Below are 70,640 nucleotides of genomic sequence, written 5' to 3' on the forward strand. Positions count from 1 at the left end.
AGCGTCAAAATTACAATAGTTGGCGCACTTTCTCAACTTTAGTGACCTTTTTTATGTCTAGAATCTTATTATTGGCGACCCTTTTTTGTGTCCACAATTTCATTAATCTATGTTTTAGTAATTTGGCGACGCTTTTTTCTGTCTATATTTTTTTGTTTGAGAAGTTCTTTTCTTTTCCATATTCTTTATAAAAATATCTAGAATATATCAACCAAAAAATATTTCATATTGAAATTTGTATTACCAATATATACACAGCAAAGTCAGGCCATTTTTTTTTCAATTTTTTTTTCTTATTCCATATTAAAATATTATTCTACTTGTACAACATCTCATAGTCATGAGTTCTCTATTACAAAAGATATGATTCCAACTTATATATACTTCATTCGTGACTAGTTGTAGTGGAACAAATTTACTCATTTCTTCACCAAAAAAACATCATTAAATCTCCAACTTCACTGCTCCTTAATCTACTTGCAAGTGGGCATTAAGGAAAGTTCACATTGTGACCAATTATTGGCCTTGAATTCACAACACATCCTTTGATGTTTCTGGATCATTGGCAGGAGCAATGATAGCAAGGTGGAGCGACAACAGATTTGACAAAATTAAACTATGGTTGTGGTATTCCTCTCGTTCACAATCTGCAAGAAACTCAGCATCATTGATAGTAGATTATGTAGAAGCATATAAACCGTTTGAATAAATCAAAATTATAACGCATAAAAAATACAACGAGCAAATGCAAAACATACATTTATTTTGAATGGAGAGAGGGAAGCTAGGGGGATAACAGAGGGAAAGTAGTATTTTCACACCTGAAACTTCAGTAAGGTCAGTCACTCGTAACCATGTTTGAGTTAGCAAAGTTTTTGATAAACCTGTATAAAGTAGACAGGAAAACACACAACTCAATAGGGGCATGTAGCACTTAAACCCTTCTTCAGAGCTTCAGAGAAACCATAGGGGCATGTAGCACTTAAACCCCTCTTACACGGAAAATAAATTCAAGGCATATTATTTGTCGAATCTTCTTACTTAAACATGTCATATACTACCTCCGTCACATATTATTTGCAATGTTTTGACATAAAGTAGAGAGGAAAAATGTCTAATCGTTGCAAATAATATGCAACGGAGGTAGTATAACATATAATGGACATGGGATTGCATCAACCAAATCATATAGTTCAATATTCAGTCCAATTCATGGTTTGAAATCGGATTCCAGCCATCAACTAAATCCAAAGTCAAATATAACTAGACACAATTCTAAACTTATGCTTGTTGTAGACGTAAATCTTCCATCTAAAAATTCAACCCAAGTCTTATAAGATTTAAGTAGTATTACAACAGAAATTCAAATCGTAACAATATTGCAGGGAATAAAGGTTGGAACTTACTCCTGCTTGATTATAGTATGTTACGAAGTAATGCCAAGATCTTCATTTCACTTTCCTGTGCAATATGTTGTATGGAAATTGTCTTGCGTCTAATTCAAATCTTCTAAACTATTTCATTGATGGAGCTCACTGAAAATCCATTGGGAAAATTAATAGAGACATCATAGTTAATACATATTATCTTTTAATGACACATAACTCAGAGAAGACAAAGTAAAGACCTTGTTGTCTATACGCGAAGAAGAACATGCATAAGGAAATTACTAATTAGAAATAGGCCAGCATTGCCAGAGTGATTACAGAAGGAAAATAACTCAATTCGGTAATAAAATTTCTTAGTCAAAGCTATAGCCCAATTTGTTCAGTCACCAAATTAAATTTATAGTCTAAATAATAACAATGGCCTTTTGACCACACTCTTGTCTAATAGTATAATGCAATAAAATTGGCCTTAACATCAACATTACTAAGCAGAAACTAAGTTCTAGGCAAACTGATCACAAAATCTTCACTCCAAATAAAAAATTTGCCTTCATGAACCTGAGAAATTAAACTGGTAGCAGATGGATGTCTAGCTAGAAAATATGGGTCCAGAGCACATTTATTCCTTAGAACCCCTATTTTGTTCTCATGATGGACAATCAACTGACCACAAAATCATTAACTAAACACACCCCAAAACATAATACTACGTAATAACAAAGAGTGATCAAATAAAACTCCAATAAAAAAATCCTAAACATACTTTATAGCACAATTTATATTCGTATATAAATCCTAACAAGGATAAAAACATGCCAAACACATGACTATTGAATTGGAGCTATTACTGCTTATTAGTTGTAGAAATTCAAATCTAGTTTAATTCTTGAAAGAATCTATCTAGTGTTTAGCAAACTATTAGAAATTAATCCAAAAAATTAAAAATCAGACAAGATGGAGGAAAGAATTGATAATTAAGATTGACTAATTTAACACTTACATAAAGTTTCGAATGGATAAGTTGATTTAGTAGGCTCCTTGATACTCTACATCACATACAAAGATACTACTTATTATAAATTATAACACCAATCATTATCTAGCATAAGTGAATCACAAATTTTTAAAATAAAAAGAGGAGTATAATAAAATACTCTGCATTACATACAAAGAGTCAAAGATACTAGTTCTACAATCTGATAGAAGTGGGAACGTTGTTCTTTTCGGTGTAAGATTCGAGCTAGGTAGCTATGTCATCTCAATCTCTCATGATTCAAGAGCTCACATTCCTTTATAATAAGACTAATATAGTTTTACGAATCTAAACAATAGAAGAAAATAAAAATACGCAAATTATTATCTTTTCCCACTACAAAACGCAACCCAGAAAAATTAACACTCTAAATATATAATCAAAGAGAGTCACAAACAAAAATAAACCCAAATCGTGCTTCAAACATATGATGATCAATGGTTTCGAAATTGAATTAAAAAGGCAGCAAACAATTTAACATAACAATATGTATACACATACAAACAATCCCTAAAATTATGCTCTTCATGAATCTAACCCATATCTAAGTAATCTGACCAATATTTTGAGATATTATTGAAAAATTATTAACATCGGAAAAAAATCTATAAGATACAATTCGAAAATTAGACAAACCTCAATAATAACGACATAGAGAAGGATGAAATTGATTACTCCGTACAATTGAGGACGAGTAGTGAAACTTCTGAAAGCAGAATTATGAGAGAGCAAGGAGAAAGAAAATTTGTGATCGAAATATAGGCCATGACTCCCTTTGTAGAATTGAGATCGAATAAAGGAAAAGAAATACGAGAAAATACAAGTTGATATCAGATATCAACAAAACTTGTTAATATCAAAGCTAATTTTGTAAATTTAGCTATTCCACCAAGGGTAATTTTGTATTTTTAGCAACCACACCCCCTTTCTCTCCCCTCAATCACCACCGTGCAACCTCTACTACCACCTACAGCATCACCTTTAGCTTCACTAGCCGACCACCGCACCACCTTTACCTTCACCAATCGACCCCAGCCGACCACCACACAACCTTTTCGTTCACCTATCGACCCCAGCCGACCATCGCACGGCTTCACCAGTCGACCACCGCACACTCTCCAGCACCACCAGTCGACCGAGCACCAACATTCGACCGCCGCAACACCACTAGTACGAGCAAATTCCTTTCCCTAAAGGGTTTGTATGGCCCCAATTTTCCTAAATTGCTACTAGGGTGTAGTTTTTTTGGTCGGTCGGCCGCTGTAGATCTGCAAATGTCGTCGACCTTGGGCATGGGAATGGAGGAGAGAGAAGGAAGTAGTGGCCATGGGAATGGAGGAGAGAGAAAGAAAAATTGGTCATGTGAGGGGAGGAGAGAGAAAAATTGGTGATATTAACATATTTTTGTTGATATCGGTTATTAACTAGGTCTGGCTCAAGAAATACAGAATAGTTAGGGTTAAGATTTAAGAATATGAGTTGAAGGTCTTTGATGTTGAATTGGGCGGTTTTTTTTTTTATCAAATTCCGTGGGTTCAGCTAATTGGGTCCACGTGCAAGGCACATGTTAACATTCTCAACGCTTTTTGATGTCGAAAATTACTTTCGACATTAAAAAGTGTCGAGAAAACACGGATATCATTATTTACAGTTGACCCTCTTGCCTCAGTGTCGAGGCCATAGCGTCGAGAAAATGCTCTTTTTATAGTAGTGCAATAATGAGCCCACCAACAATGGCGTCGAAAAAATCTAAACCCCAAATGTTACATGTGGCAAAACCTCCGACGAACATCCAGAAGAAAATCGTTGAATCGGAAATTCGTTGCAATCGAGATACACGGACGAAAATCGACGTTGAACCCAAAATCCGTTAGCCAAGTTCGATCTTCGTATAAAGCTAGGGTTGTTGTTAAGCCTTTTGGTGCTATAGGTCTTTGATTGATGAGGCAACAGAGTTGGGATTCCGCCACTTAAAAGTTGTTGGGGCCTAGATTGGTGCGCCAGTTGGGAGCAGGGAGTCGAGGCTGGGCGGGCAAGGGGTGGCGGGGGAAGAAGTGGGTAGTGGGGTTTTTTCAATAGGGGTATTTAGACAATTCTCTTTTTCCCTCGTTTAAAATATTAACCATGGTTAATATTTCCTTAAAATGCTTAACTATGTTATCATTGAATTAGTTTTACAAATTATGGATTACCAAAGATAATTTGATATTTTAGTGTTTACCATTGAGAAAAAATAAAACCTAATGAGTACCATTGAGAATTTCCCAATAATATTTCTCGTAATCTTCTAATTCATGATTCGATCCCACCTTGCTATTAGGTAGACTCCTTAGAAACGACAACTTATCTTCATAATATTTTACCAACCAAAGCTATAGCTAATGACACTCTATCTGATGCTTTGTTTCGTAAAATACCCTCGTATAACCATATTTGAGTTTTTGTTCCTTTTATTTTCCTAATCTATCAGCTATGCCCCCTCATAAATTGGCCCCGATATTTTAGGCTAATCATCGGGAATATAAGTGTCTAGACCTATATACAAATAAGCTTATCATTTCCCGTCTTGTTGTCTTTGATGAGTCCACTTTTCCAATCCGTAATTTATGCATGTTTTGGAATTCCAACTACCATTTCCTTGACAATCTGGACCCAAGCCCCTTAATTTCCCCTTTTGACAGCAAGCAAACTTCCCTCCTTATAAAATGCCAAACTCGGCGGTCAATTCTTCGCCAACTCAGTCCAGCCCAAATGCTACCCACCTTTCTTCTTCCTCCAATACCCAACAGAAGGATCATGGGTAGGTTGTGTCCTTGACACTCCTTCCACGGTCCACCCTGGCCTAGTGTGCAACAAGTTAAGGTAAATCAGTTTCCTCCACAACTAGGCTGTGGCACATCTCCATAAGCCACGGCTCACCCGCAGCATGGGCACCTCACCTCCCCAACGTCTTCTCCTAGTCCTTACACACCACCTCCTGGTGCTTTCCTTATTCAACTAACTCATTTGCCCCTCACCATCACCTAATGTTACTCGTAGTCAACACGGCATCTACCAGCCTAATTCCAAATATAATCATGCTATTTAACATCGCCATCAGTTCTCTTAAATCACTATTCCCTAAGACATATTAAAATTGCTCTTAATGATCCTAACTAGAATGCGGCAAAGCAAGAAGAATATGATGCTCTTATCAAAACAAGGACTTGGGATTTGGTACCTAGGCCTACGAGGGAGATTATAATACCCCGTATTTTTATACGTATTTTCCTAATTAGTTAATTAATTATTTTTTTCTAAAAAGGGTATTTTAGTAATTCAACTTACTATTTAAATCTTGGAGTCAAAATGATATTTGAATTTTGGCGCCAAAAGTATTTTAAAAACAAATTATTATTTTGGATAAGATTTATTATCCATTTATCCTATTTTAAAAACCGGATTATTTACATATTTCGGATATTTTAATTAACGCAAAATAATTTTTTTAATTAATTAATTATTATGGCCGAAATTACCTAATAACTAGGTAGGATTTTTGGATTTTCCATGTATGGAAAATCTGATTTTTCTTGGTTATTTATTGGTAAATAATTGGTACTTAATTAATTAATTATTTAATTATTATTCTATATTATTTATACAATTATTTTATTCCTTAAAAACCGAGCAAAATCTTCCTAAATATATCTAGAGGAATCCGAAAATTAGAGCTATGGTAAGCTCCATATTTTCGGCCCTCGTGAAATATTTTGGGGGAATTTAATTGGTAAAATTATATTTTTAATTATCTCCCAAAATCTCCTATTTTCCTTAATTCTAATTCTCCATCTTTTTAATATCCAATCATCATATTTTCTTGCCATTCATTCTTCTTAATTATTCCCCAAGTAATTCCAATTTCCTTAATATTTTTCATGACATACATACCTTCCATATTCAATTATACGCAATCTCTTTAATATCAAAACTTTCCTTAAATCTTTACTCACTTCTCCAAGTAATCCCTTAAACCCTACTTGCCATAATTCTTCCCACATTCTCTTGCCATAATTCTTCCATGAGCTAGCCTATAAATACCCCTCCATACCTCTCACATTCTTCACACTAATTCTCTTCTTTTCTTCTCCTCTTTTTACACAAATCATCCCGTTTATCTTTGAAGCCAATTTTCGGGAACTTCTGGTCAGTTTTTGGGTATTGCTGTTCACAAAAGATTGTTCCTCTCGAAAAATCCTTGAGGTTAGACTCAAGAACCACCCAATTTGAAGTTATATCAAAGGAGTTATAGCCTCTGCAAGTTCTTCCTATTCTTTCCAACGAAAATCCAATTCTTCTCTTCTTCTTGGTTTCTTATCTTTTCTTCTCCTTTTCTCTTATTCAATTATTATTATTATTATGGGAGATTAATATAAAATTATTATGAGTAGTTTTAATTATATAAAATCAGATTTTTATGATGTTTATATTGTTTTAATTTAAAAGGTTCATGTACATATAGTTGGGGGGTTTTTAATTTCATTGTTGTGATTATTTGTTAACCTTATATTGATTAAGGTTATATTTATTTGTAGGGTGTGTTCGATCAAGATTCTTGAGAGTTCTTTGAAGGTGTTTTTGGCTAAGCAAGAATCAAGGTACGTTAGGTGGTTAGATACCTTGAAAAAAAATGATTTGAATTAGCATGTTTGAATGATTTTATGGTGATTGAATTAAATTGACTTGAATTATGGTTTATGAAATAAAAGTATGTTTAAAAGATTGGTTTTAATAATTAAATTGGAGTGTCAATTTTTATAACATGTTTTGATTAATTAATTTATTATTCATGTTTAAAAAGGATTGGTTTTGAAAGCATGTTGGATTTATAAAAAAAAAAAGGGTTTGAATTGTTATTATTAAAGGTTGGAATTATTGGATTTAAAGAGGATTTATTTAATAATTGAATTAAATTTATTATTAATGCTTTATAAGCATGTTAGTAATCCCACTATGCGGATTTGGTATATTGATAAGGCCTTGGACTTTGTATGACCGGATCTTTCCTCAAGAATAGCCTTGTAACATAAAGAGACTAGCTTGGGGGGTGTGCACACTTGGGAGAGGAATTGGTTTAATTGGTTTATTATTGAGGAATTGGTTTTTAATATGAGGAATTGGTTTTAAAATAATTGGTATTGGTTTTATTGATTATTGATATTGGAATATTAAGAATTGGTTTTGAATCATGAGTTTGGAATTATTGGATTAATTATTGGAATTGATTTCAAAAGCATGTTTGCAAATAAATTGAATTTAATTATCTTGCACTTACCGTACTTAGCATATTTGCTAACCCGTACTTCTTATTTGTTTTGGTTCGCCCTGTTTACCGTAATGGTAAGCAATGTTATTTCAGCTGGAGTGAATAAATTGATGCATTGGAGTCCTGGGATTTGGTTTCATCTAAATTAGGAGTTTTGGTCTTGTATTTAAATTGAGTACTCATGACAATAGTTATTATTAACAAAGAAGAGTTTTGAAGTTTCCGCTCCAAAGTGTTGTTTTGTTAGTAAGTTGAGTAGCCTTGTGTAATCACGCGGCGGTAATATGCCTAAGTCTATCTCTACGGTATAATTATACGTATTATACTAGTATTTCCGTAGAGGGAGAAGTGTTGAAGTGTCAATCTAGGACGCAATGGTGTCTGAATTTGCATGAGATGCACAAAGCTATGGCCGATGATGTTCGTAGACGAGTTGATAGTACTGGTTTGAGTGGGCTAGTTAACACCTTCCATCATCACATTGACTGGGCCCTGATTTCGGCGTTTGTAGAGCGCTGGCAGCTAGACACAAACACTTTTCACTTCCCGTTCGGCAAGATGACTATTATGCTCCATGATGTCCAGTACATACTTGGGTTACTTGTAGAGGGTGATGTTGTTGTAGAGCAAAGTGATGTTGCGTCTTTGAAGGTTGACTTTCAGAAGTTTTTAGGGATAGGAGCAGATAAACTTGTTACCAAGCCAGCACCCATTTGGGATAATGGGGGGGTGTCAAGTCAGGTCATATATGAGAGATGCCTGGCAGAGAAAGGAGACGCTGATATCCAGGTGCAGGGTTTCTTGTTGTTAGTTCTAGGCAGCACTATTTTTGTCGATAAGAGTGGTAGCCGTATTCCTCCTTTTTGCATCTTAGAGGTGAAGAAGAAGAATGTTCAGCTTTCTCATTATTCATGGGGTTCAGCTACCCTTGCTTATTTGTATCGGCAGTTAGGAATTGCCTCATGGATAGGTTGCAAACAGATTGCTGGGTGTTTGACGTAGTTACAGTCATGGATTTATGAGTATTTTCCTGCATTTCGACCTGTTCAGGGTTGTTTAGCCATAACATCGACTGATGCTCGAGCCGCCAGGTGGGACACACAGATTCAGGAAAGGGACTACCATCGTGTAGTTTCTTTTCGTAGACGCCTTGAGCAGATGACAAATCGTGAGGTATATTTTTTTGCTACATATTTATTAAAAATTTTAATTTTTGGACTTACTAGTTAATAATAATATTTTTTTAAAAATTGCTTGTAGGTTATTTAGAGGCCTTATACTTTGAGTCCTGCTCATTCTGTCTCGAGAACTACTTATCTGGGTTGGATACAGTATCAAGATATTGTTGAGCCATACCACCCTGATAGAGTTGTACGACAGCTTGGGTTCGTTCAGGGGATTCCTCCTCCCTGTTTTACACCCGATTATGCGAGCCGGCCGGCATATGAGACGCGGAGTTACGCGGTTAGCTCCACAAGTGCACCACAGTTCTGGGACAGATTTAATGTCGGGACTTACTGTATACCCCTCTTAGACTATTTGCCATTATTGGACGAGGAGCCTAGTTGTTCTGATGATTACGAGAGCTGGTTCTACACGTACTCACATCCACTTCTTATGAGTCCTGATGCAGTGCTTGGCCCACCACCTCGACTCGATAGGATAAACGTAGATTTTGTAAGTTTATTTCAGTAATGAATTTCATTTATTTAAGTTGATTTAATTAAAATTTTTTTATTTAATTTCATTATCTTTATTCATTTAATAATTATTTAATTTGACTTACACAATTTAATTTCATTTGTGCAATGGGTGCAATTATTCATGTCTCCGTTACGCAAGTTCATAGCTGAGCAAGGAGGCAACATCACCTCCACAGTGACCGAGGCGCAGGAAGCAATCAAGTTGTGGAATGACATGTTAGAAGATTGATATGTTTTTTTAATTATTAAATATGCAGTATTTGGCTTTTTTTTAATTATTAGATTTGGAGTTAATAATTATTGGGACATCATTAGATTTGGATTTTTTTTTTTGGTTTATTAGATTTGGAGTTTATAATTATTGGGACATCATTAGATTTGAATTTTTTTTTTCTTTTTTTTGGTTTATTAGATTTGGAGTTAATAATTATTGGGACATCATTAGATTTGCCCTCTTTTTTTTAATTATTAGATTTGGTTGATAAATGAAAAAATAATTAGATAGTGTCTTTAAAATTATTAAATTAACAATTCAGTAGTAACAATGCAATAAAATCTCCTATCAATCACATCATTGACTATTAGCTAGAGTGTTCCAAGTAGCGCGCCTATGTTGATATCGATCCTTCCAACCTGTAACGGTATCGTCACATATATCGAACCAAGTAGTAGCAATAGGAGGTACTGGGAAATTATGTTCAAAGTCCAATCGCACAAAATGCCACCCTAAAGACAGTATGCAAAACTCCCTATACGGACCAGTTGCTGTTGACGGAGCAGTCCAAGGTAGCACAATGATGCATGGGAACACACCACGACCATCTATACCAACACCAAAACACATAACAGTGGCATTATAAAAGTTAGCAATCGGAAACAAGTCATCAAAAGCAACCATCCAATGATCTGTGCCGCATCTCCCTCAGGTCCATGTGATACGGTTGATTGTAACATCTAACTGTTCAACTCTGTACACTCGAGAATAAATGTCTCGATGAGCACCAACCTCATTTGCAATTGATCGTCGAGCTAATATCCATTCATGCTGGTCACCTATGAAGAAATCCGCAACACATCAAAATCCACAGTTACCATCTCCAAGTGGATCACTCCACCCTCGTAAAAATGGAAGCATGAAGGCTGGAACTTTATCCAAATATGCAAATTCCTCCAAGTTCAAATCATTCCCTACAATTGTGCACAAATTAGCCATAAATAATAATAATAATAATAATAATAGTATAATAATAATTTGTTTTAATAAAATATAATAACATTAATAATAAAGAACCTGAAGTTGTATAAATCGGTGTCGTACGACCACCCCGACGACCACCTCGACGGCCACGAGAACCCAAAATATGCTCAAATCTGCTACGATTATGCCTAGTAGACGCAGACCATTGACCTGTCGGTGGTCGACCCCTTGTTGTCTCGTTGACCTCTAGATCAGTAAAATCAACTGATCTCGGTATAGCTCCTCAAATAGGACCCGGTTGATACCCCGCACAAAGCTTGGATCACGATCTAAGACCTCATCCACCAAATACCTAAACAAGGCTGCATCCTACTCTGACTCCTCAGCAAAAACGGGAATGTCAACGCCCTCACCGATCACTAATGTCTACCAAAATGGATGGACCTGATCCAAATACAACCCCGTCCCTGCAAGAATTGTTGTCCACATGGTGCATGCACATGGGAGACCGTGCGTCGTGAGCAATGCACACCCACACCTATCCAACACATCATCAGATAACTGTCTCATCCTCTTCAACTCCTCCTGTAAAATATCAAGACCTCGAAATGACATAAAGCCGTTAAGACGAAGCAAAGGCATGATGTTGTGTTGTGACCCCATTCGCCGTCTCGAGTCCTCTAAATGGTGACGAATCTCAATTAGCATACCCTCAATGTTGTTGTGCACACGACGGAAGATAATGTCTAATGCTCCTGTAGAACTGTCGAACCATTGTTTAAGTACGGAATGTTGGCTCTCTACTCTACATGTGTTGACATTGCCGAAGTGCAACACCAAATTTGTCCAAACTCATACAAATTTCTCCTTGTGGACCAACCATTGCTCCTCGACGTATTTCACCAGTGGTGGGTTCGATGCTCCCCACGTCGCTTTCATAGTTTGCAACTCTAACTCATACTCGGCAATAGTGGTTGAACACATTACTCTTCTCCATTTACCATTTCGAAATCTCTCGGCCATCAACATATCCTTCCCACACAAATAGTTCTCCCTTGCCAACACATCCTTGTTAATGTGCCACCCGCATAATAAATGCGCACAATTTGGAAAAAACTCTTTCAAAGCCTTCATCAACCCCAACTCACAATCAGTAACAAAAACATTCAGGGCCACCTCAAATCCAATGTACAACTGCAATTTCTCCAAAACCCACTTGTAGTTTTCATAAGTTTCACTCTTCAATATAGCATATCCGATCAAAAAGTTTTGATTTGTAGGCGTAACACCAACGAGCTCGAAGAATGGCATGTTATATATGTTGGTCTTGTACGTAGAATCCATCCCAATGACATGTGGATACGTACGTAACATATTAGCCATCTCTGGGTGGGTCAAAAAAGCATGGGTGATGGCACGGGTATCTAGATCAACATTTATCCAAGTGACATACTTGTACTCATTTTCCAAGTGAACAAACTGGTGTGCAACATCTCGACCTTCACAAGCATCTAGACGAGCACGACTTCTCACATTGTAGATATGTCTCTTGTTAGGGTTCTCATTCGGAAACTTCTCTTTCACGGCTGCCATAATGTGACGCGGCTTAGCTGCAGCAAAAGTCATGTCAATAATAAGCGTCTTTGCAGCTGGACTAAGACCACTAACCTGCCGGTGACCCTCTCGATATACCATGAGCGGATGGTTATGCATGCCTTTCAAACCCTTTTTAGATTTAATTATCCATCCTTCCATGTCCCGCAAACATCGAGCCGAGATTTGAAATGGACATTTACAACCCTTACTCTTCGTGTTCTTGCGTGTGGCATTTTCACGGTCCGATTTTCCCCTCTGTTTCTCTCCCCCCGATCACATTTCATGTAATTAATTGGAAGCCCATTTCTTTGTTTATTATACGATGAATTTGTCAAAAAGAACCTTAATGGAGTGGCAATCTCTCTAGCCCAATCAACAGCTGCTTGATAGGTCGGGAAAACTTCTCTAGTCTGAAAATGCGGGCTATGATCAACACCATCATCGCCGTAATCTGATAATGACGCCTGATACAAATAAATAATTCTTTTAATTAATAATAACGAACAATATAACATTAATAATTATAATTATAATAATAATAATCTTAAATAGAATAATATTTATTATTATTATTCATAATAGTATAAAAAAGTTAATATAATAATATTAATTTTTTTAAAAAAAAAAAAGAAAAGCAACGTGACCACAGTCAACCGGAGTTGGAAACCAGTTGACCGTCAAGGTTGACCGGATTTGACCACTGGTTGACCGTGACGGATAACCGGATTTCAGCTCCGGTTGCCCACGGTAACCGGCTTGGAAAACCGGTAGACCACCACGGCCAACCGGTGTTCAAAACTGGTCAACTTCTCCGGTCAACCAGCGCACAATACCGATTACCGGGAAGTTTGACCGGTTTCGTGCACTGGTTGACCGGTTTCAAATCAAGTTTTGCGTCAAATTTAAATTGCGAAATTGTACTTGTTCAAAAGCCGACGGTTGAGATTGCGGTTGGTTTTCCGACGAATCACCGTGATTATCATCCTCTTTCGATAACTTTTCCGTTCGTGGTGGTGGTCCAATCTATTAGTGGTGGTGGTCCAATCTAGGTAGTGACGCGGTAATTGTAGTCGATTAATTAAAGTTAGAAAATTTTTTTAAAAAATTGGGTAAATATTTATTAAGGGCAAGATAGTCCGTTTACTTGAAATGATGGCGGTTTTGATCACTATGGATGACGGTATTTAACACCCCTCTAAATAAACCCTATCTTTTACATAGTGTTCAATTATCTTCACCTTCATTTCACTTATATTATATTATCTTATTTTATTACTCATAGATTACTTATTAGCATTTATATTATATTATTCGACTAATCAACTCTTATTGTATTTCTTCACAAAAAAAAAAAAAAAAAAAAAAAAAAAAAAAAAAAAAAAAAAAACTTATATCATTCGTGTTATCTTATCACAACTTTTTAACCCTTATTACATCTTATTGGGCCTTATATATATAAGATGCTATTAGAGCTTATTAAAATTTATTAATTCTTCCCTCATTTTATCAAACATAAAAATGAACTTAACAACTCTACCTTATATTAGTAGAGCTTATTAACCTTGTCCAATTGTATTCTGTATTATTTTTTTTAATACTTATTTACATCTTACCTGTATTATTAGATCTAAGTGAATATATGGTAAGAAGAACATAACCTTAAGGTTAATGAAAAATACAACTCTTAGACTTACAAACAAGCATTTACTTTCCAAGAGTGGATCGGAGAATTAATTTAGTATGAGACACCTATATCTATCTTATACACTCCCTCCGTTTTTAATTTTAAGTGCCCCATACCCTTGTGCATAAAGTTTTAGGAAAAAGATTAAAATAATATATGAGTGGGTATGGTTAGCATTTAGGAATAAAAAACTAGTTTAAGGCCCGGACGATGCCCCTGATTTTGTTTAAATAAAAATGAATAAATTATCTTAATTTTTAATATCATCTTGGAAAAGATTATCTTTAGTTAATATAATAAAATAAAAAGTAGAAGAAAAAAAACGGGGATAGACAGAGGGATGCAGTATTATATGTTTTACAATTAAGTAGCATAATCATGTTTAAAAACTTATGGAATTTAAGTTAATGAAAAGTCTCCGTAAAAAAATTTAATAAAATGTTATAACTCATAACTGTTAATTAAGTGATATAGTAAAATTAATTGTGGAATTAAAAAAAAACAAATACAATAGAATAAAAAGAATTTATTTACAGGGAATCAATGTAGTTTGTCACTTGATAGAACAATAATGGTCATAAACGTTGGAAATTTCAAGGGGTATAAGAGAGTAAATATGCTCAAATATTTATGTGTGGCACCATGTCCTCATCCATGTGACACCATGTAACAAATCTCATTATGACATGGAGTGATACATGTGGTCTACATGTTGTTCCTATGAGATTTATAATATTATAGATTTAGAAAAGTAAGAGAGGGAAATATGAATGGGGGACTACTAGAAGTAATGTGAGAGGGAGAAAGTATTATAAATTTATAGTGGGACTAAACGAAAGAGAGAAAAATAATATATAACTTGAGCGGAGTTTCCACTTTTGATAAAGAAGCATTTAAATAAAACGACCGTAAAGTGGGTCACTTAAAAAAAAATGGAGGGAGTATTAAATTAGGGGTTCCAACGTGCATGATGCGGCGAAGTGGCTAGTCCTTTGGAAAGAGTTTTTTTAATTGGCCCTAATGTCCTATTTGTATGGCATTTTATAATAATATTTATACATAGGCGATAAGTGTGCTAGATGTTGTGTACTCGTATAATGTTCGAAACCTTAGTAAAGTTAATTTAGATTTAGAAAGAAAATGACAAAAAAATTAAGATCTAAAAAGTAAATGTTAGATACATTTTAGGCATTTAATGAGATGAATCAACTAATCAAGGCATCATACAAAAAATGAGGGTAAAAAATATACAAAGTAGATTGAATATTATTGAAGGTATAAACGTTTGCAAACTATAATTATAATAGCTCTCTCTAACTTTATAAAAATGGTTGACAGCCATCCTGACAAATAATATATGTCACATATCACCCTTTTAAGAAGTTTAAACCTATCACGTCGTATCAATAACACGGAGTATGTATTAGATGAATTTTTAGCAAATTACTTTTAGATGCACTTTTCTTCCTTGCGGGAGCACTAATACCCTGGTTCTTTCGCTCATCTTGCCAATTCTCGATATTCAATTCCTTGCATTTTCTCTTTAGGGTGGATTCTGAGACTGCACAACGATAATGTAATTGCATCTATCGGTTATTAGCATGGTAAAAGACACCACGATAATACGATGAAATGCACTCATTTTGAAGGTGACAAAGTCTTTGCCAAGAATACTAACTAAAGACAATAACAACATTAACAAGTACTATATCAATTTGAAATTGCTACTGAACCCCTTCATAATTGTATTCCCTCTATTCCTTAATTACTTGTTTGGATTTTTTCTTTTACGAGAATTAAAAAGGTTGATTGGGAGCATATGTGGGCATGTGGGGTTAGAGAGAGATAGAGAGGAAAAAAAATGGTTGAAGATTATTGAAGAGAGGGAGAGAGAAAGTTTTAGAAATTGATGAAAATAGTCTTCTTTAGTACAAAAAAAGAATGACAACTCATCAAAAAGAGGGGAATATTATCAAAAAGAACAACCTTTAATTAGAAATAAGCTCTTAATTTTAGGCTTTCAAAAAAAAAAATACTCCGTACATGCTTTTAATTAGAGATCACTTAAAAGAGTAAAGCAGTTATTGATTTTGACAACCTTGATGAGAATTTTTAAAAGAAATGCTTACTTCCAAGGTGTTCAGCTGCATCGATTAAGGTTCCTTTGAGATACGGTAACAGCTCTTCTATGGTCAAATTGCATTTTGTCTTCCTTGCTTTTTTTGTAACATCGCATGTGACACCTTCAATTCCATGATTGATTGATTGGTTTTCATGATCAATTGGCATATTTGAAGGGATTTTCTCTGGTTGTATCATGCCAATTTCAGGGTGCTTGTCCCTTTTCATTATAGTACTTGACAAGAACATAAAATCTTCTCCATTACCCTCATCATTGATGAGTTTTGTACGGTAACTAACTCGCTCAGTTTCAGCCTCCAACTCTTCATAAACAGGTGAAACCATACTTAGCTTATCAAATTGTTGTTTCATTGATGTTGTAATAGACAAGACCTTGAAATCATCATCTTCTATCATACTTTCCAAGGTTCTTGGCCAAAAGAATTGCACGATATAGACGTCATTGTTCGAGTATGCACTTCCTAAGCAAACAGCCAACGAACAATTAACCCTAAACTGACGTGACAAAGGTACCAAGACAAAGTTGTCAGGAAACCGGGTGATATCTCTACAAAAACATAGTCCTTTCGATGAAAATGTCGTGCCAGCTACCGCCTGTCCTTCAGTCATGTGATACATGGCACTGGCCCTCCAAAAGGGGTAATAGGAAGGGTCTTTCATATAAAAAGGTAACTCTGCATTCGACATGCAGAGTTGCTGCGAATTATTACAGCTTCGGTCAGGACATGTACAAGGCATCCAAGTTTGTGATAAAGGTAAATCGTGATCCTCGCATACCTTGGTTATCACTTTCAAAATCTCAGCTAAAACTCTTTGCCGAGGTTGGTAATGAAACTGTAAATGAAATTTGTTTTAGCTATTTGTAGATGAATAATAGCTCAAAAGATTATGTATATGAAAATGGTATAACAAACTCAAAAGAAAGTGTTACCTGTGAGTCCGCACGAAGATTTACAGCCTGTAAGAAATTTAACTTTATTAATTTGATTATTTGTATTGTAGTAATGCTCAAATTTTTACAAAAAAGTTCTTAATAAAATTGGTCAAAGCAAGTAAAATGAGACAGAGGGGTATGGTAAGCTTTAGAATTGGTCAAACATAGCAAGTAAAATGAGACATGGGTACGTTAAGCTCTAAAATTAGAATAGAACAGCAGAGAAATGAAAAGGAGATTGCTGATTATATCAACCTTAAGAAGATTGCTAAATGAAAAGAGTCTAACCGTAAGAAGATTGCTAATTAAAAGAATCTAACCTTAATAAGAAGATTGCTAAATGAAAAGAGTCTAACCTTGAGAAGATTGCTGATTATATCAACAGCAAGGTCAATTTCGGTAGATGCAATTACAACTTTATAAACTCCAACACATTGGTTAGTATAAGGATCAAACATAGGTATTGCCAAAGTTCCACATATGATACAGTTTTCCTTGGAATTACTTGGTTTCTGACAATTTTGAAGATGCTTGTATATATGCAAATTAGGAGCCCATTGAGGGAACCTATGCCGAAATGCAGAGACCGAAACCTGCCTATCCAGAAGATAAGTCACCTCTTCCATAGTAGACATGTACGGGATAAGGGTGTCAGTGATGCTAAACGAGCTACTGCTGTTAGTCTTTCTATCACAGGAATAAACTCGGGTTAACGATTCACATAAGTATCCCTCGGTCACATCTAGCATGAACCGTTGATTTTCGATCCACGAACCAGGTATATTGCGTGGTGAAGATCTTAGTACATTTGTCTTGACTAATTTTGTTGGAAACCATATTTGAACTGCTACAATTTGGTTAGTCTTCAATTGTGGTTGGAAATCTAAAAGTGTTTTCTCCAGGTTCTGTTCAGCAAGAAGCTTAACTGCAAGATTATATTATCAAAATATATGAGTTAGCCTCACTAGTATATACTTTTGCCCTCTTCACTTCACCTTAAAAATATAATATTCATAAAAATAATTTCACTTCAACAAAATTAATTTCATTTAGTGAAAATAAGTTTAGTTCAGTAAAATTAATTTCAGCTCATTAAAAAATATACAATTGAGTAAAAATCAATAACTTTAAAGAAGAAATTTAATAGAAAATCAGTAAAAATAATTTTAGATCAGTAAAAATAATTTTAGTTCAGTAAAATTAATTTCAATTCAGTAAAAAATATTTAAGTTCAGTAAAATTAATTTATGTTTAGTTAAAATATTTCCAGTTCAGCAAAAATAATGTGAAATGAACAACGTCTTCCTCTGTTATCTTATACTTGTAACACAACTTTTATCACATTTTTTTAGGAGGTAAATAGACTAGGTAAATGAACGAATTATGCTATGTAAATAATTACTCACTCCGTTCCTAAATTACATTCCTACTTCTCTAATTTAGGGATGGAGGGAGTAGAATGTAGCAACCTAACCCTTTCTTCTTATCAATGATAAAATTTTGTGAATTAATATACGCAGTATTCGTTTACCTAGTGTAATATCTCCCTTAAAATGTGAGTCAAATAGGTGTGTTGCAAATAATTTAAAACGGAAGAAGTAATATTATTTCTTGCATATTTGAAGGTACACGTAGGATTGTTCTGTCTCATTTTCCTATTTGGATAATTCTGAATGAGTTAAGATAATACTTGTATGATTCAAATACACAAAAAAAAAATAGTAGTGAGTGTATTCATAAGTTTTCACGTTGTTTTATTTATTTATTTTATTTATTTATTTATTTTTTTTTTTGTTTGTTTGTTTATTGAGTCACAAGAGCGGGTGATAACTCCTGCGACAAGTATTGAACCAGTAAGGCAATTATTCTGACTTACTAATGTAGGGAGATTAGCTGCTCGGTTTGACGAAGAAGTTCAGCGTCAGAAGGCTTGATTTTAGTTTTTTAGTGGTCATGATTTCTACTAGTCAGGCTCCCGGAGTCAGATTGCTTAAAATATGTTTTCGAAAATAAAAACAGGCCAACGAGTCCAAGTAACAGTTACGACATGAGCGACAAGCTTTTTAAGTCATCCGAGTTCGTTTGAAAACAGCGTTTAAACATTTTCGGAATTTATCTTTTACTTATTTTCGTATTAGGGTTTTTTTTAGACTATTTAACGTTTTAGCCGTCTTTAATATTTAGTTTTTAACATTTTAATAATATTCTTGATAGTTTTACTCTTTTCTGGTGGATTCTGGAATTTCCAAAGATTTATCGCTTATAAATCAATTTGTTCGAGTTAGGAATTGCGCTTGCTTTTCCTCCATTAATTGCGACTGTGTCACTTACATAGCTTTACAAACCCTTTTTTGTTAATATTTATATACATTTTCAAATTTCAACAATACTCCATCACTATTCCCTCAAAAAGTCAATGGCTAATACACTACAAGAAAAAAGATCAAAGAGGACGACATAAATCGATCAAGGAGGGCGAGTTGTACTTTGCCTTGTTAATTTCTATCAAGGAGGGCGAAATTATAATTGCCCTTTTATTACAGAGCAAAGAGGGCGAATTTTACTTTCGTCTTTCTATTTCAAATCAAACAGGGCGAATTTATTTTTCGTCCTCTATATCAGAGCAAAGAGGGCCAATTTCATTTTCGCCCTCGCTGTTCAATAAAATAGGACGAAGATAAACATTAAACGTTTTCTCTATCAAAACAAAAAAAAAAGAATTCAACGCTTTCTCTCTCTTCTTATTCACTTCAAAAATGTATGAACCCTGATTTTTTTTATCCTACTCAAATTCTTAGCTCATATTCTCACAAATTGCTACTCTAATTCTTCGCTCGAATTGCTACTCGAATTCAGAATCTCAGATTCTCATATTTCACACATTGTTGCTCCAAATCGTTGCTCAAAGTCGGTCAAATTGCTAGTCGCCAGGTATTGATTTTGGTAAATTTTCGCAATTCTACTAATTTTGGCTCAAAATTATGTGATTAAGCTTTTGATTTTGTAAGAATTTGTTGATTCTCGAAATCCTTGCTCTAAAATTGTTGATTTTTTTTGTCAATTAGTTGCTGCATGTTAGTATTGCTATCTCTTCTACAAGTTTTTTCTATAGATTCGTTGTTCGACTATTGATTACTTGCTAGGAATGAATGCAGTTTATGTTATGCTATTGATGATTGATTACTTGCTCCAATTTAACTACCCGTACTTGGCTGAAATTTTTGTTTTCCTAATTAATCTTATACTTCATACTTTATGTACGAGATCTGGTTGAATTTGTATATGTGTTTGAAATAGACGGAAAAAGTGGGATGGAGAATAGTAATCTGTATTGATGTAATAAACCCTAGGAGTTGCATTATTTAAATGTGTATTTTGAAGAGATTACTACCGAAAATAGCTTGAGGAAATGAGGTCAGGGATCGAGTGTGATGCTAGATGTTGCTTGTCCTCTAACACGCCACGGATAAATGTGTAGAGCATATGTTCTTCAACTTCAGTTTTGCTAACACGGTTTGGTTTAGAGTAGTGCAATAGGCATATATAAATATAGCATGCTTTAAAGTGTTCCCTCAAATTCCCTTATTTTGATTTGTGTCATTTGGGGATTAGAAGATAGGGAAGGAGGAATTGGAGGGAAATCGTGGAAAACAAAGGAAAGGGAGTCATTTTTTAAGGTCACATGAAAGGTCAACATCGGAGAAAAAAGTCAATTATAGCTGGATTCCGATCTCAAGGTCCCCTCCCCCCCTAGGAGTTGGATGGAGAATAGTAATCTGTTCAAAAAGTGGGATGGAGAATAGTAATCTGTATTGATGTAATAAACCCTAGGAGTTGCATTATTTAAATGTGTATTTTAAACAGATTACTACCGAAAATAGCTTGAGGAAATGAGGTCAGGGATCGAGTGTGATGCTAGATGTTGCTTGTCCTCTAACACGCCACGGATAAATGTGTAGAGCATATGTTCTTCAACTTCAGTTTTGCTAACACGGTTTGGTTTAGAGTAGTGCAATAGGCATATATAAATATAGCATGCTTTAAGGTGTTCCCTCAAATTCCCTTATTTTGATTTGTGTCATTTGGGGATTAGAAGATAGGGAAGGAGGAATTGGAGGGAAATCGTGGAAAACAAAGGAAAGAGAGTCATTTTTTAAGGTCACATGAAAGGTCAACATCGGAGAAAAAAGTCAATTATAGCTGGATTCCGATCTCAAGGTCCCCTCCCCCCCTAGGAGTTGGATGGAGAATAGTAATCTGTTCAAAAAGTGGGATGGAGAATAGTAATCTGTATTGATGTAATAAACCCTAGGAGTTGCATTATTTAAATGTGTATTTTAAACAGATTACTACCGAAAATAGCTTGAGGAAATGAGGTCAGGGATCGAGTGTGATGCTAGATGTTGCTTGTCCTCTAACACGCCACGGATAAATGTGTAGAGCATATGTTCTTCAACTTCAGTTTTGCTAACACGGTTTGGTTTAGAGTAGTGCAATAGGCATATATAAATATAGCATGCTTTAAAGTGTTCCCTCAAATTCCCTTATTTTGATTTGTGTCATTTGGGGATTAGAAGATAGGGAAGGAGGAATTGGAGGGAAATCGTGGAAAACAAAGGAAAGGGAGTCATTTTTTAAGGTCCCATGAAAGGTCAACATCGGAGAAAAAAGTCAATTATAGCTGGATTCCGATCTCAAGGTCCCCTCCCCCCCTAGGAGTTGGATGGAGAATAGTAATCTGTTCAAAAAGTGGGATGGAGAATAGTAATCTGTATTAATGTAATAAACCCTAGGAGTTGCATTATTTAAATGTGTATTTTGAACAGATTACTACCGAAAATAGCTTGAGGAAATGAGGTCAGGGATCGAGTGTGATGCTAGATGTTGCTTGTCCTCTAACATGCCACGGATAAATGTGTAGAGCATATTTTCTTCAACTTCAGTTTTGCTAACACGGTTTGGTTTAGAGTAGTGCAATAGGCATATATAAATATAGCATGCTTTAAGGTGTTCCCTCAAATTCCCTTATTTTGATTTGTGTCATTTGGGGATTAGAAGATAGGGAAGGAGGAATTGGAGGGAAATCGTGGAAAACAAAGGAAAGAGAGTCATTTTTTAAGGTCACATGAAAGGTCAACATCGGAGAAAAAAGTCAATTATAGCTGGATTCCGATCTCAAGGTCCCCTCCCCCCCTAGGAGTTGGATGGAGAATAGTAATCTGTTCAAAAAGTGGGATGGAGAATAGTAATCTGTATTGATGTAATAAACCCTAGGAGTTGCATTATTTAAATGTGTATTTTAAACAGATTACTACCGAAAATAGCTTGAGGAAATGAGGTCAGGGATCGAGTGTGATGCTAGATGTTGCTTGTCCTCTAACACGCCACGGATAAATGTGTAGAGCATATGTTCTTCAACTTCAGTTTTGCTAACCACTTGAAACATATAAGCTCTTTTTAGACAAAGTAGTGAACATATATGTCCCTTTTAGACAAATTTTCCTTTAATATATAAGAAATAAAAAAATCATGACAATTAATGGGGTTTTTTTTTCCCTTTTATTATTAACATTTTTTTTAAAAAAATGTGCATCGCACAGGAGCTAATCTAGTAAAAGTATAAAAGAGAATCTTATATATAATAAACAAATATTTTATCTCTCAAAAAATAAACAAATATTTTAAATGAATCCATTTGTATTTTTTTAAACTAAGGGCTTGTTCACATTTACTGAAGTGAGCTGAATTGATTAGAGATGAACTGAACTGAACTGACCTGACCTGATTGGAGCTGAACTGAATTGATTGGAGCTGAACTGAACTGAACTGAATAGAGGTGAAATGAATATTTTCTGAGAGAAGGAAATTAGGAGCTGAATTGAACTGAACTAAACTGATTAGAGTTGAACTGAAATTAAGCTGAAGTGACCAGGCCTTACGTGTCCTCCCCAACATCCCAAGAATTATGAGATAGAAGGAGTATATGACAATAATATTCTAATATCTGGCATTAATAATCTAAGTCAAATATTTAGATTATTAATGTTAGATATTAGAGTATCAATGTCGTATATTAAAATATTATTGTAAGATATTAGAATATATTATTGTTACATATATTAGAGTGACGCAAAAGCTTCTCATAAACTTATTGTAAATTTGTAATTATACATTGAACTTTCTTCTGTCAAACAGAAATCCTCTCTTTATAATTTCTACAATGCAAGCCATATTTTCCACACTCTTTGTTGCCTTTTTTTAATTCACTAAGCCAGTAATTAATAAAATATTATTATCAATCATGCCTCGAATAAGATTATAATCTTTTCTTTTACATTTTTTTTTTTTTGAAACCTTTTCTTTAACATATAAGGCTGTCAAATATATTATTAACTTAACTTTATAATAGACCGACTTATACCTACGTTACCTTCAAGTCAACTTGTATCCTAACAATGGAATGACACTAATGACTTGTAAGAGTTGCAAATCTTGTAAAATTGACCAAATATCAACTGACAACTGATTTAAGCTAATATTCTGTGACTCGTGCTCGAATTGCGCCGCCTTGATAATTTGATATCAATCAAATGTTTCTTTTACCCGATCTGAAAACAGTTTGAATTCGAATGGGCACTTGACCCAACTAAAAAATCTAAAACCTATTCTAACCCAATGTAACTTATTATTGACCCGGCCCAGTGATCTGTAACACAAGCCTATTTGATTCATCATTGTTAATTCAACCAACAACGAACAATACCCGAATAACGTTAAACCTATCAACTTGGCTTGTTTTCAACCTAACCCAAAACAAGTTTATAATTCAACCAAAATCAATCTTTAGTAAATTATTTCAGAAAACGAAAAAAAATTATGTTTAACTTAACAACATATTGATAAATTTTGTTCTCATTGTATCCCTCTTGTTTGCAATTATGTAGATTTAACTTGAACAGACTGGTATTAGACTGACTGAACCTTAAACCAGTCTCGAGGTTGCATATACCCAACATATCAAATCTGAGTTTAATCTAAGACTTGATTTGACTTTACCAACTCGAACCGCACCTGAATAACCGGATGAGGACTCTTGCAACAACAATAACTCCTAACTTAACAAGAAGTCGTCTATTATGTTTCAATGAATATAATATTAATTAAGGAAACAATCTCATAAGGTAAGAACATTTATAAATCTTATCATTAATATTTAATGAATCTATCCTTATTGTTTTGTGTTGTGTCGGTATCGACGTTGGTGGAGTTTACCAGGAGACAATTTCTTTGATCGACGAATAAAGATTCATATTTGTCCATATTAGGGTTTATGTTATATAGCTTAGCAAATCATAATTAGAAAAACTATGAATATAATAATTTTAGTTATTAACACAAATGAAGTAATGAACCATGAAACCATCACTTTGGAACTAACGCTATGTTTGGATAGAGAGAAATGGAGGAAAAGGAAGAAAAGAAAAATAAAGGGATGCATCCTCCCTTGTTTGGATATCTAATGTAACGAAGGGGGGAGGGAATTGGAGGGATCTATTTTCCTTCCACTTTTAATAAACCAAATCTCTCCATTGTTGGAGAGAAATAGAAGGAAAATAAAAGGTCTCCTTCTCTCTTCTCTCACCTCCCTTTCCCTCCCCTCTTTTTCCTTCCCCTCCCTTTCCCTTCACTACTGTTATCCAAACATAGTGTAAGTTAAACTTATCGGTGCCGGAACCATCATCGTTGACCTGGTCAATAAAATTAGAAAGTGGGGAAAATGGCGGTGCAAGCTCCTCGGGAAGCGAAATGGTGGGTCTTGGCTCATCAACTCTGGCAAGGGTTCCCAAGGGCTCATCGTTTTCAACTTTGATCACATACATATAAAACACCAAGTCGTCAGCTATGATTTATTTGACATGCTACTAGTTTAAATAACCCTTATACAACAACACGATGATAACTAAACATGAACCCAAAACAAAAATTAACGATGTGAAAATACAAGACCTCAAGCTTGCTCACCCGTTGAAAAAATAATCGACAATCACCCAAGAAGGAAATTGTGGATCATTGGATGAGACATAAGAGGTAAAGATCCCGTAGTAGTTATCAAATACGTAGTAGTTATTAAAATATGATTACCATCATAAATTATAGGCGGTCATTATGGGTAGTGGATGTAGCCTATATGATGGGACCCAATCAAATGCAAGAACAATAATGTGTCTTAGAATGATTGGAGCATTAGAGGGTTTCTTGGATTGTTAAACTCAAATTTGTGACATGGACATTGTTTGTAGGGCCTTCAACAAGATCTTGGCGAAAAAAAAAAAAAAAAATAGTATTTGTAATTTTATATACAATACATTTTGTGCCGTCTTAGACATTTTTGGGGCCTAGAGTAAAAACTTAAATAGGGGCCCCGACCCTAAACTACAAAGTATATTTTATACGTAATTCAGCAATAAAATATTTTACCCCTTATTATTGGATAATTAAATAAAAAAATTTGACGGGCATCACAAAATTTGAAACTAGAGAGAGAATAGAGCAATAATATACTCCTTTTATTTTAACACTAACACACATGTTAATGCACAAATTTGACTATATATATTTATTAACCCAAAATTATTTTACATGACAACATATGTTTTTTATATATTGGTAAAAAGTATTGTCAAAGTAATATAAGCATATGAATATTGATAGCGTAAAAGTCAAGCAATATATTACAATTATCACTTAACGGACTTACAGATGTAGTAAAAGAATATTAGCATGGTTATGGATGTAATTAGTGATAATAAATAAACCAAATATTTCTCATATATATATCTAGTATTTAAAAGTTCATTTTATTTTGTAAAAAAAAAAAAAAAAAAAAAAAATTCTAAGATGTCGGGGCCCACGAATAAGGGGGCCCTGAGCCGTCGCTCAAGGTGCTCCCCCTAATAGACGGCCCTGCAATTTTATAGGGCATGAATTACAACGCAAATGTAATACGTGTGATCTCCGTGGGGAAATGGATTAGATTTGACCTTATTTAATCTAGTAGGACAAATTAAGGAACAAGGTTAGGAGCCGCCAACAAGCTAGTGAAATATTAGGAAATACGAATATATTAACTTTTTAATGGTTCTCACGAATGAAATACATATATGTATATATGAATGTAAGCAACCATGAATAAGGGACTAGAATCGATTAAGGTTACAACCTTTCAACAATCCATAAAACCATTGAATCACACATATGCTCTCGACTCTTGAACCATTTAGGATTCAAGCTAGGAAGATGGTATGAAGTACGAACTTATTTTTAGTTTTTGAATATTATGCACGCTCAAATTATATTGAACCCGACGAAGAAAAAAATTAGGTCAAAGACAAATCTTCCTCAGGTCAATCAAAATTTATAATCACTCAACTATCCTAATACAAGTATAAGGGCAAGTCAATTATCGACTCACTAAAAATGATAATGCTAGAGTGTTTTCAATCTACGGCTAAGCTATGTCAAAGTCAAAGGTGAAGAAAGTCTATACTATAAATAATCAACTACCAATACAAATAAATCAAACAAAAGAAACACTAGGGAATGGAGATCCATGTGTATTCAAGAAAGTCAAGTTAAATAAGGAATTGAGCAATTCAAGTAATAATGTAAAGACAAATATAGTAGGATCAATAGAAGCATTTAACAACTATCCTCAAATCATCAACCTATTTCCCTCATTGAAAGATAAATGCTAGAGAGGAATCACAATTAAATTCATAACTAATTATGATGAATTGAACAGTAATTCCCATGTCAATCCAAGTCAATCATTATTAATCCAATCAAACTAAAGAACATGCAAACCTCCATCAATCAATTCAATTACAACACAAGAACTTATAAAATTCCCAAATAAATCTCATATATCAATCAAGCATGCTTTACCCAAACCCTAGCTAGAAAGCAAACTACTCACTAATAATCATCATCTAATCAAGCAATTAATTTCTTAAAAGCGTCATAATTGACCAAAATTGAAGAGCAACTAATCTTATCATAACATTAATTGTTAGGGTGTCCAGCCCATTTGTGCAATTCTTATATTGCTTTGGGTAACAATTATTTTGGGCCTTTTATTTGTAGACTTTTAAGTCCTACTTTTGGGTCCATTTTATCTTTGGTGTTTTGGCTTCTTTGACAAGCTTCTTGAGGCTATTTTGGGCTGTAAGTAAGCAAGAAAGAAGGTAGTAACAATTCAGAAACAAAACACACAAAACAGAGAGAAAAACAAGGGTTTCACATTTTCGGATTTTTCAGCACCAGTTTGATCAAGGCTTCAATCGGAGGTGCTCTCGTGGTCCGATTTGGCTGAAATTTTGTGAGCTTGTTCCTGACATCTACAGCTTCGTTTTGACTGGTTTTGATCGTCGTTTGGAGCTCCGGTCTGGTCAGAATTGCTGTCAGTTCAGACGTGACGTTTTTGGTGATATTCTTCACCTTTTGCTCTACTTTCATCTCTTATTGTTCTTTGCTATTGTTGGTGGGTGTGTAAACCTTGTGTAGACATATTTGGGTTTATTTTTACCCTCAATTATCAATAAGAGAAGATTAAGGGTGGACTCAAGAGGTCCCGAGGTTTTTATCCTTCACATCAAAGGGATTTTCCACATATAAATTGTGTGCGTTGATTGTGATTTATTTCCACTTGATATTGCTGAATTAGTACTGCATTTTTGCTGTTTTATTTGGTCATTTGTTGTGTGACAATTTGGTTGATTGGTTTGGATAATTGGTTGGTTGTCTTGATTGTGTGACGTAGTGGGAGTCGTAGTGAACCCTTTCGATCCCTACATTAATCAACAATTCTAAATCAATATGAAATAAATTAAAGAATCAATAAAGATGAGATAGATTAAGAAATGCTCATTGATTAGTTGAGAAGATCTTCAAAGCAGTTGCCACAATTGATACTTCTATCTCTCAATTCTCCATTAAAATTCCCTAATTTCTCTCTCTAGAACTACTTTTAATATAACCCTAATCTTGAGAGAGAATATCTTAACTAAGCCAAAAATATCAAAGAAATAATGAGGTAAAGACTTCTTTAAAAAATCGAGCTCGAAAGTATTTATAAGATGCGGCAAAATATTAGCAATAGCCGAGTTGGGCTGCAGGATGCCCGCGCTCAGCTGGGCTGCTATAGCTGTTGTAATATTGTATTACCAAGTGCCCAAGCACACCTCGCACAAATCTTTCTTCCTCATCTTAAAAATTTAAGCTTGAGCTTGCGCGCCTGCGATTGAGACCGCATATACCTCTTTTTTCTTCTATGCTTCTTCTCTATGATTTTCCCATTGATCTCCTTGGCTTCCACTTGACTCTCATCCATGGGAATGTGTGGCTTCAAATATCTACTCGCAAACATTATGTAATTAAAGCACAAGAGGAGGAACAATGGGATAAGTGTCCAGTGAAGCAAGAAATTAACTAAAACGCGCAATATTCTAAACCAGCACTCAAACAAGCAAGCAAACTAAACATTATTAACAAAACAACGAATTGAAATAATCTAAAAAAAGACCAAAAACTAAAGAAGAAAATTACTCTAAGAGTGCCATTTATGGAACTCATCAGACCCCTAGAATTATACTAATCGTTAACTTAAATTTGTTAGAGCTAAGAATGTAAAACACATAAAATAAACGTAGGAAAACAATATTGCATTCTCATTCATTTAACAATGGAAAATTAGGCCATATAAATATCCTATACGAGTTAAACTAAGTAACTTAAATAAAGCAACTAACTAGGAAATGGGTACTCCACCTGATACTCCAACTACATAGTCAAAACTTAGTTAACAAGTCCACTAATACCACTAACAATTAGTTCACACATGACTTAATTAATTTGACTAATTCTAAACAAACTATCCCCGTTCTTTAGAACACTGTCCTGTCTTGCCCTGCCCTGCCTTACTCTGCCCTATTCTGCTCTGTTCTAATGAAATTTACTCTGATGTGCTAAAATTTGCTCTACTCTAGTTCGCAGTGTGTGGAAATCCTGCTGTGCTCTACTTAAATCTTGTTGAGTCCATGAGAAAACCCACATGTGAGTGGTGTATTGTCCCACATTGGTTGAGTTTATAAGTTAGAGTTTTTATTGGGATGTGTATCCCACATTGAAGAAATAAGAAAGTTGTGTCCAATTTATAAAGCTAAGGGGCTACACCTCTCATTCCAATATGGTGTTGTGGTGTAACCTCCTTAGCCGTGTAAAGTGGACAGTTGTGACGGGTGTGGCCCGCGCCCGTTTATCATGGTATCAGAGTCAGGTTTAGTTGTGTTGTGATCTGATCTAGTATTATGGACAACTCACATGTGAGGGGGGAGTGTTGAGCCCATGAGAAAACCCACATGTGAGTGGTGTGTTGTCCCACATTGATTGAGTCGATAAGTTAGAATTTGCATTGGGATGTGTATCCCACATTGAAGAAATAAGAAAGTTGTGACCACTTTATAAGGCTAAGGGGCTACACCTCTCATTGCCATATGGTTTTGTGGTGGAACTTGTTTAATCGTATAAAGTGGACAGTTGTGACGGGTGTGGCCCAGACTCGTTTATCAAATCTGCTCTATTTTGCTGAAATCTGCTTTGCTCTGTTAGAAGCTCAAAAAACAGAACAGGGCAATATATTTATCCTAAAACAAAGGAAGCTAATTAACGACTAACTTGAAGCAATAACTTCAACACACCCCTTTGCTTCAAAATTTGTGATAATCATGAAGCATGTCTCTTCAATATTGTGATGCCCGTCTCATTACCTACACAATTAACTTGTTGATGCATTTTCTCATTAGCATACTCTTTGGATATTGGAGCATTTCTCTCCATAGTGCACTTCTCTCCCACAATTCTAAAATGGGTTCTCATCTACGACAACTTTTGCCATGGTCTCTTACTCTTCATTTTTGAACTTACAATTCCTTGCCATGTGTCCAAACTTTTGACAATTAAAACACTTAGGTTTCCCCTTATGCCAACAATCGTGACAATTGTTGCATTAGAGGGACTTGCCTTTTCCTTTCATTAAGGAGACTTTGCTAAAAAAAAACTTTTTCACTCTTGTTTTCACCATTTTTATTCCTCATGGACCTTCTTTAATCTACCGCATGTAGTGAATTGATCGACTCGAAACTGTTAAATTTGAAAAATCTTTATAATTATTAATTGACGAAAGTTTAGTTTCATATCTTTCCGCAAGACTAACAAGAAGTTTGTCCATCACTTTTTGATTGTCAAATTCTCTACCAAGTGAATTGATTTGATTTACGATAGACATTAGTCAACTCCCGTATTCCTTGACACCATCACTACCTTTCATCCCCATCATTTCAAACTCTCTAATAAGGTTCAAAATTTGCGTAAGTTTGGTTTGATGGTTTCTTTCATACTCCTTAATTTTTTCCCATGCTTCTTTAAGAGTATCACAACCCATAATAGTTGTGAAGATTTCTTCCGACAGCGTTGAATGTAGAAACGAAAGTGCCTTTGCTATTTTTGCCATATCTTCATCATATTTTTTGGTTTGGGCTACGGTTGGATTTTTGGAAAGGGGAATTGGATAAACTTCACTCTCAATTATTGCTTCCCACAAACTTATGGCTTTCAAATATGATTTTATTTTGACAGCCCATGTATCATAATTATCTCCTTTTGAGAAAATGTGGGAATGAAAAGTGAAAAATTGTTTGAGGTAGACATTAGAAATTTATTATAAAGGAACACTCACGAATTTTTTTTTTTTTTAACTCACTAGCCGTAAGGATCAAATGGCTCTCATACCAATTTTGTTGGAGCTAAGAAGGCAAAACACATAAAAGTAACGTAGGAAACCAATTAATTCTGCATTCTCATTCATTTAACAATGGAAAGTTAGGCCATATAAATAGCCTTTACAAGTTAAACAAGTAACTTAAATAAAGCAATTAACTAGGTAATGGGTACTCCATGTTGTACTCCAACTACATAGTCAAATCTTAGTTAACAAGTCCACTAACACCACTAGCAATTAGTTAACACATGATTTAATTAATTTGACTAATTCTTAACAAACTAAGATATTTATCCTAAAACTAACAAAGCTAATTAACCACTAACTTGTAGCACTAACTTCAACAGAATTTAACGAACATAACACAAATACTATTTATGATGACCACCATACGTTCAAGTAGATCGATTGTGAAAGTACAACTATTACTCTAGAAGTAGGGGTTAAATTGAGTACGGTAACAATTTTTGATCTTATAAAAAATATCTTAAAACAAAGACAAGTTCCTGCACAGTAAAAAACTACGTGACAATAAAGAAAGAATAACGAACATCAAGATTTTTGCATAAAATAAAAAATAGGATTTTTTTTTCTTTGTGAAAAACTACCTTTTAAACACCAGATTTTGCGAAAAACTACCTTAAAAAAAAAGTGTTTTAATTTACTACCTTATAAATTATAAAATATTATAATTGACTTTTTTTCCATTGACATTTTACTTTTTTTTCCCAGGTGTTGACCATGTCACGTGACCTTTTAATGAGTTAATCCCCCCTTTTTCCTCAAATATTCCCGCTTCATCACCAATTCAGCCCGTATAATCCCTCAAATCCCTTATTTCACTTCGTATCACCCTTCTTTGAGCCAATTTCCTCTTCAATTTGGGTAATCAAACCAGAATCCTTCAAGTTATGTTTATATGATTGTTTTTGGTCAAATCCCCTTTTAAATTATTGCTGATTTGTATCCTAAAAATTGGGTGTTCTTGGAGTTCGGGTTTTTTTGTAACCATTTTTGGTATTCTAGATGCAGGTGTAAATGGCTTCACCATATAACGGCAAGTGCAAGTGTGAATACCCATTGCGAGGGTGACATTGTAGACTCATAATCCCTGGAGTAAGTTTGAAGCTTGTAAGTTTTATAATCCCGAAGCTTATCAAAAGGGTTGCAAATACTTTCATTGGGTGGATGAAGGTGTCATTGACTAGCAAAGGGATATTACTAATCAACTAATTGATGAAAAGCATATTCTTAAGGGTGAGGTTGATGTATTGAAGAGCAGAGTATGCTTTCTTGAAGCTGAGAAGAAGAGGATAATGGATGAAATTGAACACATGAAAGTCAAGTTGAAGAAGCAAAATACTGCTCAATTTAGTGATATAGGAAATTTGGCATTAGTTGTTGTTGTATCTGTTGTAGTTAGTTTCTTGATGGTTAAACTCTTAAGTTAGATTGTTTAAACCTCTGTTTTATTGGTATTTTAGTATTGAGTAGCCAAAGATGTTAGCTCAATTATTACCTTTTGTTTGCACTGGTTATATGCTAGAGTGTTTAAGGTTGTATTTTGTACTGAATTTTGGAATCTCTCTATTATATTAAATAAATATAAATATTTGTGATGTGCTAAATATATCGTCATACACGAAATGTTTGTAACTAAATCATGAGATATAAGTCATTGCTTAACAATCCAAAATATGTCACCCAAGTTTAAACAAAATAAATTACATGTCATCTAAGGGCCTGTTCATATTTACTTAATTTCAGTTCAGTTCAGTTCAATTCAGCTCAGCTCCAATCAGTTCAGTTCAGTTCAGTTCAGTTCAGTTCAGCTCTTAATTTCCCTCTCACATAAAATATTCATTTCAGCTCAATTCAGTTCAGTTCAGTTCAATTCAGTTCCAATCAGTTCAGTTCAGTTCAGTTCAGCTCCAATCAGTTCAGTTCAGTTCAGCTTAATTCAGTAAATATGAACAGGCCCTAAGTTTGAACACTAGATATTACATGTTCCAAAAGATATGTATCAAAAGACTCATTCCAAATACAGTTACTAAAACCAACTATTTCCGTCTGAACCTAACTTTCCCAAGAATTCGGACCTGAGATTCTGATACTCCTATCGGCAAGCTGAGAACCTACACAATGAGAAGAAGTTAGCTAACCCCGGGGTAGTCCGGGGATAACCACTCCGATGACAAAGTCAGAAAGTGTTTAAGAGAGATAGATAAGTAAGAGAGAGAAGGTAGAGAGAGAGAGAATGTGTAATTGATGCCCCCATTAATGGGGTCTTACCTACTATTTATAATGACCTACCTTGACAGGTGGCTCTCATCCATGCAGTACCTTCTGTGCCAAGTGTCGAGCTTCTGCTGCCACGTGTTGAATTCCGACAAGCCGACATGTCTTCCTTCTGGGACATATCGGCATCCTCTCACAATTGTTCAGGGTTTGGTCACGTGCTTTCACAAGATATCGGTCACACCCAGATATCATCCCATACAGTTAGCCCCCCAAGTGAGGACGCATGATCAAACGTCATCGTTCTCAGTTAATGTAGGCAACAACTTAACCTAACTACACAAACTTTGGGTTCCACTTCTCATTCTTCAAATTTCACCTTATGTTGGAAATTTCATGTGACAACATTTCTTGTATTCTGTCACGCACTGTACGTTAACAAAACTTTATTACTGACCTTGCCGTTGCCGCAGTTTGTTATACCCGCTTGACTTATACTCAGACACATTATCAGACGAAGCTTGAGAATATCTCAGAGACTCACATCTTTTGCTGAGAAGATTTGCTTCTATATTCTTTTAAGCTCTATATTCTTTTGCTGAGAAGATTTATTCTTATTTATTACTTTTATTACTATTTTATTATTTTATTTTTGTAAGAAGACAATCTTTGTACTATAACCCTGTACTGTATCCATTTGCATTATTATTGGCTTTTAACCGTTCTTTCCCCCCCAAGCGACCTTGTATGCCGATAGCAGACAAGGTCTACTTGTTATGAAATATCTGGGAGCGAAAAACCCCGTTTTCCCCCCCAAGTGACCTTGTATGCCGATAGCAGACAAGGTCTACTTGGTATGAAATATCTGGGAGCGAAAAACCCCGTTTTTCCCCCCCAAGTGACCTTGTATGCCGATAGCAGACAAGGTCTACTTGCTATGAAATATCTGGGAGCGAAAAACCCCGTTTTTCCCCCCCAAGCGACCTTGTATGCCGATAGCAGACAAGGTCCACGTATTACAATATGGAAGCGTAACCGTTTTTTTTTTTTTTTTTTTTTTTAAAAAGCGGGAAAATTAATACACGTGTCGTAAATCCTACCGTCATTTTTTGAAATTGATTGTCGAGTCAGGGCCGTTGGATTTCTGAACCGCCTTTCACCTCAACTGACTCTTTAGTTTTTCCTTTTAGATCAAAAATTCCTCCATTTTTCATTTCACTTTTCATCTTTCCAAAGCTTTTTCTCCGTCTCAGTTGTTCTTCGAGAAAGAGTTTACTTTTCTGACTCTTCCCGATTTTGGTCTACGCTTCTTAGTATATTCGGCGTGCTTTCCTTCTTCGTCACTTCTCAGTTTAAGTTCATCGTATCAGCGACTTTTGTCGAAGGTATTGTTGTTCCTTAACCCCTTGATTTTGCATGTTTGTTTTATTTTCTCATTTTTGAATTAAATGTCTGAAGATAGTGTCGAAGAGAATTTCCCTAACCTTAGTACTGCTAGGCGTTATTTAATTAGGAAATCCCTAGGCAAAGAAACTGGTAGTAACCTGGGTAATTCATCTTCCCTTTCTGATAATATTGATTACCCATTTGAGACGTTATCTTCTGAAGAAGAGAAACGCGCTTTTATGATACATAGGACCATTGCTCACCGTGAAAGTGCTTTTCACCCTACTAACCCTGATATCCCTGCCGACACCGAAATTCTTAACGACGAGCCTGTTAGTGTTCGTTATCACTTACGCAGCTTTGCTGGGAAACGCTATTTTAATCAATACGGCACTAACGTTGGCAATATAGGTATAAACACCATGCCAAGGGTACAGAGAACCAGTTATCAACCTCGTGCTGCTGCCGGTGAAGCTGCTAAGACCGCCAAAGCAGCTAAGGCAGCTGAGGCCGCTAAGGCAGCAGAATCAAGCAAAAGACCTGGGCAAGGTCAGGTTGTAAGTTCTTCGGAAGAAGAACCAGTGGCTGATATCCCTGCGAACCCTCAGGAGGGTCCGTCATCCCCAGTTCATGATTCAGCCGTCAACTCGGTTTTAGGAGATGACGAAACTCAAGAAGACAGTATCAACAATGAGAGTAGGGATGACATTGTTGACTTTACGGCAGAGGTTATCCAGGAAGAGAATCTGGACGAGGGCTATAACTCCGAGACTGACGGAGCTGAATTCCGACAACCTACTACCCTTGCCAGAGATGGAAAAGTGGCCAAGGCGAAAATAAGTGATGATTTTAGGAAAACGGCAATTGAAAAAGTTTACTGCCGCTGTGCTAAGAAATTCTTCAACTTACCTGACGGGTATGAGCTGTCAGTTCCCCCTTCTGGAGCCTCGGTATTAGATTGTCCAGCAGGTTCCGTGGCCGTTTATATGAAGCATCTAGACTTCGGCCTTCGCTTTCCCCTACACCCCTTTGTGGCAAAAATCCTAAAAGCCTGGAATGTCTGTTTAGTTCAGGTTACTCCTCCTACCATACGGGCTGTTATTGCCACCGTCTGGGTCATGCTATATCGAAACTATCCCCTAACCCTTAACGTTTTTAGACGACTGATTACCTTGAAGAGAGATGGTCAGTCAGATGGGTGGTGGTCCTTGTACACCCAACCTCGCAAATATACCGTCCACCCCAAATTGACAAGTTGTAAGGGCTGGCAAGTGAGGTTCTTTTTCATGTCGGTTCCTGAGGAATTTCCTCTAAGAAGAACCTTTTACCAGCCTCATCCTCGTTTTGATTCAGTCCCCGAGAGGGATCTTGGTAAGCACGAAGAGAGAGCCGTCAATCATTTTGACATCTCAGAATTTGATGAAGGTGACAGCAAGGTTCGTATAGTTCCTAAGGTGTGGGTGCCGAATGTGAGTTACATTCTGGGCAACGCGCCGTTATCTCATGTCGGTCTCTGTTGGACTGACAGTTATGGTACTGTTTATTTTATTGAATTTCTCTTCTTTTTCTTTCTCTTTTTTTTTATCTGTACCTAATTGATTGTACTTACATTCCTTATTCTCAGGTATTGACAAGTTGGACAATAAGCAACTCGGCTTATCTTCCGACGGGAAAAGAGTTGTTAGACGTTGCCCTAAAGCTTCAAGCCCCTACGACACTCTTGCTACCGTTTGCGGCCGCGCTCCAACTATCAGTGCCAAGAGAAGAGCTGAGATCATGGCTGATGACAACGCCAAGAAGAGAAAGACGACACCCCTGGCTAATCGGCGAGGTGGAATTGTGATCTCCAGCCCTAGACAACCTGAAGGGCGTGGTGGGAAGAAGAAGGACCAATCGGAGTCCGAGAAGACTCCACCCACCAACAAAGTTAAGAGCCCTGAGGCTATTGTGAAGAAGGTTATTCAGGGTGTTGAGATCGAAGATCTCACTTCTGCCGAATCCCCTCGTCAACCTCAGGCGGCCACCACAATTGCTCCTACTACGGTTGGGTCAGATTCCAGCATTCCGGCCCTGACTTATCGGTCCAATCAATGGATTGAACGAGTCTCTGGAAGGTTTCCAGATGAAGTTTTGAAGGGGTTCGCGGTCCCTGCTGGCCATTCCGGAGACCGTTGGCAACCTGATATGGATGTTGGCCGAAATGAATCTATGATTACCGATGACCCAACGCAAGGTGGGAATCTCGGTTACCGACTTCTGAGCAACCTTACTCTGCCGATGGACAGACCTGCTGGCCCAATCGGCCCCCTTGCTGCTACTCATATGCATAATATGATGAAGGTACCTTATATGCCCCCAATCGGCCCCCTTACTGCTACGCATATCAAGTTTTATGTTTTTTTTTTTTTTTTTTTTTTTTTTTTTTAAAAAAAAAAATATATATTTTATGTTTTGTTCTCATCTTTGTGATGTACTTATCCTGTTCGTTTAACTCTTTAACTTTTATTTACTTATTATTTTTTTTTTAGGCCGTCATGTCTGGTACTGAGCTGGTTGAGATGTACCGTTACTATCAGGAGAAACATCATCAGGCCTCTTCCAGCCAAAGTGCCATGCAGGAAATCATCAGCAATGCTGAAAGAGCCTTGGATGATTTGAAGAAAATAAAGGAGAAAGATGACAGGGAAATGGCAGAGCTGAAGATTAAGGCGGAGAGGGTCGCCAGTCTCGAGCTAGAGGTGCAGAGTCTGAAGACTCAGATCACCGAGAAGAATAAGGCCATTGAGCGCCTTCCCTTGGTTGAAAGAGATCTCAGCGATGCCAGAGCTAAAATAAAAAACCTTGAGGAGAAGGTTGTGCAAATGGAAGCCGATAAGCCTGGGATTCGTCAGAGAGCCGTGGGGCGTTATTTAACTTCAGATGAGTTCTGCTCCAAGCTCCAAGATCGTTTCGATGGAGGTTGGACTGCTGCTCAGAGATGTGTGGCTCAAGCCGCCGGTTGGAAGAAGGAAGACTGGGAAAAAGTTGAAAAAGCTTTCAATGAGGAGGCTTACAAGACCCCTTCTGGCTTCGAGACACAGCAATTCTCTGAAGAGGACTTGTATAATTTGGCGCCCAGTGCTGATGACGGCCCTCGAAATCCCAGCATTTTAAACTCCCCGGTGCCTGAGAATGCACAAACCTGAAGGGGCGGGCAGTCATCACCGACATCTTCCTGTGGGTCATGTATTATTGGGCCTTATCAGTTGTGACTCTCTTTTATTTGTCTTTTGTATGTGTTAAACACTTATTTTGACAATGCTGTTTTATCGGCATATACCCTTTTTTGTGGTGATGCCTGTCGATTGTCAACTTTACCTGTTGTGTAAACTTATTTTTATTTTCGTTGTTTGCTAACTGTCTGCATATTTTTGCACCCCATATCGTAACTGTGTTATCTTTGCTTATCACTTTCTAATTTGCTTGTTTTAACAACGAATTTGATAACTATATTGCCTTGCGAATTTTAACATATAAAAGATAATTTGCAAAAAACAAAGGTTTACCTGATGATTTGTCTGATATCCGACAACTTTCAACAATCGTCAACTTTTGAAGATCTTTTGAAGATATCAGGTCATTACCTGATGACTTAAAAAATTATATTTTAAAAATTACCAATGTACTATGGATATCACAAATATCATATCATTCCTTACTCCCCCCAGTGTACGTAGTTCGTGTTAGAGCTATGTACACTGAATAGTAATCATTCGTTGTTGGTTCAGATTACAACATCGGTCACCTACTGCTTTGCTGTTTCAGCCAGTTAGGTACCCTCTCGGCGATCACTTTCTGAGCTACGCCTCATATCGGCGTATACTCGAAATGATTTGGCCGGTATTATATTTTGAACCAGCAACCTCGCGAGTTAACGTATACAACTGATCAGGTTGTATATCTATTAATTTCACGGAAGCGGTTTTGAGCTGTCCGTCCCACTTAACGATGTTCTGTTAAATGGAGGATGCCTATTCCAACACACGTTGTCTAAATTCTTCTTCATTCATAACTGATACCCTTCTTGATATCAGCTTCACATAAAAATTGTACATTACACATAGTATTTCTTCAATACAGCTGAGTTCCATACATTTTTTAGGGGTGTCCCATCCAAAGTTTCCAGATAAAACGACCCTTGGATGACGACATCTCTAACCCGATAAGGCCCTTCCCAACTTGCAGTCAGCTTTCCATCTTCATTTCCCTTACCGGTTGCTGCTGTTCTTCGTAGTACCAGATCACCTATACTTAACGGGCGATGAGATACTCTTCTGTTGTAGGCTCTTGACATTCTTTCCTTAAATGCAGCTGACTTAACTGCTGCTTTTTCTCTTAGCTCTGGCAAAAAATCTAACTGTTGTCGTAGGAGTAAATCATTTTGGTCTTCACAGTAATGCTGAATCCTAAATGTCGGCAACCCAACTTCTGCTAGTATAACTGCCTCTGTTCCGAAAACTAGAGTATATGGTGATTCACCTGTGGCTTCTCTTACTGTTGTCCTGTTTGCCTACAATATCTCTGGTATCAAATCTGCCCACAAACCCTTCGCATCTTCAATCTTCTTTTTAATTGCCGTTACTATTTGCTTATTTGCTGCTTCTGCCTGGCCGTTAGACTGTGGATGGCATACTGCTGCGTATGCAAATTTCACCTTATACATTGTTAAGAGATCTTTGACTGGGTTACAATCAAATTGGGTTCCATGGTCAAAAACCATCGCCATTGGCAGCCCAAACCTTGTGAAGATGCTTTTCCATATAAACTTCTTCACTTCCGATGCTGTTATCTTCGCTACCGGTTCTGCCTCAATCCACTTTGTGAAGTAGTCAATCCCCACTATCAGAAATTTTCTTCCACCCGTGGCCGATGGGAACGGGCCTACTATATCCATTCCCCATTGGGCGAAAGGGATTGGATTTAATATCGGAGTCAGGTCATTAGGGGGCAAGTTGATAACTGGGGCAAACTTTTGACACTTCTCACATTTTTTAACGTAAGCCATTGCATCTGCATTCATCGTCGGCCAGTAATACCCCCTTCTCATTGCTTCTCTGGACAGGGCTCTTGCTCCGAGATGGTTGCCACAGCTTCCCTCATGCAATTCTTCTATCAATCTTGCTGACTCAAAATCCGTTATACATCTTTGCAACGGTAGTGAAAACCCCCTTTTGTATAACTGGCCTTGGTACATGACGAACCATACACTATCCTTCCGCAATTTTTTCAACTCCCCCTTATCTGTCGGCCCTACACCATGAACGATGTATGCCAGTATTTTATCATACCACTGATTCCCAATATCAACGCACAATACCTCTGCTGACATCTCATCTATACTTTTCTGCTTTAAAACCTCCACCATGACTGTCCTTTCCAAGTCGTTGAAACTTGAACTCGCCAATCTTGCCAGCGCATCTGCTTGAGCATTTTTCAATCTCGGAACTAATTTGATCTCAAAGTATTGCAGCTGAGCTGCTAACTGCTTCATCTTCTCCAAATATTTCACCATCGCCGGCTCTCGGGTTTCATACTCCCTACTGAATTGACTTGATACCAGCTGAGAGTCAGTTGTTAAAACTAGCCGTTTTGCCTCTGCTGCTATTGACAACTGCATCCCGGCTACTGCTGCTTCGTATTCGACTTCATTATTTGTTGCCTTGAACTTAAATTTCATGGCATATTCAAACATTTTCCCATCCGGAGCCGTTATCACAATTCCAGCCCCTGCCCCCGTTGTTGTAGCTGATCCATCAACTGATACCTGCCATGTTCCCAATTCTTCCTCTTCATCGGTGTATGCGGTTTCAACAATGAAATCCGATAATGCTTGTGCCTTAATTGATGTTCTAGGTTTATAGCTTATTTCATACTCCGATAACTCAACTGCCCATGCCAGTAATCTACCAGATGTATCCATTTTATGCAGTGACTTCTGTAAGGGGTAGTTAGTCAGCACCTCTATTGGATGTGCATCGAAGTAAGGCCTCAACTTTCTAGCTGCCACTACTACTGCTAACGCCATTTTCTCTATTACCGGGTATCTGCGCTCTGCCGCATTCAGTACATGACTGACAAAATATATCGGCTGCTGTTGTTTCTTCCTTTCTACTAACAAAACGGCTGCCACCGTTTTAGGCGATGCCGAGATATATAATTGCAACACTTCTCCCCTCTCGGCCTGGCAATTGTGGGAAGAGATCTTAGGTGATTCCTTACTACTTCCAGGGCATCACTTTGCTCCTTTCCCCACTCGAATGCCTTATTCTTTCTTAATACCATAAAAAACGGAAGTGCCTTATCAGCTGACTTGCTGATAAATCTGGTTAACCCTGCCATCCTGCCAGTCAGTCTCTGTATGTCACGAATGGTTTTTGGTTGTTTCATTTGAAGTACCGCATTCACCTTATCTGGATTCGCATCTATTCCCCGTTCACTGACCATGAAGCCTAAAAACTTCCCTGATCTAACTCCAAACACGCACTTCTCTGGATTTAGCTTCATTTGATATTTCCTTAAAGTCTCAAATGTTTCTCTCAGATCTGCTATATGGTCTCCTTTTTCCTTACTCTTCACTATCGTATCATCCACATACACCTCAACACCCCGTCCTTTCTGCTTCTCAAAAATCTTGTCCACTAACTGCTGATAGGTTGCCCCGGCATTTTTCAGCCCAAACGACATTGCCTTATAACAATATACACCAACATCTGTTATAAAAGCCGTTTTATTCCTATCAGCCTTATGCATGCTGACTTGGTGATATCCTGAAAACGCATCCAGAAAACTAAGCATGGCATGACCAGAGGTTGAGTCTACCAGCCTGTCTATCCGGGGTAATGGGTAGCAATCCTTAGGGCAAGCCTTATTGAGATCTGTAAAATCCACACACATTCGCCACTTCCCTGTCGGCTTTCTCACCATTACTACATTCGCCAACCACTCTGGATACGTGCAAGGCTCAATGAACCCTGCCGCTAAAAGCTTATTTACCTCAGCCTGAATTACTTCTATTTTCTCAGTTGAGAAATTGCGTTTCTTTTGCCTTATCGGTCTGAATTTTCTGTCAACATTCAACTTATGCTCCATCACCTCTGGATGTATTCCCGGCATCTCACTTGCCGAGAACGCAAAGACGTCTGCATTCTCACGCAACAAGCTTATCAGATTACACCTCGTATCCACATCCATATCAGCCCCAACCTTCACTGTTCTACTTGGGTCACCCGGTTGCAATTCAATTTGGACAGTTTCTCCCCCTAGTAACGGCCTTGACGTTTCCTCAGGCCTTGCATCAAAGTTTGTCATGGTTAAATCCTGAACTGTCGGCTCACCTTGCCTTATCGGATTACATGGTACCGTAACGTTACCAACCGGATTCTTCAAAGCTGTCACATAGCAGGCTTTTGACATAACTTGACCACCATATACCTTCTCTACAGCTCCCAAATTCGACACATAGGCTATTTCCAGATGGTAAGTTGATACAATAGCCTGCATAGCGTGTATTATCGGTCTGCCGATAATTGCGTTGTAAGCCGACTTAACATCCACCACCAAAAACTCTGCCATCACATCTCTTGCCTGTGGCCCATCACCCATCCTTACTGGTAACACAATACTCCCTTCTGGCCTTACAGTCGACCCATTAAACCCGATTACAGGATATGATACCGGCTTCAGGTATTGCCTTCCTATATTCATCTCATTGAAAGCTTGCATAAACAATACATTTGCTGAACTTCCTCCATCCACCAGCACTCTTTTGATGTCAGCCCCATTTATCTTGGTTATCAGGACTAACGGATCATCGTGCGGGGACACTACACCCCGTGCATCTTCTTCCGTAAACACTACCTGGTGAATTGACGCCGGCCGAGGACGGTTGTCTACGTCCAAAGCACAAACTAGATGATGGTGCTCCGCCAAATGTTTCTTTGACCCTCTAATTGTCCCTCCATGAATTGGTCCTCCCGTTATCACATCTACCCTTCCAGTAGATAACGGTGGTATTCCTGCATCCCCTTGTTGGACTATTCTTCCTTGTGTCCTTTCAGGTCTTGTTTCTCTCCGTTGCCTCTCAACTGCTTGTGCCGGCTGCTGATCCCTACCTGCATTCAACCGATACTGTGTTAAGTGCCCTTTCCTGATCAATTCCTCAATGTTGTCCTTCAATTGTGTACACTCCTCCGTATAATATCCCACATCCCTATGGAACATACAATACTTCTTCACATCCCTTGGCCTTGCCTTCATGGGAATCGGCCTTGACCAATCTTCTCTGTTCTGGTTTACTGAGTAAATTGCTGCCCTTGGTGTATTCAGGGGAGTGTAGGTGCTATATCTCATTGGCAGCCTTGTCGGCCTAGTATCTTGCCGGCTTCCTCCTCCCCTTCCCGGGGCAGGAGCTCTCGGCCTACTTCCTCCAGACGATGTCCCTTCACATTGACTTTACCCCTTTTCGGCAATGACATGTCTGCTACTTGTCTTCATTAATTCTTCACTCTTTATGTAATCATGAGCTTTGCTAAACGCCGCTGCTAATGTCGGCAGGTTTTTCCTTGTAAGGTACCGTTTAAAGTCAGAATCAACCAATCCATTCATTAAAGCCATCACAGCTATTTCCTGTTGCAGTTTTGGAATGGTGTTTGCCTCATTGTTAAATCGCCTGATATAATCCCTCAAAGATTCATCCGATTTCTGCTCCACGGCCATCAATTCTCCAGAGGTTCTCTGCCTCACACTGTTACTGACATACTGACCCACAAACATCTCGGTCAATCTTTCAAAACTATCTACTGACCCAACTTCAAGGTTGTTAAACCAATCGGCTGCAGCCCCAATCAAAGCAGTCGGGAAGACTTTACACCAGACTACGTCCGAGTTGGTGTACAACATCATGTGCCCCTCATAGGACGTTATGAATCTTGCGGGATCCCCTTTTCCATCATACCTACAAGTCGGCATTTTCACCTTTTCCATTGGCTGATCCAAGATATGCTGGGCAAATGGGGACGCTCTTAAATGCACCACTGTTCGCACTGCCTGCCCCTCTACTTGCGAACTTCTCTGCTGCTGAGTTCTGGTACTCACAGTGCGACTTGAGGATTGTTCATCCCGCCGTGATGTTGTATGCGATCTTATCGGCGACTCATGTCGGGGTCTCCTCGGCGAGTTCATCAACTGATTGTGTTGCTCCTCCTAGTTGCGGGGCGGTGTTCCTCTATCGGCCTGAGCGGCCCCCCTTTCAGCCTGTGCCGCCTCAGCTTCCTTTCTCTTCCTACTCATTGCACTCATCACCCTTGCGGCCGTTTCCAATTCATCTGGAGTGAATGCTGCCATAGGATCCTCTGCTTCCCCTCCTCCTGCAAGGGGAGTTATCGGCATATGAAACTGATTACCCCCTAGGGTATGGGTTTCATCCACTATTTCTACCTGTGGTTGTTCTACTGGTATTCCATTGTTTCCGGCCATGATTATCGTTGTTGTATGTATGTTTTATGTGAGGTTCTTAGGCGACAAAAGTGATCAATGTCCCCTCCTTCTAGCGCCAAATTGTTTCCGTCTGAACCTGACTTTCCCAAGAATTCGGACCTGAGATTCTGATACTCCTATCGGCAAGCTGAGAACCTACACAATGAGAAGAAGTTAGCTAACCCCGGGGTAGTCCAGGGATAACCACTCCGATGACAAAGTCAGAAAGTGTTTAAGAGAGATAGATAAGTAAGAGAGAGAAGGTAGAGAGAGAGAGAATGTGTAATTAATGCCCCCATTAATGGGGTCTTACCTACTATTTATAATGACCTACCTTGACAGGTGGCTCTCATCCATGCAGTACCTTCTGTGCCAAGTGTCGAGCTTCTGCTGCCACGTGTTGAATTCCGACAAGCCGACATGTCTTCCTTCTGGGACATATCGGCATCCTCTCACAATTGTTCAGGGTTTGGTCACGTGCTTTCACAAGATATCGGTCACACCCAGATATCATCCCATACACCAACAATCTATATCAAAGAATAATAGTTGTTAACATAGTGTCAAAGTGCATCAAGGTTTAGCGGCTGTGCTTGTTTGGGATGAAAGAACCTCAACCATACTCTTGTGTTTCTTTGGCCTTGGAATTCCTTTTGGTGCAGCTGAACATCTTGGTGCTGGTGTTTTAGTTGGTGCAGCTATTGTTGTTACTGGAGTTGATCTAGTTGGCACAAATGTTCTTTGTGCAACTGATGAAGATGGTGCAGAAGAACATGTTGTTGCAGATGTAGACTTTTTCTTTTTAGGTGCAGTAGGTTGTACATGAGCATTAGTGGTTTGATTAGTGACATTTCTATCTGAAACAGAATCCTGTTCAATAGCAGTAGATGCAGAATTTTGAACACTAGTAGATTAAGGCTGATAATGAACTATGGCAGTAGTTGGATACTTTCTTAGCCTACCATCCTTTGGAAAAATAGTTGGTGGCTTAGCTTATGGTTATTCTTACATTTGTTTTCATAGTGCCGTTCCTCACCACATTTGCTACACCTATTCTTTTTCCTATCTCTCTTAACAAGCTCCTTTTCCTATGCCTCTCCATGCTCTTTTACCTTGTTCAATTCTTCAATTTAGGTCTACCAGGAATTTTCCTAAATGCTAGAGGCAATGGTTGAGGTAGATTCACAGTAGGCCACTGATGTTTCCCAGGCATAGGAGAGAATGCAAGAGCATAAGTCCTTGCATAGGTAGACACATGATATGCTTCATGCACAAAATCTTCTACATTTAGTCTCTGCCTATAAATGCATGCATATACATGATCACAAGGTATACCTAACAATTTCCATCTATAACACCCACACTTTCTCTCAACCAATTTCACAACATATGTCTCACCAATTGTGAGGTGATCTACTTTGAATTCCCACACATCAACCTAAGTCACAACATAGTTGCTCACTTCCTCAGTAGCTCTATCTAGCTCTTTTCCCTAAACTCCTTTTCCCGACATACCATCTTATCCATTCCAACATGGTTAAGATAGGCTTTGATCTTGCCTCTCTAATGACACTATTGAAACTCTCACAACAATAATTCAATATCATCCCAAACTTTAACCTAGAACTGAAAGCATGTCTAGACCATACATGTGCAGGTATTTCATTCAAATACTTATATGCATCAGCAAATAAAAACTTAATTGATTACATTTGACAATCCAAATGCCACTGAAAAAGCAACCACAACATAACAACAACATAAATATGAAACTATAACTAAAAACTTATATCATGACATGCATCTTTCATAACATAAAATAGAGTAGATAATTTAATGCAACCAATTAATATACCTTTGTGGATGCTTTGGCTGCTTTCCAAAAGCATTCTTTGAACAATTCTCCAGGAAACTTCTTCTTAAAATTTGCCCAAATGTGCCTACAGCAGAATCTAATCTCTGCATTTGGCACCACCTTGTTGAAAGCATCAAGTAATCCCTACAACATGATATTTATACAATTAACTGATTAGTTTACAAGTTCAAATTTAACTTATTAAAAAAATAGAGCAAAGTACCTTTTATCTATCTAACATGTAGGTCACAAACTCACAGGAGCTTCATCATCCAGTTGGCCAACCCATGTCAAAGAATATCTCACACTATCCAAATCTTTCACCAACAGATCTAGGGACTATGCCCAAGTATCAGCATTCTCCACTTCCACAATTGACTAGGTAATAGGGAAGATATTATTATTGTCATCCTTCAATTCCCAATTCCAGTCAAACAAATACCAGGGTATGGACCCCCAAGATAACTGCTATCAACACCCAAGATGGGCCTACATCCAGCCAAAAAACCCTCATTGCAAGGTGTAGGCGTCTTTCGAAGCGCGCCTACATAAGCATGTTGTGAATATGTTTGGCACTCATAGAATATGGGAATTGACATTATGATTAAGGACAACGATTAGGGAAAAAGAAAAATAGTGGGATGCCAACAAGTTTTTCAGACTTGTAAACCGTTCACGAATCATTAAAAGACAACTACAATAAAGGGACAACGATAGGCAACAACGGTTGACCCGTGAAGGTTACACTCCATTCATAATCCATGTGATTATTAACCCCATATGGTTCGGAACCACAAAAAGTGTAATACCCCATATTTTTAATGTATTTTATAAACAATTTAATTAATTGTAAAATAGATTTCGGGTCAAATTATTAAAATTATCGGATTTAAATAAAGCAATCAAGTTTTAATATTTGGGTCAATAATTATCATCCTCCAATGTAGCCAATTTCGTAAGAAGCCCATTTATTCTATTTTCATAATAGCGCTAAATATTTCCTTCCTCATATCAGTATTTCATGAAGCCCAAATGTTACCTTAACCTACTCCACTTATAAATACTCTTCAATCCCTAAAATTTTGTCACCCTAAAATTCAAATGGTCAAGGTAAGCTATTTTATTTTTCTCCTTCCTTTTCTTCTATTCCTTTCTTTTTCTTTTTCTTTTTCTCCTTTCTTTTCCTTATTCTTTCTTTCTTTTTTGTTCACCATATAGTGAGTTTCATGCGTGGGATTTTGTGAGCTAATTCCACTTGCTACCCACATCATCAAACCCTACTCTAGCGCCAGCCTACAGCCCGCTGACCACCTTGCCAAAACCCGAACCTTCGGCGACGTCTAGCCATCTCCTAGCCGGCCACCCACCATGGCCCTTACTTCTCTCTCTTCTTCTATTTTAATTGTTGATTATAATGAATTTAGGACATGTTCTTCTTAGTGGGTTAGAGTAGTGGCGTTATGGATGAGCTGCACAAAGAAGTTTTTCCAAAACGAATTTTGGTCTACAAATAGTCAGATGATTTCACTTGGAAAAACCCACCCTTGCTCAAATAGATTTTAGTTTTTGTTTTCTTTTAATTGAGTCGAGAGTCCAATTCCACACTAGTGAAATAGAGTGTTCTAATGTCCTTATACTAGAGTTTATTCTTTCGAGTTGTAATTTGGGATATTGGAAAGTTTGAGTGAACTTCTGTTTGGAGGAGAAAGAGAAGTGAGAAAGAGAAGTGAGAAAGAGAAAGAGAAAGAGAAGAGGAGAGAAGGATAACAAATTGGGTGACTTGTTCCTCGGGGCTTTGGGTTTGTTGAGGAACTCAAAGTTAGAGTCTTTAGTTTGTAATAGGTCCTTTTTCCCTATTCTAGTGAAGATTCTTTTCCTAAAATCTCAAGTGGTCGTGGTTTTTCTCCTTGTTTAGGGCCAAGGACTTTTCCACGTAAAATCTCTCTTGCACTTTCAGTTCCTTTAGCTTACTTGTTTCTATTTCCGCAAAAAGTTTGACAAATCTGTCATATTACAATTCAACCCCCCTTTGTAAGGAGGGTGTGCCCATCGTAGGGGATCCTCTCCTTAAATGCCCATGGCCCTTTAAAAGCCTAAGACTTTACACTTGTTAGGGTGTATTAGGATTTGAATTCCTGACTGTTTGGGGGACCTTGAATTAGAATTGATTCTATCATTACGCTTTTTTGTAAGAAACAAGTAGGAGTCGCCAATGAGTTTTAGGAAAACTCATAAACCTCGTTCATGCCTTTCTCCCAAGTAGAGTTCAAGGGATATTTAGCACAAATCGTAAGTTTACCCATGCCCATATTGGTCTACGTGTACCAGAAATGAGTTCGAGAGCGAGGGTACTAAAATAATGTTCCCTGTAGGGGGAATTGCTATTCTAGCCCTAGTACGACCTTTACTAGCTCTTCCTTTTTCACAATTTCATCACCAAACAATATATGCAACGTGATACCTAAAACTAAGTTAGTTGATTTTATTTACAAGCATTAATCACGTAGGAATTACATTGCAAAGGTCGTTATTCTTATTTAATCAATATTCGTGAAAAGAACGATAAGTAAACAAGATTCGCCTTGACTTAGGTGATCAATCAACAATCAATTATTCAATTCTATTATTTATTTAACACAAGATACTATGTGGATTTAATTAATTAAAAGTTCGTTTAAAGGGATTAAGCAACACTAATTAATTAATTAATTAAAGGTTATTTAAACAAGAAAAATAATGGTGATTGATGTAAGTGCTCGGGAATTTACCACTTCTCTTTTCTAGATCTTCATTTAGAACACTTATGGACTCCTTCGTTTAGAACACTTAGTAACAAGTATCGAGGGGGTGAGTGTTTAGGACAAGAGGGTTAAGAGTACACAAGTTCACAAAGTTTCTGCTAGAGTTTTAGGTTAATTTCTGTCTGTTTTAGCCTCATATTAAGCCTCTATTTATAGGGAATGGATGCATTTAGGGTTTCGGGGATATTTCCGCAGCAGGTGTCGTGCGCATCAGAATAAGTTGCGCGCGACAGCCCAGCGCAAGTGAGTTAGATGCGCTGCTCAGGGAAGTGCAACTAGATGTCTTGCGCGCGGTATTATGGTTAGATTCGATTTTATATTTTTATGAAATTCTGAATCTTTCGCAAGCACGTCACTAGACGTTGCGCTAGGTATCACGCGCAACCTTGTGGGTTGCGCGCACCAGACTAGCGCGACTCATTGAGATGCACGCGGATTTCTTTGCAGCAGCATTGATTTTTAACCTAGGCGCCTCTAAATATGTCATAATTAGGTTTTAACCTCGGGCTTAAGCCAATTTATGATCGGGCTTAGTTAACTTGGACCTTAATTCATTTTGTTTTGGGTTTGGCTAGTTATTTTTCATTCTTGTGACTTAATTAGTTGTCCATAAGCATACCTCATGTTGATCCAATACAAAGATGGATTTGTTTATCGTCATAGCACTTCTTGTTGGGACAGGAGGCCAAAAATAGATGTCTACAGTTAGCCCCCACTTTGATCAAGTCTAGAATAGACGAAGATCAAAGTAGCCAAGGAAATAAATCCGAGACTCATTCTGTGAATTTCCCTAAGAACAGAGAATCTTTTAGTAGTGTTAAGGATGTCGAAACGATCCTTGATTCGCTAAGTGTTTAAGATAAGTAGCTATTAAGGCTAGAAAAAAGTATTTTCTAGTCTTAACGCGCTAAAGAATCTAGATTGATCCTTTGTAAATGTAGACCGCTTTTACAAGTAAAGGCTGTCCTGGGTGATGTCATGTCATGAGAAGATATCGGTTTAAAAAGAGTAAAGAGGATGATATCTTCTCAATTATGGCATCGTTGATCTAAAGTCCCTCGATATGTCATTGAAACTTTAGTCTGATTTTAACAAGTTAAAAAGATGATAAAAGGAGGGGTGTTTCGGCATTCGTGCCTAACACGTGAATAAAGTTCTTGACACTCGCTTGTCAAAACGCAGTATTTGATGTCCACAAGATAAAAATACATGTCTCAAGACTGGATGCGGCATATATCCAAATCCAGTGAGAGAGAAGAAAATCGGCAACTCTCTCAGCAGTTTTGTCCACAAGATGAAAACACGTGCCTCAGGATTGGGGGCATGTGCCTAAATATATGCAACATCGCACGTCGCTCTTTATACAGGGGGTGGAAAGACACCCTAACTGTGCTGTAAGCTAGTAAGCTCACTAACTACCGTATTTGCTTCCAATTGAGAAGTGTCTGTTCTCGATTGGTTCGGCGCGCCAATCGACTCGTTTTAGCTAATGCCTACAGAAAGACAAAAACTCTACCATTCTAGTTACGAGAGGTAGATCACCTTGCTGCGAAGAGGTGAAATTTTATGCAACACCTACACCATACAATTTTACGCTGTACGACAACGCCATCCTTTTTGTGTAGGAGTTTATAGGTACTATAAAGCGGAAAAACATGAATCATATTCACAAAACACCTAATCCCATGATTGCATGCATAACACACAAGACACGTAATCATACCTTTGAAGCGTAAATTCCACATAACAATCAACAGGCAAATTAGAGAGAGAATAGAGCCCCAAACGTTGGTCCTCTACTTAGTCTACGGGATTCGAACGAGTCGTCCATCAATACTAGATTGTTCGAGTGAAGGAGGAAAACCGCGATCACCACCTTTAATGGACTGAACCGATCACCACGAACCACCACCACCACGAACCACCACATTGGCGCTGAGGGAGGAGGAGAGAGCCGTGAGAGAGAGAGAGAGATTTTGAGAGGGGTTTGTTTTCGTGTTTGCTAATTAGGTTTTGATCAAACTAATCACTCAAATTCCAATAATGAAAACCCTAGGCACTTAGTCTATTTATAATCACATTATAATTAGACCAAGTCACGAAGCCCAAAACCCTCCATACTACTCCATATGGCCGGCCATGCTAGGGGATGAGGCCTATCATGGGCCTTGTCCTTATGCTCGATCTAGGCCCTTTGTGTGACCTTATAGGATCCGTCCAATTGGGCTTTGGCCTATTTTACTAGCCCAAAGATCGTTAGTACCTGTAGCTACGATATAATGATGACCCAAATGTACGAACTTAATTTTCTCCATAATTTGATCCATTTATATATCTAGTAATTGCACATGACGAAGACATAAATCCTTCAATCTCCCACTTGTCTTGGACAAGTGTGCAATATTCAAATTCCTTAAGTCAATGTGTGTCGATTTGATAATATGATTGCATCACATGTCGAGATCATATTAATCCACAAATCGTTTCTTGAAATCTGAGTTCGAATTACAAAACCAAATGATTACTGAGTAATGCATTTGAACGCGATCACGTATTTTCTGAATTCTCTCTTTTCAAGCGACCATGACACATTCCCTAATTTAATAGGTAGACTTAATCCTATCTTGTAGCAACAAGGCTCGCACTCAACTTTTGAAGTAACTAGGAAACATCTTTATGATCTCCAGTTACGGGGAGACGTTTGAATGTACGTCAGTTAAATCAATCATTGAATAGAATCAATGTTCCACTCATGTCAAAGGAATCCACTAATATATCCGGAAGCTATATACTTGAACTTCAAAGTAGGTCAATAGTTCGATTATGCATCATTCATGCATATCCAAGTGATTGACCAAGCATCACTATGCCTCTATAGCCCATGAAACTATGCTATCCAATCAATCTTACATGCTAGTGCGTTTATTGAAATCATTTATGTCCACTTTAATGATTTTGAACTAGGAACTTGAATAATATATGAATTTTGTTCACCTGTGGGGTTTCATTCACCAGGTCATCAACCCGATGAGCCCATAAATTCATAATTATTTTGGACATTTTATTTAATTTCCAAAACCATAATTAAATAAGAGAAATAATAATTTCTATTTTAAACATAATTTTGCAAATATATGCATTCCTTATGTAATATTTTTTCTCAAAACATACACAACTTGAATTATATAATTTGCTACAATCCAAAACTTTTATATAACTCTCATACCTTAGTCTGTAGAAGGGGTTTAATAAATGATATTCTCATTCATAATAAAACTCTGCTGATCATGACATCTCGCAAGTCATTGATCTCATAAACTAGGTGATATCTCATATCTATTTGTTTGGATTTGTGATGTGACCCTGACTCCTTTGTTTTAGCAAAGGTGACTTTTTAGTCACAACACAATTTGATCCAAACTTCCTCCTTAACTACTCTTACTGTAGCTAAAACACATATTCTGACATTGAGTATGTGACAGCATTCTGCTTTGAACTCTTCAAGATTATTGTACTTCTCCATTCAGACACAAAATGCATCTAGATCACCATCTAAAGTAATCTAGCCTGTTTTGAAAACTTGCATCCGTATAACTTTTTGACAACTTGTTCACTCTTGCCATCATAAACTAGAAATACTCCTTTAGTGCTTCTCAACTACTCAAGGATTTGCTCTTAGTAACTTTTTGTATGCTTATTCTGAATTTGCTTGAAACCTGCTACACATGCACAAGTCACATGTAAAATCTTGCTTTGTACATATCATGGCACATATAATGGACCCTTTTGCAGAAGCATAAGGCACACTATCCATACAACTCAAATCTACTAGCTTTTGAAGGCATCGAGTTTTACTGAGCTTAATACCATGAAACATGGGAAGACGTCCTCTCTTAGAGTCTTGCTTCATGAACTTGTCAAGAACCTTATCAACATAAGTCTCTCGATGTAGTCCAATCATTCTTCAAGATTCATTTCGTGGATCTTGATTCCCAATATGTACTCAACATCTCCTAAGTCTTCCATATAGAACCAACTCTTTAACCACTACTTGACTTATTCAAGCATTGATATGTCATTTGATATGAACTGTATGTCATCTACATACAAGACTAAGAAGACCAATTGCTCCCACTAAACTTCTTGTTTCTACAAGTTTCCTTTTCGTTCTTTAAGGAAATCAAACTGTTTGTTTGCCTAATCGAAACAAATGTTCCAACTCCCTGATGCTTACTTTAATCCATTAAATGAATTTCTAAGGTTTGCAAAACTTTCTAGGATTTATGGATTTCAAAATTCTTAGGTTGTATCATATACATATTCTCCATCAAGAACATTTCAAGAAGGTGATTTTGATTTCCAATGCTGAACTTCGTAATCGAAATCAGCAATCACTATAAGAATCTGAATAGGCTTACGCAACTAATAAGTTTGACCCTATTTGTAATAATATCATGGACTAACACATATTTGTAGACATGGATTCCATTCTAGATTTCATGGCCTTAAGCCATTTCCTGAGTTGGCACATACCCAAAGCTTGCTTGTAGGGTATGGGTTCTAACCGTTTCATTAGGAAAATTTTAGAATCCACCTTTTCTCAGAATTTCAACAAACTGTTTGTTTTGATCCTAAGTAACCTACGATAGGTATAAGAAACAATAGAATTATTCTCTTCAACTCTTTGAAGCCTTTCATTCAAGTGGGACGATAGAAGCCTCGCTAGTTGAATTAGCTTTTTTGACATATGATTTATCAAATTAGCTTATTTCATACGCCCTCGTCTCTGATGTAGTGTTATCCAAATCCATTTGTTGCTCGTCTCGAATCTTACTAAGATCTAACTTTACTTCCACTTGGCTTTGTAGTAAGAGATTCTTTCTATAAAGACACTATTGCGAGCAACAAACACTTTGTTATCTACGCGATTGTAGGAATAATACCCTTTAGTTTTCATGGGAAAACCCACGAAGAACTATTTACTTGATTTAGGGTTCATCATGTCATCTTTGTAAACATTTTACATCGATTTCATAACCCTTAGTCCTGTTTAGAAAAGACAACTTTTGAAACATTTCCAATTCATAACTCTTATGACATCTTTTCAATTGCTTTGGTTGAGTTTCTGTTTAGTTTATTTTGCAATTGTTGTTGTAAAGTATATCCTTAAAACGATATTTGTACATCATTAAAGTTAATTTAGGATCGAACCATGGCAAGCAAAGTTTGATTCCTTCTTTCTAACGCACATTTTTAAGTGTAGTGTTTCTGGATTGTGAATTAATTCAACAATTCCCTTTAGATGATCATTTACTTTGAGTTAAATATTTATCACAACAATCATATTGTGGTGTTATTTTGTTTATCTCAAACTGATTTTACATTTCATTTTGGTTTTTTTGAACATTTCAATGATTCCAAGCTTTACATCATTAAGTAATTGTCGACATATTTACTTAAATCGTTAATAAAAGCAATGAAATAGTTAAGTCTCTTGCTAATTCTTAAACTTAGTGGTCCACACACATCATATGTATGAGTTCCAAAAGGTCATTAGGTCCTTCACCCTTTCAACTAAAAGGTGACTTGGTCATCTTACCTTATCAAGCATGAATTCTAATTCTCAAGTGATTCATAATCAAATAAGAATAAGAGTCCATCCAATTGTAATCTTTGGATGTGCAAATGGTTTATGTGACCTAACCTTACTTTGTTATAAGTAATTTTATTTCAAATCATCTAATCTTGCTTTTGTGATCTACTTATATTAATGTCATAAAACAAAATTAACTCGTATCTAGCATAAAATGAAAACAATTTATAACCTTGACCATAGATCAACACTTGTCCATACCAACTAAAAACCAAATCAGTATTCAATAACAAACCGAAATATTATCTCATCAAAAACCGGAAATAAGTCTAAAATCATCATAAAATAATTAGAAATTAAAACTATGAAGCTTTCTTTGTCACTCGAACATTTCTAGTGCACCCTTGCCCTTAGCCTTTTGCCCCTTCTTCTTGAACCCCTTTCCCTTCTGAACCATGAGAACCTCTTTCTTAGGTTCCTTAGGAATTTGCTTCTTAGTACTAACCAACATCACATGCAACTCATTCATAGTCTTTGTAGCATCGAACATGTTAAAGTTCATGATAAATTGGTTGAAAGTTTCTGGAAATGAGTGGAGAATGATGTCTGTTGCCATCTCATCACTGTATGGGTGCCCCAGTTTTTTCCATATTTTGAATAAGGCCGATCATTTTGAAAACATGATCATGAAATGTGGTACTCTTCTCCATCTTACAATCCAGAATCTCTCGATGGAGCTCGTACCACTCAACTCTAGCTTGTTTATTAAACAAAGCTTTGAGTTCTTGCATGATAGTGTATGCATCCTGGTCCTCAAAACGCTCTTGAAGACTAGGCTCCATAGTAGCAATCATTAAGCAAGTGATAGGCACAACCCTATCTAGTGCTTCCTTGCGCTTACTGACCTCTGCTGCAGTAGCATCCTCACCCAAAGGTCCTGGCAATGGGGTGTCAATGACATCTTCTCTACCCTCACATTTCATAACAAGCCTTAGCATCCTTTCCCAAGTGGAAAAGTTTTCTCCTATCAACCTATCCTTCTCAAGGAATGGTCGTAGATTGTAAATGTTGTTGTCATTGTTACGGCTACCCATCTATGTTAAAATAAGGCAAAGTTTAATAATTATGTTTAATTTGATAATTGAAGTACCATAAACGAATTATGTAGGTAACTTTAAATGCACTTTATTCAATATTAAATGATCCCAATTGAATTTTAAGTGATTCCAAGACCCTTAATTTGTGTAATAGTTGACCGGACTGAGGCCTTACCATCAAGCATTACATTTTCAAGGTGAGTAAACTCTTTACTGATTACAACTCTTGTAAGTCTTGGTTGAATAATTAACCATCCATGTTTAATTATTACCCTTTGCTTCAAGGTTCTAAATGCTTCAGGTAACCTTGTTGAGCATAACCAATTAAATATGTAGAACGTGATCTACCCCAAATTATCCAAGATAACATGTGACACTCTACTAAGGCCAACCCATCACTCACGATCGAAGGATTGTTGGGTATCTAATTGGAAAAGCAATCTCAATATTATTGAGACCTAGATTTATTATGTTGTGATTATTTAGTGAACTCTAGCGCATCATTAATCGACATAAATAAAATCCGAAAATTAGGGTTAGGGTGTTCGAATATTTTGAATACTCCAGGGCTAAATTCGGTCCTCTTCATGGCTATTTTGAGCATAATTAAATCACATTTAATCAATTTCAAAAATTTAATCACAATAAAAATAATAATTGAACCATAATTAAATTAATTTCTCCCTCTTAATTGATTATAAAATTAAGAACATGGACTTCAAATAATCGTATTATTATCATCAACCGTGTTCATGCAAGAGGCTAACTGATACCACTGTAGGAGTTTATAGGTACTATAAAGCGGAAAAACGTGAATCATATTCATAAAGCACCTAATTCCAAGATCGCATGCATAACACACAAAATACATAATCATACCTTTGAAGCGTGAATTCCACGTAGCAATTCGACAGGAAATTAGGGAGAGAATAGAGCCCCAAGCGTTGGTCCTCTACTTAGTCCACGGGATTCGAACGAGCCGTCCACCAATACTAGATTGGTCAAGTGAAGGAGGAAAACCGCGATCACCACCTTTAATGGACTGAACCGACCACCACGAACCACCACAGGTATATAGACTAGTACTGTAGGAGTTTATAGGTACTATAAAGCGAAAAAACATGAATCATATTGTAGACACCTAATTGTGTCTCCCCAAAAAACGAAACCCAGTGATGAGTACCTTTCACATCATTTGAGTATTGAACGAAATGAAAGTGTGAAAAGTCTTGTGATGCGGTTGTTTTAATAAAAATAACTCTTCTTTCTGGTTTTGAAAATGTACTCTATTTATGAAGATATCCAGGAAAATTTAGTTTGGTCCATGATAAGGGTCCAATAATAGTGTAGTTAGATTGGGCTCGAAAAGAGCTTTCCAATGATATATTATAAGCCCAATTCCGATGAATAATGAGGAAGTTATGGCTAAAATACTAAATTGGGCTTGAAATGGTTTTATGGCCCAATGATCTAGTGGAGGGCCCATTAATTAATATTCCTAAAGTTATTAGGATTGATTTTAATCTTCTAGAATAATCTAGAAGGTTGTTTTGAGTTCTAATGAGATTAGGACTAATAATTATATCTTTGGAAAATTTGTCAAGAATAAGCCAACCTTTGAGTAGTTAGCTCAAAATAAGCCAACTTTTCGATTAACTTAAAATAAGTCAACTTTTATATGATATTTTCTCAAAATAAGTCAAAACCTGTTAGATTAAAAGATTACCGGTTATTAAGGTAAAATATGACACGTGTCATTGCGTGGTTGGTTCATTTTTTTAAAAAAAATTAAGATTTAGTTTTTGAGTTATTATTGAAAAAAAAAATTCAATTACCAATTAAATGATTGTAAAATAGATAAAAAAAAAGAAAGAAAAATCACAGCCCCCTCCCCTGTAAACGGCCGGCGAACATCCCCTCCCCTACCAACATCCGATGAACAGCCCCTCCCCCTGCAAACGGCCGGCGAACAGCCCCCCCCGGCCAACGGCACACGAACAGCTCCCCCAACTTACGCAAGCCCATTCTCATTCCTCCACCCCTCCCCCTTTCCCTGTACTGAAAACGACCCCAGCAAGGAGCTTAGTCAAGCATAACCGGGTTGCCTAATGCTCCGATCGAAGAAATCAAATTCGTTGGGTTCAGGGTTTTGGGGTGATGTTTTTTGGTGGGGACAGGAGGGTGGGTCGATTCATGGTGGGGATGGGGAAAGGGGTCGTTTCGCTGTTCCCGATTAGGGGGATACGGGGAGGGCCGGAGGGATGGTGTCGGGGTTGGGTTTGGGGGAAGCGAGAATAGGGAAAAGGGAGTGGTGGGTTGTCGTGGGTAGGTCGCCGGCGCCGGGAAACGAGAATGAGCTCGGGTGTTAGTCGCCGTCGCCGGTGTTGGCAGGGAGAGGGAGCTGCCAGTAGTCAGTTGGGGTCGGGGAAGAGGGGTTGGCTGGCTGACTTTTTTTATTTTCTTTTAAGTTTTATAATTTTTTTTAATGAAAGAAAAAATTTGTTTATTTAACATAATTATAGTTAATCATTTACTTAAATTTAACAAATTACTTTTACTAAAAAAATTGACCTGTTTAGTAAGTTGTAGGTCATTTGACTTATTATAAACAAATACCCCTTAAAAAAGGACTTATTTTGAGTTAATTGAAAAGTTGGCTTATTTTGAGCTAACCATGCAAAGGTTGACTTATTCTTGACAAATTTTCCTATATCTTTTATGAAAATAAAGAATTCTATTTGGATCAAAACAAGTGTTTTAAAAGAGATTAAATCTGATTTTCAAAGATACGTACGGGTGTTTTTAATCGAATTTAATTAGATTAAGGATTCCGTACGGGTTTTTAGAAAACGTGTGAATCAACGCGGAACGACAAAGCTAGTGCGCCACGACAAGCCTGTCGCATCGCGACAGGGCTGTCGCGTCGTGCTGGACCCTGTCGTTCTGCGACAGGGGCAGTTTTATTCCTGATAAGATTCGTTCTTTTCTGATCGTTTCCGGGCTATTTTCTCTATAAAAAGGGTCGTATTTCCCCGTTTTAATTAACAACAATGAACAGTATTCTATTCTCTTCTCTCTCAAGCTAATAGCTTTTCTTTCTCCCTTTTTCTAAGCCTTCCCTTTTCAAATACAATATACCGCGTTCACAAATTCTAGACACACCTAGCCAAGCTCGAAGTTGGCTTCGCCCTAGACGTGAAAGGTTGATAATTTCTGAGGATTTGGTCCCAAATCCCTATTTCAATTATTTAAATTAATTGTTAGATTTAATATTTTCCTTGAAGTTACTAACGTGTGTATTTTGTTATTAGATTGAGATACGAGGCGACCAAGTAAGTAGTTTTTATTGCTATATTTCTTTAGAAAGCATGCTTATTTATTTTAATTCCTAGTATCATGTTAGGATTCTATTTATTGCTTTCTAGTATCATGATTAGGTTGCTTCCTATTTCTTCTATCATGTTAGTATCATGTTAGGGATAAAGCTTTGATCTTTATTGTTTAGTGACATGTTAGGATTTTTTATTAATCTTGTTGGTATCATGCCTAGGATCTTGCTAATAATATTATTATGTTTTAATGAGATTGAGATTGTTATGATGATGATGATTATTCTTATGTTACTTGATATTATTATGTTATTGCTTGATCACGCCCTCTCTTGCAGGATTAAAGGGAATTTGTACTTGTGATCACGCTTAATAAGATAATTAATAATCTTGTTTAGGCTAATGTGATTATAATTCAAGTGATCGCCAATAATAGATTTGTTTGTGCATTAATATTCAACCAACATAGTTAAACAGGTTTAGGATTAATATATTGATTGTATGTTAGTCAGAAAGCGCACATGAATATGAGAAGAATAAAGTAGAGGCCTATTTTTAGGGCAGGTTCAATCTCTTTTAGGTTGGATTTGTACCTTCTTCCCCGAATATCCAGTCATGGTGCCAGACCACTATGGAGTTAGCGATCTCATGGATCGTGAAGGGGTGTAACCTTCACCCTGTGAGCGGTTTACAAGTTCCTAAAACTTATTGGCGACTCTTTTGTTCTAGCTTCCTTCCCTTTGGACGCCACCATACTTAAGTGTATGATCACAGTGGGGCTCAAGTGTGGGATTCTTGAAATAATCCCTATAGTTTTTGGCGACTCCATTGGGGAGGATTTCTATTTTAATTTCTAAAATTTATTTTGGCAATAATTTAGAATGAGTGGATGAGACTCGAAAAGTTCTAAGTATTCATGTGCGTAATTTTTATTGACATTATTGGCATATGCATAAAAAGGTCCACATTGGATATGACCATCCGTAATGCATTAAAAACATAGGATTTTTACATGTAGGAAATTTGGGAAATATCTTTCACAACAAGGGTCGAAATAACGCTGCGAAAAACTGGAAAATTCTATTAACAGAAACCTGCTGAGGCATGTAGGAACTGGCGCTGAGAAAACAGAGCTTGTCGCAGTGCGACAGAAATTTCGTGTGGCGACAGAGTCATCGTCTCGCGACAGACTCTGTTGTCTCGCGCTATGTTTTTCCAATACCGAGCCAGAAATCTACCTTCTTTCTTCGACCAGTTCTAGTACTGTTTGCTCGATTACTTCCTGATTGAGTTTTTCTCACTTTTCTGAACCCATATGTGTTCTACATATGGCCATAACCCTCTAGGAATTCACGCTCCATCTACCCAATCGAACGCTCATGGCAACGAAGGGTACATCCGTGTTTGTGAATTCACCAAACCGTGGAAGCAAGTTGAACTTGCGGGGTCCCATCCACAATCGCCAACCCTTCCAAAGGTAAGGCTTCTGCACGGTGCATTCAGACTCATAACCATGGACCTTCTTTGAATAACCCTTATCCTTGAACTTTAGAGAACTAGAGCCATGGTTAGGTTGCAAACTCATTGCATCATATTGTGCTTACTTGACTACTTGTGCATCTCTTGTTTGTGCATATTTATACTAACCGTTTGTTTGACTTGTGTTTGAGTCTAAATAAACTAATTAATGACTAAGGTACTTTGCCTAATTAATTCACCAATTAATATGAGTTTTTAAAGTCTAAATAAATTGATCGAACCTGACTTAGTACGGCTATGGGAATTTTCCCTCTAAGGTAGAACACTGGAAACAGACCAAGACTGACATTTCAGCAATGACGCCGAAGTTTGGCCTGTGGCGCAACACGCTAGTGTCCGGTGCGACGCAACAACAATGTCGCGCTGGTCTAGTTTTCTGCCTGAGTCTCCACGCCGAGTTTAACTAATCAGTTTATTAGTGGTAAAAACCGTATTTAAATCCTTAAAAAGAGTCTAAGAACATAGTCCCATGGTCTTACACAAAAGTCAAATCATGCCACTCTTTGTATATATGTTACACCTTGACCATGTCTAGAGAGTCTTGTGTGCGCGTGTTTTCCGTCATTTTTTTAGGGGGGTAAGTCGGATATTAATCCTCCAAACATAACCATGTTGTTTGAACCCTATACTTGATTCCCAAAAATATGCAGCATATTTTTGCACCCTATTTTTGACTTTTTGCCTTTAAAACCAATAAAGTCAAAGTCAATTTGAGTCAAGTCATTAAAACAAATATGGTATAATTCACAGTACTTGGTCAAGAAGACAAGGACCATTAATCAAGGACAACACCTTTGTACAAGTTCTACTTTTCGATAAGCCCATCAGACACAGAAAAAAGTTCATACTAATGGCAACCCAACAAGAAGTTAATGAGCTTAGGCAAAACCTTGTTAATTTGACCGAGATGATGAAGACCCTTGCTCTTCAAGTCAATGACCCTACGAAACAACAATAAATGGAGCGAATGGAGGAAAGCTTGAGAAAGCTCTCAAATGAGTATAAGTTCCAGGGGATTAGCTCACTAGGGGTCTTAGTGGACAAGGAACTTCTTCCGCAGAAGTTCAATGCCAATGACATCCCTAATTTCAAACCAACTAACAACCCCTACTTTCAATTAAGAGCTTTTGAAACTATAATGAATATTAAGGGGATTGATAGGAAAGTTTTCCACACTTTGTTCTCACTATCTCTAGAAACCGTTTGCCAACAATGGTTCTTCTCCCTTGAAAAGGAGAAAACCTCTTCTTGGGATGGCATAATAAACACTTTCATAGATAGATACAAATGTAAAGTCCAAGTCAAAACTGACCATAGAGAACTTGAGATGTTGAAACAAAAAGAGAATGAAGGCTTTACTTCTTTCTTTAATAAGTGGAAGGAAACTTCCGCTAAAATGGTTGAGGTGCCCACTGAGAAAGAATCTGTAAGGATGTTCATTAAGAATCTCCAAGAAAATTTCTATAAGCATCTCAAATATCAAAGCAATTTGAACACTTTCAAGGCCGTCTATAACGTAGGAATCAACATTGAAGACGACCTTGCAAAGCAAAAAGCTGCTAACAATTCCAACAGTGGCTGGAAAGAAAAGAAGAGCGACAATCCTTCTTCTTCTAAAACTACCCACTCGAATAATGTTAGCAACTTTAATCTGAATGAGGTCCTGGCTATGAACAACCAAGTACAAAAGAAGTCATTTAGGAGAAACTTCACACCTATTGGCATGAGTTATGGCACCGCATTTGATCGCTTACATGTAAAAGGTCTTATAATTCTCATTGGACCATTTGGGGATCCACCATTCGAAAAGAGAACGGCTAGTTGGAACTCCAATGCACACTGCAAGTACCATCAAGGTAGGGGCCATCTTATTGAAAATTTCTGGAAGCTAAAGGAAGCTATTCAAGATCTCATTGATAATAACAAGCTTCCATTGCCTCCTGCAAGCTAGAAGCCAAGTATCAATAATGCTCCACTTTCAGACTCATTGGCTATTTTTGATGAAGAAGATCATGTCGATCCAACAACCCTCATTAAACCGGTTGAAGAGACTCTTAGCATCGAAGAAGAAGAGGAAATCTTTTTCGATGCCAAGAAACACACTATTGGTGAGTCGCCGGCCAGTAAAGAAAAGGTATGGCACCTCATAAACACGCTGAGAGAGGCAATTGATGTATGTCGTGAACTCCTCGACCATCTAAAAATGGTTCAAAATAAGCGCGACATAGAAAAGATGACAACTGCTAAGACTATTGAGAGAAAAGCCTTTTCTCACCAAGTAGTTGAAAAACCAGAAGGAGCAATAAACCTTATACTCCAATTGGGACCTCTTATGCAAAAATGTTTCAAAAGCTCTTCGAGAATCGGAAGATTAAACCTCTCGAGCCAAGACCTTTTGAATCGTTGAAAAGAACAGACAGATTATTGTCTATATCATCAATCTGGGGGACACACCATTGAACATTGCTTCAAGTTCAAGGATCTAGTCCAAGGACTAATTGATAGCAAGAAGTTAGTCCAAATAACTCCAGAAAAAGATGCTAGTATCAATGGAGTTTGGGAAAGCGATGATGAGGATGTCTACCTCAAAGATTTGGAAGAAACTCCACTTTCCATAATCTATCCAGTAGATGATATTTGGGATGTAGAAGACTCGCCCATAGATGTCCTCACGAGATTAGGGAGAATGGAACCTCCCATTACAACACAACCTATTCCTACTACCCAAAAAATTCCCATACCCATCATAGAAGATATTGATGTTATAAAACAACTCAAGAAGACTAAGGTTGAGATGAACGTATGGAAACTATTGGCCACATCCTGTGAGCATAGAGTTGCAGTAATGGATGCCTTGGCAAAAGTAGGGATAGATTCTAAAACCACTCCTGAGGGGTTGGCTAATTTTCTCATGAGTGATCTTCCAAGTCCCATCAACCTAATCACCTTTTCTGACAAGGATCTACCTCAAGAGGGTGATAAGCATTATAAGGCCTTAAACCTCACAGTAATCTGCAAGAGAATGAATGTCCCAATGACTCTTGTAAACAATAGGTCAGCGATCAATGTTTGCACACTACGAACTGCGAGGATGTTAAGGATAAAAGATGAAGATTTGTCTCCATCTACACTAGGAATAAGGGCTTATGATAACACTCATCGCAAAGCTCTTGGGACTATCACAATGAATGTTACGACAGGAGTCATTGAACATGCTACTACATTCCAAGTTGTAGATATCAAAGCTTCTTTCAACTTGTTGTTAGGACGCCCTTGGCTTCATGACCTTAAGGCCGTCCCTTCATCCCTTCATCGACAAGTAAAGGCCATAGATGGAGGAATTCCTGTCATTATCGATGCTTCTCTAATGAAAATTAAGGCAATTAATAAGCCCATTATAAATGTGGAGCATGATGAAAACGATGAAGACTTATGGGGCTTTAACGCAGAGGAGGTCTCTTTTATCGACGAAGATGAAAAGACCCCTCTTCACTACGACCTCAATTCGAATATGATATTCAATGGTATACTCCGAAAACAAGGACATTTTCATGGAATGACTCTAGGAAAGAAGAAAAGAGTAGAAACACAAATGGGATCGCCTGGCCTTCCTAAGTTAGATACTTTTGGACTTGGTTTTGAACCAACTCCGAAAAATTATAAGCAAGCCCGGGAAAAGATTAATGCACGGAGGAATGCTCGTACTCAAAAGAAATCAATCCCAATGGACCAATACCCTCTCACTCTAAATGGTTAATTCATAAGAGAGGGTGAGGACTATCCTTGTTACAAATTTCCCGAACCCTTTGTAAAAGATGGGATATAACAACCTGGGTTCGAGATCTTCTTGGATTACAATTTCTTGGATGATATCCCAGTTCCTACCCATAAAGAGAAAGCACCTCCATGCTTCGACTTTAATGTCTTGGGATTACTCTTTGTCCACGAGAAAAACGAGCCTAGATGTATCAATGACAATTCGGCACTTATTCAAACAGTCTTGCAAAGCAAAGACTTCGATCCAACAAAGCTCATTACTCCGGCAGAAGGATTAATCCAAGAATGGAGAAAGACCCTGAAGGTGACCACACCAAGTGGAAGAAAAATCTCCATAACAACAGGACAAGGACTAATGTTCGACGAGTCTGAGTCATCTGAGTCTATTATGAGTCTGAATTCAAGTCTTCTTTAGTCGAGTCTTCTAAACCTTCTATAGTAGCATCTCCTTCTCTCCCTATTACTTCAAAGTCTACCCCTAGAATAGTTAGTAGTCAAGTCCCAACGGATATCTCTTCATTTGATGCAATGATTTCCAAATTTAATAATATGTCTTCTTCCGCTTACTCCTCGTGTCATTCCCTTACTCAAGATTATGAGCATTGCTTAGCTAACAATGAAAATGACAAAGAAATAATTAAGGCAATGGAAACACTTGAGAATAAAACACTGGTAATTGAAGATACTGAAGCGATTAATATCTCAAAAAATCTAACCATTAAAAGAGAAGTTAAAATTGGTCTGACTCTTAACAAAGAAGAAAGAACCGATTTATTAAATCTACTAAAAAAATTCATAGATGCATTCTCCTGGTCATATGTAGACCTGGCAAATGGGTTATTCGGGTCGGGTATGGGTCGGGTCATTTCGGGTCAGGTCAAGTTCGGGTCGGGTCGGGTCATTTCGGGTTTCGGGTTGATTTTGGGTCGACTAATGATCGGGTCGGGTCGGGTATCAGGTCAACACTTCGGGTCGAGTTTGGGTCGGGTCAGTTTTCGGGTCAGGTCAGTTCGGGTCGGGTCAATTTTCGGGTCCTATTTTTGGGTCAACTTCGGGTCGGGTCAACTTCAAGTCGGGTCAATGCATTGAGTTAAATTCAACTCAGTATATATATTTATTTATTTTTAGACGAAAACTCACTACATTTATTAAGGCTACTTTTTTCATGAAATATAGTAATTGTTTGACTTTTATTGACTTTGTTATTTTTTTATTTTTATTTTTTATTTTTTTTTTGTGTTTAGATTGAGAATCAATTTCAGGATCTCCTGAAACTAAGAGGGATGCTCTAACAAATTGAGTTATACGACATATACCTCATAATTAGGTTTTTCTTGTTCAAGTTTTTTCAAACGAAACTCATAATAAGGTTTTTCTTATTCAAGGTAATTTGATCTCAAATTCAAACTTGATAGGATTAGATTAAACTTTTTCTGGGCTACTTAATAGCTCAGTCTCCGACTCCCCGGTTTAAATTACTTCATAGGATGTCTCATCACTATTAGTATATAATGAACTAATGACTTATGAACTATTGCAGTTATGTAACTATGCTTGTATCTATCTACCAGTCTACTGTCCAATTAAAGAACTCAAGATCCTACATGACTATATTTTTCATTACATATAAAACACAAAATACGGTCAAAGAGAAGTGTGTGAATAAAGTCAAAACAGTCAACTAAAAAAAATGGAGGTATTATTAATTAAGCGAAATATTCTCATATTCAGATGTAAGATTACGGATACACTTGTTGATTAATTAAAAATTTTCAAAATTTCAATTTCAACAAAGTTACAACTTAAAAGTGAAAATTCAAGAGGGAAACAAAATAAAACTTTTAACTTGGTTAAAATTGTGGGAAATTCTTCCCCCCAAATGGCTAAAACTCCAAAAGTATTTCATTATAAGGACAAGAGGTAAATTATGAGCAGGAATACTCCCTCTAAATTTCCATAAGTAAAAGGTAAAGTGACTAAATTCTAAAATACAGAAAAACAAAAACAAAAGTAAAAAAATAGGAAGATAAAAAAATCCTTTAGCTTAAATAGATTTGGGTCAATTAATTCAATTTAATTGCGGTTTTTTTCTATTTCGGTTTGCTAAGGTCAAGTCTTTAACTTAAATAGATTCAGGTCATTTCAGGTATAAGATAATTTTGGTTTAGGTCACTCTAGGTTTCGAGTCAATTTGGGTCAATTAATTCAAGTTCAAGATCGGGTCAACTTCGGGTCTCGGGTCACTTCGGGTCTCGGGTCAACTTCGGGTCGGGTCGTTTCGGGTCTCGGGTAAACTTCGGGTCATCTTGGGTCAAGTCGTTTCGGGTTGGGTCATTTCGGGTTTCGGGTCTAGGTCGGGTCATTTCCACTTCGGGTCGGGTATGGGTCGGGTCGGGTTGATTCGGGTTTTGGGTCAATTTCGGGTCACTGATTTCGGGTCGATTTTGGGTCATGGGTCGGGTCATTCGGGTCGGGTCATCGGGTCTGGGTTAGGATTGCCAGGTCTAGTCATATGAAGATATGCCAGGAATAAATAGAGAAATAGCTCGACATACAATACCACTAATCTCAGGGATGAAACCGGTAAAACAAAAGTTACGTCGAATGAAACCCGACGTAGCTCTAAACATAAAAGAAGTTTAAAGACAAATAACAGCAGGATTTATAAGGGCATCCAAATACCCCGAATGGGTCGCAAATGTGGTACCACTCCCCGAGGAACACGGAAGGGTAAGAATGTGTGTCGACTATAGAGATCTAAATAAGGTAAGTCCAAAAGACGACTTCCCTTTACCACACATCGACATTTTGGTAGATAATACAGCGAACCACGCACTTCTCTCATTTATGGATGGATACGCAGGGTACAACCAGATTCTCATGGTAGAAGAAGACATGGAAAAGACTACATTCATAACACCATGGGGCACTTACTGTTACACGGTAATGCCATTCGGGTTGAAAAACGCGAGTGCCACTTACCAAAGAGCAGCGATTGCCTTACTCCATGACATGATGCACAAAGAGGTAGAAGTCTATGTGGATGATATGATTGTGAAAATAAAGGATCGTCCAGGATATCCAATAGCCTTAAGGAAATTCTTCGAAAGATTAAGGAAATACAATATGAGGCTAAACCCATCTAAGTGTGCTTTTGGAGTCACCTCAAGAAAACTCTTGGGCTATGTCATTAGCTCTAGAGGAATAGAGATAGACCCAACTAAGATTAAAGCAATCATGTCAATGCCACCGCCCAAGAAAGAAAAGAAAATTCGAGGATTCATTGGCCGGTTGCAATACATAAGTAGGTTCATATCCAAGATAACCACGATATGCGAACCAATATTCAAGAAACTTAAAAAAAATGTACCAGTGATATGGGACGATGAGTGCCAAAAAGCCTTTGAAAAGATCAAATCCTATCTCACTAATCCTCCTGCATTAGCGCCAGCGCTTCTGGTAATTCCTCTTCGATTATACCTAATAGTCACTAAAAAGACAATGGGAGCTATGCTTGCGTAAGAAGTAGAAGGCAAAGAGAATCACATATACTACTTAAGTAAGAAGATGCTCGAGTATGAAGTACGCTACACACCACTTGAGAAATTGTGCCTCGCACTAGTGTGGGCCACAACCAAGTTAAGACACTACATGCTCGTTCATACAGTCTATGTAGTATCTCGAATGGACCCACTGAAGTATCTCTTCGAGAAATCTACACTTAATGGGCGAATATCAAGATGGATAGTCAACTTAGCCCAATTCGATGTAAGGTTTATGCCTCAAAAGGCTATCAAAGGATCAGTGGTCTCGGATTTCTTAGCGGATTTCCCAATAGAAGATTTGACGCCAATGAATGAAGATGATTTTCCGGATGAAGACTTGATGCTTACAGAAGATGATATTTGGACATTATACTTCGACGGAGCTTCAAACCAAAAGGGTTGTGGCGTAGGGGTATTATTAGTATCACCTAAAGAGGAACACGTTCCAATCTCTATAAATCTAGACTTCGACGTTACCAACAATGCTGCGGAATATGAAGCATGTATGGTAGGCCTCGAAACTGCTTTGGCTTTAGGATCAAAGAAACTTCGAATATTCAAAGACTCCTCTTTAATCATCAATTAGATTTCCAAAAGATGGAAAGCAAGGAGTGAAAGATTATCCCCTTATCAAACATACTTGGAAACTCTTACTGATCAACTTGAAAAGGTGGAATACACTTATCTACCAAGAGAGGAAAATCAATTTGCTGATGCCTTTGCAAGACTAGCCTCAATGGTTAGAATTCCTAAGGAAATTGAGCAAATGCCTCTAACAATAGAGAAAAGGCATAATCCAGCTTACATCAAAGCTATAGAAGATGATGAGGTAGTTCAAGAAGAAGAAGAAGAGGAAGAACCTTGGTATACTGACATCCTCAACTATGTCACCAAAGGAGAATATCCACCTCACGCCGACAAGAGAGCAAAGTGAGCATTAAGGCTTTTGGCTTCCCAATATATACTCATAAACGATGAGCTTCATAAAAGGGTACCTAAAGGTAGAGCTCTTTTATGTGTAGGCAAAAAGGAAGCTCAAAGAGCAATGAGAATAATCCACGAAGGAGTATGTGGAACTCATATGAGTGGCAAAATGCTAGCCCAAAAAGTAATGCGCCAAGGATACTATTGGACTACCATGAATAGGGATTGCCATCAATATGTAAAGAGATGCCCTAAATGCCAAATATATGCTAACTGCAACATGTTCCTCCATCACTTCTTTACACCTATACATCACCATGGCCATTATTAACATGGGGTATAGACATTATTGGAAACATCACCCCTCTTGGGACAGGAGGTCATGAATACATCTTAGTGGCAATTGATTACTTCACAAAATGGGTTGAAGCAGTATCATATGCAAAACTCACCGCAAAACATGTAGCACTCTTTATCGAAAGAAACATAATATGTCGATATGGAGTCCCACATGAAATGATAAGTGACAATGGAACTTACTTTCAAGCAGAATGTGAAGAATTGCTTCAAAAGTATGGTATTCAACACCATCATTCTTCCCCATATCGGCCTCAAGCAAATGGCGCGGTAGAAGCAGCCAATAAGAACTTAAAGACTATCATCGAAAAAATGACAGAAAATTACAAGGATTGGCCTGACAAACTCCATTTTTCTCTTTGGGGTTATCGCACGTCAATTTGCTCATCCACAGGGAATACGCCATTCTCCCTAGTCTATGGGATGGATGTTGTACAACCTGTAAAGATAGAAATACCTTCTCTACGCATTGCGTTGGAAAGTAAACTCGATGAAGTCGAATGGACTAGAGCAAGGTATGAGGAGCTAATTCTATTTGATGAAAAACGACTAGAAGCTCTACATCATACTCAATGCTATCAAACTCGCATGGCTAGATACTTTAACAAAAAGGTTAAGACAAGAAACATTAAAGTGAGAGATTTAGTGTTAAAAGCATTGAGGAAAAATGTTCTAGACCTAAGAGGCAAATTTACGCCTAATTGGTCTGGACCATACATTGTCAAAACTATCCTATCAGGAGGTGCCGCAAAACTAATTGATATGGATGGTAATGAATTCTCAAATATGACGAACCTTGACCAACTTAAGAAGTTCTACCCATGATAACTTGAGTAACATACTCAAGAGAGCTACGTTTAGCCTAATTCCTTAGGAAAGGATACGTAGGCAACCCTTTACAGGGTGCAGCCACTTTAATTTTACAAATCTTACATCCCCGCATCAGTAGGTCAACACATAACAAACGGCGCGCAGAGTTCAAGACTAGTGTTGCACAACAGCATCTGTCGCACAACGACATGATCCAACGCACCGCGACAGGATCGTCGCGTTGTGACAAATTCAAAATTCCAGCACCAATATTTTTCGTCAATCTGGGCGAATTTTGGTGTATTTCGAGATTTTTCGACTTTCGTACTCGAACAATTTTCGTGATTTATTCAAGTTGTTTTCATTGCTTTAATAAATAATTAAATGTAAAAAAGTCAATTTAATTGCATTAATAAAAATAAAATTACATTATTGATGGAATTAAAACAAAGGCTTAAAAATAAAATTGACTTAAAAATAAAGTTAGCTAATTAATTGATAGTAAAAGCAATGCTCTAATATGTTTTCTCTTTTCTGGCCCTCTTTCAATTCTTCTCCGCCTCTTCTTCATCATCCATCTCTTTCACCAATAGGGATCCCTTAGAAGACCTGCACACAATCTTAGAATTGATAGTTTCTCCAATAGCCATTACACTATGTTTCTTTTCAACCCATATTTTCTTTTCTGCAGAGTCAGTCTTTCTTTTCTCCTTGCCCTTAGTAGTACTTTTCTTCTTAGGCATAATAGGGGTCTTAAAATCAAATCTTTACCTAAGCGTTCCTTAGGAGGAATTTTCTTATCTCCTTGGCGGTCTTTCACATTGGTCTTTCTCAACTTTCGGGCTTTGTTCTTGTTTTTTTGAGATCTACCAATTAACCATTGCTTCACATCCCTAGATAAAGGAGGAACCTTTTGGGTAACAACTTCCCACAACGGTCTAGCACACCAATAGTCATCAAACCTCTCCATGTCTTGTGAAATCGGGAATTCATCAGGGTGACGAAGATCTTCGAAGGGAATAGTTTGAGCAAGTCCATATTGTCTCTTCACTCTAGAAG

The 70,640-nt window shown here is 37.3% G+C and overlaps 2 protein-coding genes across 2 annotated transcripts; both read right to left on the reverse strand.

The window, feature by feature from the left end:
* Positions 1-16,019: 16,019 nt before the first annotated feature.
* LOC145592174 (protein NLP6-like) lies at positions 16,020-30,550 on the reverse strand. The gene is made up of 4 exons (XM_081648635.1): positions 30,361-30,550; positions 17,340-17,908; positions 16,981-17,007; positions 16,020-16,883 (listed from the first exon to the last, which is right to left on the reverse strand). Exons 1-4 carry the CDS (start codon positions 30,548-30,550, stop codon positions 16,020-16,022), a joined length of 1,650 nt encoding a protein of 549 aa, XP_081504761.1.
* A 7,984-nt stretch (positions 30,551-38,534) lies between these two features.
* On the reverse strand, positions 38,535-42,700 carry LOC145592175 (uncharacterized). Its single transcript, XM_081648636.1, has 5 exons — positions 41,402-42,700; positions 40,877-41,167; positions 40,760-40,834; positions 39,366-40,661; positions 38,535-38,990 (listed from the first exon to the last, which is right to left on the reverse strand). The coding sequence occupies exons 1-5, from the start codon at positions 42,698-42,700 to the stop codon at positions 38,535-38,537; spliced, it is 3,417 nt and encodes a 1,138-aa protein (XP_081504762.1).
* Between the last annotated feature and the right edge of the window lie 27,940 nt (positions 42,701-70,640).

This window comes from Chenopodium album, chromosome 18 (assembly GCF_948465745.1).
Source record: "Chenopodium album chromosome 18, dcCheAlbu1.1, whole genome shotgun sequence".
Lineage (NCBI taxonomy): Eukaryota > Viridiplantae > Streptophyta > Magnoliopsida > Caryophyllales > Amaranthaceae > Chenopodium > Chenopodium album.

What these genes read in the sequence shown, in the direction of transcription:
- LOC145592174 (XM_081648635.1), bottom strand. Translation starts at nt 30,550, where the DNA reads ATGGCAAAAATAGCAAAGGCACTTTCGTTTCTACATTCAACGCTGTCG. An exon ending in TGAAATGATGGGGATGAAAG is followed by an intron (nt 17,909 to 30,360) that starts GTAGTGATGGTG and finishes ATAATCTTGCAG; the next exon opens with TTAAGCTTCTTGCTGAACAG. An exon ending in ATCTTCGTGCGGACTCACAG is followed by an intron (nt 16,884 to 16,980) that starts GTAACACTTTCT and finishes TTTCATTTACAG; the next exon opens with TTTCATTACCAACCTCGGCA.
- LOC145592175 (XM_081648636.1), bottom strand. Translation starts at nt 42,700, where the DNA reads ATGTTCCATAGGGATGTGGGATATTATACGGAGGAGTGTACACAATTG. An exon ending in AGGCACTTCCGTTTTTTATG is followed by an intron (nt 40,662 to 40,759) that starts GTATTAAGAAAG and finishes CACAATTGCCAG; the next exon opens with GCCGAGAGGGGAGAAGTGTT. An exon ending in CCCAATGGGGAATGGATATA is followed by an intron (nt 38,991 to 39,365) that starts GTAGGCCCGTTC and finishes GAGATATTGTAG; the next exon opens with GCAAACAGGACAACAGTAAG.